The sequence below is a fragment of the Lithobates pipiens genome, unplaced genomic scaffold (assembly GCF_037356315.1).
Source record: "Lithobates pipiens isolate NorthernLeopardFrog02 unplaced genomic scaffold, aLitPip1_a1.2 Scaffold_18, whole genome shotgun sequence".
Taxonomy (NCBI): Eukaryota; Metazoa; Chordata; class Amphibia; order Anura; family Ranidae; genus Lithobates; species Lithobates pipiens.
In genome coordinates this window covers 611769913-611842001 of record NW_027507758.1, presented here as the reverse complement: position 1 = coordinate 611842001, position 72089 = coordinate 611769913, and the positions used below count along the sequence as shown (strand labels likewise).

The 72089-nt window shown below is 44.1% G+C and overlaps 1 protein-coding gene across 1 annotated transcript; it reads right to left on the bottom strand.

Moving 5' to 3' along the window:
* Window positions 1-28179: 28179 nt before the first annotated feature.
* On the bottom strand, window positions 28180-57983 carry LOC143990349 (whey acidic protein-like). The gene is made up of 4 exons (XM_077490384.1): window positions 57845-57983; window positions 43943-44107; window positions 34014-34178; window positions 28180-28350 (listed from the first exon to the last, which is right to left on the bottom strand). Exons 1-4 carry the CDS (start codon window positions 57951-57953, stop codon window positions 28328-28330), a joined length of 462 nt encoding a protein of 153 aa, XP_077346510.1. The 5' UTR covers window positions 57954-57983; the 3' UTR covers window positions 28180-28327.
* Window positions 57984-72089: the final 14106 nt, after the last annotated feature.

The window sequence follows — 72089 nt, the reverse complement described above, 5'->3', positions numbered from 1 at the left end:
GAACCAATATAGGATGTTTCTTTGACCTTCTTGACAAAGAAATCGATTTTTTTTGGTAGCGGTAACTTCCACAAGAAGGACATCAGAGTTGGCAGCTTTTTCCTTTAAAGACCCATACCTTGTTGTCCATAAGAGCAAGGTGGTGCTGCACCTGCATCCCAACCTTTTTGCCTAAGGTAGTGTCAGGTTTTCATCTGAAACAAGATGTGGTCATACCCTCCTTTTTCCCCGCAGCCTTGTTCTGCGGAAGAACAACTTTTTCATTCTCTTGATGTAGTAAGAGCCATTAAAGTCTATCTGAAAGCAACAGCTCAGATAAGGAAAACTGATGTTTTGTTTGTGCTGCCAGATGGCCCTAGGAAGGGGCTAAGCAGCAGCAAAATCGAACATTTAAAAATGGATTTGTCAAATTATTTCTCAGGCCTATGACCTGAAAGGGAAAGTTCCACCTTTTCAAGTAAAGGCTCACTGTACCAGGGCAATCAGTGCTTCTTGGGAAGTACATCATCAGGCTTCTATGACTCAGATTTGCAAAGCCAAAACTTGGTCATCAGTGCATACATTCACAAAACCAGATGGATGTAATATGGCAGGAGGATGCTGCCTTTGTGCGCAGTGCACTGCAGGCTGCAGTTTAGATCCTCATGTCCGATGGTGGCCTGCCTTATTTGTGTCTCCCTCCTGTCAGTTAGCATTGCTTTGGGACATCCCACATAGTAATTACTGTGGTTGCTCTGTGTCCCATGATGTACAATCAAGAAATTAGGATTTTTATAACAGCTTATCTGTAAAATCCTTTTCTTGGAGTACATCACGGGACACAGAGCTCCCACCCCTCTAGTTGGGATATAGGTATATTGCTTGGTTACCAAACTGAGGTGCTTCCGGTATGGGAAGGGTTATATAGAGGGGGGACTTCCTGTCTTTTGAGTGTACCAGTGTCCAGTCACCTATAGGTGGTGTATAACCCACATAGTAATTACTATGGCTGCTATGGTGTCCCGTGATGTACTCCAAGAAAGGGATTTTACAGGTAAGCTGTTATAAAAATCCTAATATTTACAGTACAACAATTTGAGAAAATTCCCTGTGGGGTTCTGTATTGCAGCAACAAAGTCAAAACTGATTATAAAATATGTTTATTACAAAAATAAATGAAATTACAAAAGCATAACTGTCTGTTAAAACATGAGCTCTGTGAAGGGGGCTAGAAAACATACACAATTTGCATAATAACACAGCTGTACAGTGAACATTTAAAACAGCATGATGTCAAAAAATCATACTAGGAAAACCCCATATTTACAGTGTACTACTTTCCACAAACTGTATTTTTTCTATATACAGTGTATATATATATATATATATATATATATATATATATATATATATATATATCGTATCTCACAAAAGTGAGTATACCCCCTCACATTTTTGTAAATATTTTCTTTTACAAAGATTTTTATTGAGAAGTAACAAGGTTATGAGTCAATACAATAGGCTTACAGTTGGATTTCGGTACAGGTAGTTTCAATTAAGTATAATTCAAACAGATTTTCTTATAACCGTGTACACATTCACTGGATCAGGAGAAACCCTAGGTTTCACATAGATGTAGCACAGGCCTGGCCTGGAGTTTGCCTGAAGCCTATAGTAATCATATCTAATAAAGTGGAAAGATGGAAAAAAGAGAAAAGGAAAGGAAAAAGGGGGGAGGGAAGGAAAGATGGGAAAGGTGAATAGACAAGAGCAGGGGGAATAGAGGGGTTTGGAGAGAAGAGAGGGAGGTAAGAAAGGGGAGGGGGGATTGAAGAGGAGGAGGACGGGCTCACGGGATGCGCACCACTGGGCCCCTACAGCGACAGCAAGGTAACATCGAATCTAGGAGAATGGTGGTACTCTATCCAGGGTTGCCAGACTCTAAGAAATTTGGTATGAGTGTCAGAGAGAACAGAGGACAGTTTTTCATTGACCATGACATCATTCAGACGGTTTTTGACTGCCTCAAAGCTAAGGGCCGGGGTTCTCCATGCCCGCACTATTGTCAGCTTAGTTGCAGTAAAGAGATGCTGCGCCAGCTGTCATCCTGGGCATTGTAGGTCTGGTATCACTTTACCGAGAAGAGCCTCGAATGGATCCTTTTTTTAGGTTCACCCGAAGTAGGCTGCGAAGCAACGCGTAAACACTGACCCATAGTCTGCACACCTTCGGGCACGTCCACCAAATATGGGCCATTGTGCCCTCCTGGTCGCACCCCCTGAAACAGAGAGAGGAGCAGGAGGGAACGAAGCAGGCTAAACGTGCCGGGGTGTAATACCACCGGTATAGGACCTTATAGGCGTTCTCTAGGATCGTGATGTTGCATGAGCATTTTGACAGGGTTAGGGTCATTGCCTGCCAATCTTCCGGATCCAACTTCTTCCCCAGATCCTTCTCCCACTGCAGGTGATAGGATCGCACCGTTTCCTCTTGGCGATCAAGGCTGAGTATATTAACGAACAGACCAGGAGAGTGCGGCCTGGATCTGCAGATGCTTTCGAACGGAGACAACCTGTAAGGGGTATCCTGGGATTTGGTAAGGCTTTGGAGGAAGGGATGAATTTAAAGATATCTAAAATACTCCCTTAAGGGTACATCGTGAGACGAGCGCAAGGCTGCAAATGGTAGTATTCTAGAAGGTGCAAGTAGTGAGTGAACGTCTACGAAGCCATTCTGGGTCCACCAATTGAATTGCGCAGGATTATCAAGACCCCGGGGGAAAAGAGGGCAACGAAGGAGTCGCAGCAGCGGGAGATGGGGAGAAGCCAACCCTGCAGAAAACTTCACTGAGTCCAAAACTCTCAAAGTGTGGATCATGCAGGGCCCCGTAATCGTGGGGCAGTGTTTTGGCGGGAGCCAGGATAAGGAGGAAATGGAGATGGGGTCCACTTCGAGTAGGTCGATCGCCGCCCACAATGGGAGCTGATACGTTTCGTGGAGGTGAGAGAGGGGTGCTATGGCGGCTGCTGTATAGTAGTCTCGTAGATTTGGGACCGCAAGGCCTCCATTTGCTCTTTTAGCAAACATGATTTGTCTGTTGATACGAGGGCGAGATGACCCCCAGATGAATTGTAGGACCCTGCGCTGATGAATATTGAGGATATGCGAAGGAACCGGGATCGGGAGGACCCTGAAGTAATATAGTAGCTTCGGGAGATATGCCATTCTGATGGCTGATATCCTCCCGAACCAAGAGAGGGGTAAAGATGACCACGATGTCAGCATATCTGTTAACTGCTTGAACAGGGGTGGGTAGTTGGCCTGATATAGGGCCTGGTATGTGGAGGTGATGCGAATTCCCAAATAAGGTAGCGAGGAGACCCATTGATAGGGAAAGGCCGATTGCAAGTCCCTCAGTAGCTCCTGGGACAGGTTGGTCGACAATGCCTTCGATTTGGACGGGTTGATCTGAAGCCCTGAGAGTGATGCAAACGTCCGTAGCAGGGAGTGTAAATTGGGCAGAGTGGTTCTAGGGGAAGTGACAGAGAGGAGAATGTTGTCGGCAAACAAGGAGATCTTATGGGGAGTACTGGCAATTTCAATGCCCTTTATATCAAGGTGCGTTCTCATCGCTTCCGCCAGGGGTTCCAGCGCCAGTACAAACAGAAGGGGTGATAACGGGCATCCCTGGCGGGTCCCTGTTCGAATGTCAAAAATGGGGGATTCAAATCTGTAATATTTTATTTTTGCTCTGGGGGAGTCGCAAAAGCGCCGACATCCAGGACATAAACGGGGACCCGAAGCCAAAATGCCGCAGAACAGACATAAGATAGGGCCATGACAAGGTATCAAAGGCTTTAGTCATGTCGAGGGAGAGAAGCATAGATTCCAAGGAGCAGGTGTGAGCTAGGTGTTTAAGTTGCACTATACGGCGGATCACGTCGCAAGCTTGTCTCTGTTGCACAAAACCGACCTGATCTTTTTTTACCAAGCGAGGGAGAAACGAGTTTAGGCGTGTCGCCAAGATTTTTGTCAGGAGCTTCATATTGATATTGATAAGTGAGATAGGCCTGAAATTGGCCCAAGATGAGTGATCTCGGTCCGGTTTCGGAATCATAACTACGTTTGCCGTCAGAAGATCCAGGGTAAGAGGACAGCTGCTCTTTACCGAGTTGTACATAGCCACCAGATGGGGCGTCACAACTGGTGCTAGTTTCCTGTAATATAGCGCGGTATAGCTGTCCGGCCCGGGTCGCTTGCCCATCCTAAGTTCTTTTATAGCTTGTAGAACCTTCGAGGGTTGAATGTCCCTATCCATAAGGGCGACATGTGCCCCGGTCAAGGATGGGAGCGAAAGGCCCACGAGAAAGTCTGCCGTTCTTTGAGTGGAAGCCCCCTCTGATGCCGCATACAGCTTCGCTAGACGAAACCCAAACTCTTCTAGAACATGCTTTGGGTTCCCGGAAAGGACATTATTGCGATCTCTCAGGGTGATTGGGGTTATTTTCGGGGGAAATATTCGGAGCCTGTTAGCCATCATGCGAGTCAGTTTATTTGCTTTCTGGTACCATCGCTGACGGGACCAGCGGAGTACCCGCTCAGCCCCCTCGGTTAGGCACAGGTCAAGCTCAGATCTGATTTGTTTCAGTAGTTTGCGGTTGCCCGTGGTAGGAAACTGTTTAAACCTCTCGGATATATCTGCCAGTCGGGACTCCAGCTCCTTTTGTTTACACTCTCTAGTTTTCTTATGGGCCGAGGCTAGGCCAATTATACGTCCACGCAAAACTGCTTTATAGGCCTCCCAGAGGGTCACCGGCGAGGTCACTGAGCCCAGGTTTTCCCAAAAGTACTCCTCAGAGGCCCTAAAAATTTCCTCCGTAGTGTCTACATGAGTAAGGAGCGAGTCGTTCATGACCCAAGGAGAAAGTTGGGGTCTATCTAGGATAGAGTGGCAGACAATCAAGACAGGGTCGTGGTCAGACCACGGTACGGCCAGGACTGAGGCCGCTACCACCAGTGGCAAGTGTCGTCTAAGCATAAACATGTGGTCAATCCATGAATGCACTTGGTGGGGGTGGCAATAATGGGTGTAGTCTCTCCATAAGTCAACTAGGTCATGGGATTGTAGGGCTTGGGTGAATAATTTGGCGCTCGACGTCGGACCATTTTTCTCCGGTGGATGTTTATCTAATTTAGGATTAAGAATTAGGTTGGAGTCTCCAGCCAGAAAAAGGGTGCCCTTGCCATGTGAGGCCAGCAGCACACAGACATGGGTCAGAAAGGGTCCCGGGCTAACATTGGGGGCATAGTACGTCAGTATGGTCACTTCCGTGTCATGGATAGTGCCTTGAAGCAGTAAATATCTCCCGTCAGGATCAGCTATCTGTTTAGCGCATCTAAATGGAGCTGACTTGCGGAACGCCACGAGAACCCCGCGTTGTTTGGTTGGGGCATTAGCCAAAAAAACCTGCGGAAATTGAGCATCAAAGTACTTAGGATGAGAGGTCTCAGAAAAATGTGTCTCCTGTAAGCAAGCAATATCAATATGTTGTCTGCGAAGAAACTTAAAAACTTTAACCCTCTTGTGGGGGGAGTTCATTCCCTGAACATTCAGGGACAGCCACTTAATCGTCATTGATAGAGTAGCAGAAAATCGCTTACCTGGAGCCGAAGTGCACACCCCGCGCGGCCGAAGAAGAGAGGGAAAAAGGAAAGAAGTAAAGAGGGGGGTGGGGAAGGAATAGAGAGCATCATTATAGCATGGAAAGTAGAGACATGCAATGCTAGGTACCAATAATTATTACACAGCAAAATTTCTATCGGTCGTGGGACAAAAAACCCACTAGGCGGTTGGGAGTTGGCTCGAGCAGAAGTCCGAGCCAAGAACCAACACATGGGGGAGCGGTGGTCCGTCGGAAACCACCTGACTTAACATTAACAATTATTGCAAATGTCAAAGAACCTGACAACAGTGGCATAACTGCATAAACAATAAAACGAATCATCAGTAAAAATAAACAGAAAGAAAAGTAATTCTGACATAAGGAACAGAGAACCCGTAAGCTAAGGCCAGAAAAATTGCTGCGGTTAGACGGTAAGTCTCCTATTCCAACGAGGGAGGGAAGAGAAAAAAAAAAAAAAAAAAACCCAAACCCCCAAAGGCAACCTGCAGCTAGTACCGACAGACATGAAAAACATATGAACCTGTGAAACCAAAAAACAAAAGCCTTGGGACGGGCCGAGGGCCGCGCCCGTCTTGAATGAAACAGTCTACGCATAGGCCCCTTGAGTAAGAGCGTAAGAGCAGGATAGTAGTCACGGTAATAGACCTCCTGGACTAATAGTACCTGGGTAGCAATGGGGGCCCTGCTTCATAAGGTCGTGCGTCCTGGGTCACTACCACCCATCTCTTTGAGGGGCAAAAAAAACAAAAATAAATAAAGTTTTGGGTAAGGGCGGTGGACAAAAATCTCAAAAAAAAAAAAAAAAGAGATTGGGCTGTTGCGGCTGGGGGAAGAAGACAGTCCTTCCCTGAGTGAAAACAGTGCTCATAGAAATGATGGGCTATAGTAGACCAAAGTTGTGGGTAGCCCTAGTCCATCCAAGATGTAAAGGGGGGGCTCAGCATGGCTCCCATTTGAGTCACAATAAAGGATATATGGATACCTCCTTCTTTTCGTCTGGGCGCCCAGAGTGTGGCAAACTTTCTCGCTACCGGCCCGCGGGATGCGTGGCAGCAGTGGGCGGAGAAAAAAAAGGGAAAAAAAAAGGTGCAGTCAAACCAGAAATACGGGATTCTTACTGTCTTCTAGCGATGTCTGCCCGACGAAGCCTCTTGGAATTTCTGAGCCTTGAGAGAACGGAGGGCTTGAGATCCATTCTGAGAAGATTGTGAGGATCGCATTAGGGCTCTGGAAGGACCCGGACGGGCCACAGTAGCCTCAGGCTGAGAGGGAGGAAGGTCAAACTGAAGTTCCTGGAATTGCCGTCGCAGGTCTGGCAGGGAGGAAGCGTGAAACTGACAAACCCATGTGGTAGAAAGAAAGTTTAAAGGGGAATCCCCACTGGTAGCGAATGTTCCTGGTTTGCAAGATTTGCAGATAGGGCTTCATATTCCGCCTCTTAGCGATAGTGACTGGGGAAAGATCCGCGAACAATTGAAGGGGGTTGCCTTGAAAAGATATGTCAGGTAATTCCCTGGCGGCTTGAAGGAGTCGCTCTTTGGTTCTGTAGAAATTAAATCTTATTATTACATCTCTGGGCGGACCCTCCGTGGGCTTGGGAGCGAGGGACCTGTGTATGAGATCGAATTCAAGGCGTTCGGTCGGGATATCAGGTGCGAGCTCTTGAAAGAATGCAGTTGCTGTTCCCTGAAGGTCTATTATGGTCTCCGGGAGGCCGTGGATTCGGAGGTTGCCCCTGCGGGCCCTGTTTTCAGAGTCTTCAAGTTTATCCTGTAGAGTAAGGAGTTCCGCGTTCAGCTTTTCTACCTCCTCCTCGTGACCCTCTAGCACCGTGGTCGCCAGGTCCATCCTCTCCTCCAGCTGATTTGTGCAGTGTCCCAATTCCTTGAGGCCCCTCACCAGTTCTGCAGATAGTTTACGGGAAGCTGCATTGATCTCGTCTCTCACAATAGTGCGGAATTTCTGTAGCAGGGCGTCGGAGCCAGTGTCTGCTGGGCTCGTTAAGTTTGAGGGGAATTGGGAGAGGCTATCGTCCAAATGTTGGGTGGTGTCATCAGGTTCTGGGGGTTCGGGCGCCATCTTGCCTTTCCCTTTCACCTTCCCCCGGGCAGGAGATGCTTTCTGTTGTGATCTGTTAGGGGGGTGATTCCGGGGCGTATTATACATACCCGCCGCTTGCTCAGTAGCACACGGCCAGGGCAGTAGTGGCAGTGAAATAGGACTGGGTATGCCTTATATGTCAAGTGGTATTTTCCGACGGCGCGACACTAAGGGACTACACTGTCATCCTCCTAGCGTCCGCGCATACATCCCCACACAATTTTGTCAGTCACTCTCAGGGCCCTCCAGGGCCACTGACATGTATTGGGTGCTGTAAGTTGCAGAAGGTTGCTGGGGGGGGGGCAGGTCTAAGCCCAGGGAGCATAGGGTGCCTTCAGTGTTATGGAGGGTGTACCAAGATGGCCGCCTACCTCTGCCCCCGGGTGTACTTCTTCTGAGCTTGTTTCTCAGCAGGGTTGGGCTGGCACCTCCGCGCTCGGGCCTCAGGCCAAAGGGGTCCACGCTGACCGCGGCGCAACGACCACCGTAGCGTTCGCGCCGTCCAATACTCCAAATTGGGTCCAAAGTGTTAATATTTTGTGTGGCCACCATTATTTTTCAGCACTCCCTGCACCCTCTTGGGAATGGAGTTCACCAGAGCTTCACAGGTTGCCACTGGCTTTCTTCCACTCCTCCATGATGACATCACGGAGCTGGTGGATGTGGGAGATTTTGTGCTCCTCCACCTTATGTTTGACGATGCCCCACAGATGCTCATTATGGATTTAGGTATGGAGACATGCTTGGCCAGTCCATCACCTTCACTCTAGGCTTCCTTAGCAAGGCAGTGGTCATCTTGGAGGTGTGTTTGGGGTCGTTATCATGTTGGAATACTGCCCTGCGGCCCAGTCTCCGAAGGGAGGGGATCATGCTCTGCTTCAGTATGTCACAGTACATGTTGGCATTCATGGTTCCCTCAATGAACTATAGCTCTCCAGTGCCGTCAGCACTCATGCAGCCCCAGACCATGACACTCCCACCACCAAGTTTTACTGTAGGCAAGACACACTTGTCTTTGTACTCCTCACCTGGTTGTCGCCACACATGCTTGACACCATCTGAACCAAATAAGTTTATCTTGGTTTCATCAGACCACAGGACATGGTTCCAGTAATCCATGTCCTCAGTCTGCTTGTCTTCAGCGTACTATTTGTGGGCTTTCTTGTGCATCAACTTTAGAAGGCTTCCTTCTGAGATGACAGCCATGCAGAACAATTTTATGTAGTGTGCAGCAAATGGTCTGAGCACTGACATGATGACCCACCCACCCCTTCAACCTCTCCAGCAATGCTGGCAGCACTCATACGTCTATTTCCCAAAGAAAACCTCTGTATATGAGGCTGAGCATGTGCACTCAACTTCTTTGGTCGACCATGGCGAGGCTTGTTCTGAGTGGAACCTGTCCTGTTAAACTGCTGTATGGTCTTGGACACCGTGCTGCAGCTCAGTTTCAGGGTCTTGGCAATATTCTTATAGCCTAAGCCATCTTTATGTAGAGCAACCATTCTTTTTTTCAGATCCTCAGAGCGTTCTTTGCCATGAGGTGCCATGTTGAATTTCCAGTGACCAGTATGAGAGAGTAAGAGCGATAACACCAAATTTATCACACCTGCTCCCCATTCACACCTGAGACCTTGTAACGCTAACAAGTCACATGACACTAGGGAGGGAAAATGGCTAATAAGGCCCAATTTGGACATTTTCTCTTAGGGATGTACTCACTTTTGTTGCCAGTTTTTTAGACATTAATGGCTGTGTGTTGAGTTATTTTGAAGGGACAGCAAATTTACATTGTTATACAAGCTGTACACTCACTACTTTACATTGTAGCAAAGTGTAATTTCTTCAGTGTTGTCACATAAGAAGATAGAATAAAATATTTACAAAAATGTGAGGTACTGTGTGTATATATATATATATATATATATATATATATATATTAATATATATCGCACTGACCCCCGAAGGAGCTGCTGGTTTTATTGGGCTTACCGTTACCTTCTTGACTGCTTCTCCATCTAGGGTTTCCCGTGGTAGATGGCCCAAAGAAATATGGAAACTGACACTGAATCTTCTTTTGGGTTATTTATTTGAAGTAGAAACAGAGTCTCTAAGGCCGCGTACACACGGGTGGATTGTCTGCCCAACTAAGTTCGGCAGACAATCCGACAGACAGTCCGTTCAAAATTTGCATGAACGGACTTGACCACACACGATGAGCAGACAGTCCGCTGAAAGCGTGCGTGATGACGTGTACAGCACGTATGACGGGACTAGAAAAACGACGTCCTATACACTGCAATGCAACCTTCGGTCGTGTAAACCCTTTCTGAGCATGCGCCATACTTAGTCCGTCCAACTTGCCTACAAACGAGCGGACTGTCCGCTGAAACCAAGTTTGGACGGACAAAACCAAGTTTGAACGGACTGTCTTACGGAAATTCCGTAAGACTTTGTTCGTCAGATTGTACACTGAAAAAGTCAGCTGAAGCCCACACACGAGCGGATTGTCCGCTGAAACACGGTTCAGCGGACTAAGTTGGACAGACAATCCGCCCGTGTGTACGCGGCCTTAGTTTAGGGTAGAGGGTTAGGAGACAGTTCAGGTACCATTGTAGGAAACATGTGGGCTCAATGTAGTCTATCCCAAGAGTTAAGCAGAAGGTGGGGTCATCGTCTAGCACCCCCAGACACCCCAATCGAGGCAGACTGTGTTACGGGGGGAGGATAACTCATCCCACGTTAGATGTCAGAAGTTTTGTGAGGATAACTAAGTGCATAAAAATGTGTGCGGTGAGTGCGCATGCACGAGAGTTCCAAGATGGGTGCGTAAGCTCTGAACCACGCTGACCCCATAGGACCGCCAGAAAGCCGCCCAGCACCACACCAGCTGCTCAGAGCACCGGATTGAGCCCTCCACAACCAGGTGAAGCTGAATCCCACTAAGAAAGATTACACGCATTATTCATTCCCACGCAACACCTATGCTAGAATCGATCACCTGCTAATACGTACACAATTAATCCCACAGGTCATCAAATTCTTCATAACGGACCTCTCTCTGTCGGACCACTCTATGGTTATTATGACCATTAAATCCCATTATGACAGACCAGAGCAGAGACAGTGGAGGCTGAATGAATCTATCCTCTCGGACCCCACCCGCTTTACAATGTTAGATAAGTCCCTTAAAGAATACTTCCTCTTCAATGACCAAGGCAATGTATCAGCAGATTTACTGTGGGCTGCGCATAAGGCCTTCATTAGAGGGGAAATCATTAGAATGGCCTCCTCCATAAAGAGGGAGAGGGAGGCTGACATAAAGAGGCTGGAAGCAGAATATGCTAAACTTTGCGCACTACACAAACGTTCACCTACCCCGTCTTTGGTCCCACAACTGGACAAGGCTAGACTTGAACCTGACCCTAACAGTTAAAGCTGAGAAACAACTCAGATGGTCCCAAAATAGGTTCTACGTACAAGGGGATAGGATGAGCACCATGCTAGCGGCCAAACTTACCCCTCTATTCAAGGCACACTCAATGCCAAAAATCAGAATCCAGGGACAAGGGACTACTGCAAGCCCCACCAAAATCCTAGACGCGTTCTACAAATTCTATGATCAGCTCTACTCGCTGAATCCCCAGCTGATTGACTCGCTTCGAAGTAGCTTCCTAGATCAGGGATCCTCAAACTACGGCCCTCCAGCTGTTGCGGAACTACACATCCCATGAGGCGTTGTAAAATTCTGACATTCACAGACATGACTAGGCATGATGGGAATTGTAGTTCCTGAACAACTGGAGGGCTGTAGTTTGAAGACCCATGTCCTAGATAGTCTCCCCCTCCCGAAACTCTCCACAGAACATAAGGACAGCCTTGAAGCTCCTATTACAGAGAGTGAAATCCTAGATGCCATTAAAGCCTTGAAATCTGGTTCGGTTCCCGGGCCGGATGGATTCTCTAATCCATATTACAAAACGTTTGCATCTACCCTGGTCCCTTATCTAGCTAGGTTTTTCAGCTCTTTGACGGCTGGAAATCCCCTAGACCCTCAGCTACACACAGCAATTATCACAGTCATCCCAAAACCGGACAAGAACCCAGAGGAAGTAGACAACTATTGCCCCATCTCATTGATTAATTGCGATGTGAAAATTTTAACCAAAATTCTTGCAAACCATCTATCAGTCTTCATTAGTTCCTAAATACATAAGGATCAGGTGGGATTTATTCCCAGTAGGCAGGGGCCAGATCAAATTCGGAGGGCAATAGACATCGTATCTATGCTCCAAACTAATTGGGATGGAGGCCCCAAACAATCGGGAATGCTCCTTTCCTTAGACCTCCAAAAGGCTTTTGATTCAGTTTCTTGGCCATATATATTTACAATTCTACAACGTTGGGGTTTCGGCAAGCGTTTCATGGGATTAATATCAGCTCTATATACTACACCCTCAGCATGGATTAGGATCCAGGACTTTTATTCTAAACCTATACAGATTAAACAGGGTACCAGACAGGGTTGTCCTCTATCGCCATTGATTTTCGCAATGGCGATACAGACACTGGCTATCGCGATTCACCAGAAGCAAGACATTAGAGGAGTCGCCTGTGGTCCACACACCCACAAGTGTGGCCTTTTTGAAGATGACGTTATGCTATTCCTCACCTCCCCCATAACCACACTTCCTAATTTATGCTCCACACTAGACACCTTCACGAAGATATCAGGCCTACAAGTTAATTACTTCAAATCTCAAGCTCTCAATATCTCCCTGGATGTCCCAACGGTGAATCTGCTGAAGCAAACCTTTCAATTTAAATGGAGTGAAACCTCCATCAAGTATTTGGGCATAAACCTTACACCCACAGTAGAGAACCTATACAGACATAACTACTCCCCTACGTTTCAAAAACTGGAAGCGGATTTACACAATTGGGCACAGCATAATATCTCATGGGTATGCAGGATAAACGCCATAAAAATTATGCTTCTCCCCAGATTACTGTATCTGTTCAGGTCCCTCCCGATCTGGATACAGAATGTCCCAGGGAATCCTATACGCACACAGGAAGAAAGGGGGATTGGGCCTTCCCTATCTTTTCAAATACTACCTAGCTGACAGACTAGCCCAAATATCTGCGGTTTACTCCAGATTTGAGAAACCTGACTGGGTTTATATTGAAAAACAGGCAGTCCCAAACTTCACTTTAGACTTTTTATTATGGACCCCCCGAAGAATAGGCCTCCGATACTAGCTCCAACCCTTTCCCACTCATTCACGCTCTGGCATTCTCTACGCAACAAAGCCTCTTTGGTTTCTGAATACAAACCCTTATAAATTTTGTGAAAAACAGTGTAGCGCTTATTTGTTTTTACCACATTACAATGTGACCAATGTAGTCAATACATATATTAGACTGTGCAAAGAAATAAAAAACATTTAAACATTCATTGCTGTATATGCAAAGCTGGAATGTCCAGATAAATATATGAAAAGATGTGTCCAAAAAAATGGAAATGGAAAAACAGCATGAAAACCAGTGAAGAGTTCTCAGAATTTTCCAAAATATCTGTATGTGATACGATGAAGTGAAGACAGTCCTACACCTCCTCCAAGGAATAGTCACACAATCACCGCGTGAACCCTCCACCACATAAAATGGGGGCTTACCAGATTTAATAGATCCTGCTCAAAATTATATTTGGAGGATCATATATGCTTGTAGGTATACAAAGGCTGTTTTTGGGGTGTTGTCCTTTTCTGGAAAACTTTCAAGTGTGGCTATTTCCTCTGCGGTATGTCTCCATCCACATAAATCATTATCAAACTCACGTGTACAAAGAACATAAGCGCTTTTTCAATAAAATCTCAGGCTGCAGTGAAGACTTCACTGCAGCCTGAGATTTTATTGAAAAAGCGCTTATGTTCTTTGTACACGTGAGTTTGATAATTTTTTTTTAAATTGCTTGAAACGAAAAACGGAGTTACACTATTGTGGTCCCTGCTTTCTTCCTTTATATCTATCCCATTACCTATGATGATTTATGTGGATGGAGACATACCGCAGAGGAAATAGCCACACTTGAAAGTTTTCCAGAAAAGGACAACACCCCAAAAACAGCCTTTGTATACCTACAAGCATATATGATCCTCCAAATATAATTTTGAGCAGGATCTATTAAATCTGGTAAGCCCCCATTTTATGTGGTGGAGGGTTCACGCGGTGATTGTGTGACTATTCCTTGGAGGAGGTGTAGGACTGTCTTCACTTCATCGTATCACATACAGATATTTTGGAAAATTCGGAGAACTCTTTACTGGTTTTCATGCTGTTTTTCCATTTCCATTTTTTTGGACACATCTTTTCATATATTTATCTGGACATTCCAGCTTTGCATATACAGCAATGAATGTTTAAATGTTTTTTTATTTCTTTGCACAGTCTAATATATGTATTGACTACATTGGTCACATTGTAATGTGGTAAAAACAAATAAGCGCTACACTGTTTTTCACAAAATTTATTACGTCACATTTGTACACCTAGATGTTGTGTTAGCTGCTGTTTGTATATTGGTTACACTTTTGAATAGCGCAGTGTTTTTGGATTGTTTTGAATACAAACCCTTAACCCACATATTCAATAATCCACACTTTCCCCCGGGCAGAAATGTCCTAGCGTTTAAATGTTGGGTCGATAAAGGTCTTTACAGCATAGGACATTTCTTCACAGCGGCAGGACCCCATCCCTTAAACACTGCTCAAACAAACTTGACCTCCCCAGATCCGAAATATTTAGATTTAATCAAATACGCCATTTCCTTAAATCCCTTTGTAAAAACAGCTCTCAACCTCCTAAGTTTACGGACTATGAAATGTGGTGCGGTCAAGCCATGGACCAGAGGGGGGTGATCTCGACGATCTATTCGTACTTGATTACCCCTGAAGCCAAGGCACCCTTCATGGGAGCTTGGAAAAAGGATTTCAATTTTCAATGGTCTAGGGAACAGTGGTACTCGGCGGGCTCTAGATCATTCCGGGGGAATTTTCTTAATACCACGTTAATGGAGGCTAGCTTAAAGGTACTAACTAGATGGTACTACACACCTATCAGGCTAGCCTCGATGTTCCCTACTGTTAGTCCGCTCTGCTTCAGGGGATGCCAACTCCGCGGCACAATGGCTCATATTTGGTGGCAGTGCCCAAGGATAAGGCAGTTCTGGATGAAAATTTTCAAAATCTTGGATAAGTTGGTTGACTCAGTTCTCCCTAGGAACCCTAGAGTTGCGCTCTTAAATGAACCTATCCCGCGTATCTCCAAACCAGCAGGCAGACTGATACACTTTGTGCTATTGGGAGTGAAACTTACTGTGACAGACCTAGCTGGGACTAAGGCTCTTGGACGGGACTGAAGGTCGAGCCTCTTGCCTTGTTATTATGGGCCCTTGCATTTGGGGGAACGGTGCTCTTTGTGAGCTGTATGCCTGGGGACCCCTGAGGTGATGTTACTTTGATTCAGGTCCGTCCCCCCCCCCGCCAAGACACACAGACTCTGGATATGTAAATGCCATGTTAGCAATAGACTGAATCACACTATTGGGACACAAACTCTTAGATGCTAATATCATCACCTCCAGCCACCTGTCTGTGTCTTGTATAATGTAAATGAGTCTAGTCTGGCTTGACACAGATTCTAAAGAGTATTTCACCTATTGTTGTTTTGTTGTTTGTGCTAATTAACCTGCAATTGAATGAAGGAGTCCAGTGTTGATTAGATAATTAGCTCATGCTAATTAGGTTAGGTTTTAGTCACCTCGCTGTATATATTTTGTGTGAGATCTCAAATAAAGGTCATTCCTGATGTCCTCCAAGACTGGTGTTGTTTAGTTCTTGAGGGTTCCTATAGCCAGATCCATTGTACTCGTGTTCCAGGACTTAGGAAGCGGTATATAGACGGAAACACTCAATCGGAGTGTGGGGGACGTTCCGTCAAATTGGTGGCAAGCAGTGGGTTGCTTCCTGCAGTCTGGGACATCTAAACCTCCACTGGGATCCAAGATCAGGATAGCAGAGTTAGGTCACCCCAGTGGAGATATGGACCTGGCATAAGATTTCCCGGGGCTGCTGTGGATCATCCTTTCAGCATACACCAGGACTGTGTCTGAGGATGAATACCTGGAGCTCAGGCAGCGGATTCGGGTGGAGCTCTGGGTTGGAGCCCTCCAGCTCGCTGGTATAAAACAGGGCAAGTGCTTTCCAACCCAAGAGCAGTGGGCCAGTGACCAACGGGCATTGCGGATGGCATTCCTGGGAGAGTGGCCCCAGGAGCAATGGGTGACTGATTTGGACAGGCTGGTCCAGCAGGAGATAGAGCTGGACAATCATTATCGGGCTCTGCAATGGCACACAGAGTAGGGATATTTAGGGGAGACAACAGAATGCTCCCCAGAGGGATATGACTTTGGAGGCCCTGGATTGCTGTGGGAGAGCCTTACAGATCATTTTGTGTTTGGCAATGAAGGGGAACCTACCCTTGAGGACCTGCGAGAATATATAGAGGCTATGCTCGGTCTTGCAGAGGTCTCAGAGCTTAAACCTGATCTGGACCATTTGTTAAGGAAGAAACAGCATCTGGAAAGGTCATACAGGAAACTGCTAGAACACGTTCAGCAGCATGCCAGAGAATCGGCAGTGGAAACTCCGGAGATTGTCGTCCCCAAACCTGAAGTGCTGACAACAGGGCAGAGTTCTGCTAACTTCTGCCCAGAACCAACAGTGGCTTCGGCATTCTTGAGAGAAGAGGTAGTCGGCCTATCTCCTACAACACTGACAGGGACATGTGATTTTCTGCCAGAAGCATCTATGGAGTTACAACAAACTTCTCCAGCTGAGGATCTGGTAACTGAACAGAGGGTCCAAGACCTCTGTCCCACACTTTTAGCAATTATAGAGATTGGGGATTTAATATACATTTCTGTAGAGGAGGAACCACCTAGCAAGCCTCCAGCAGAAGTGCTGGCAACCGGACTGAGGGTCCAAGACCTCTGCCCCACACCTGCCGCAATTCAGAAGGCCCAGGGTGAGGAGGTGGCAGTCTATCACGAGCTGCAGATCAGGATCCAAGGAGAGAATGCAGTCGTCGCCTCACAACTGTAGCTTGATCTGGTGTCGGTGGATGGGCCTGTGGTCTCCACTAACAGAAAACCAGCAGAAGTGCTGGCAACCGGGCAGAGTGCTACCAACCTCTGCCCAGCACCAGCAACAACTGCAGAGTTCCAGGGAGCTGGGGCAGTCAGGTTCTCTCCCCAACAGTTAGCTGGAGCAGATGATGTAGGGAAGCTCCTACGCCTAGCTGAACTGCTGGCAACGGAAGAAAGCGCTGCTGGCCTCTGCCCACAACAGAGGACAGATTTCCTGTAAAGGTGGATGGGACTTCAGTCTCCACCTGTATACCCCAGGGATTCTGGGCAGTAGGCCCAGATGCCCAACAGCATGACGGTCTGAGCCCAACCTCCCTGTCTTCTCTCCTGCGGCTAAAGGGACTCCAGGGGGAAGGAGCGGTCCACACCTCTCAACAGCATCAGGCATGTTCTCTGAGAGAGGCAGAGGTTGGCTGGGGGAGGAATACTCTGTTTGGGACACTTTATTTGGGGTACTGTGTGTATGCCAGCATTAGAGGACTGGAACCCCTGACTAACTTCGGAGTCAACCCGTCTGGGATCTCCTCCTGTGTTAGTCTCCTGCCGAAAGGGGAGAAATGTGACAGACCTAGCTGGGACCGAGGCTCTTGGAGGGGACTGAAGGCGAGCCTCTTGCCTTGTGATTATGGGCCCTCGCATTTGGGGGAATGGTGCTCTTTGTGAGCTGTATGCCTGCGGACCCCTGAGGTGGTGTTACTTGGATTCAGGTCCGTGCCCCCCCCCCAAGACACACAGACTCTGGATATGTAAACGCCATGTTAGCAATAGACTGAATCACACTATTGGGACACAAACTCTTAGATGCTAATATCACCACCTCCAGCCACCTGTCTGTGTCTTTTATTTTTATTTTTTTCCTTTTTTTTTTTTTTTTCTTTTTTTTTTCTTTTTTTTTTCTTTTTTGCCACGTCAGCGAATCCTCATCTGAGACTGTAAATCAACTTGACGTTCATTATTGTCTCTTAAAATTAATCTTCACATCATTGTGGCTGTTTTCTTATTACTTGCTTATGAAGTTAAATATAAATATTTATAAAACTTTTATTTCATATTCTTAAAACTATTCTTACATCTTACTCCCAATTTTTCATTGAGGTTATACTGCCCCCCCCCCCCCCTCCTCCCATTGTCCCCATGTCAGTAGTGTCCCTTCTCCTAATAACCTAATCTTTATGGTCTTAATTGTGCGGAGTAACTCCAGTCTCGCTTAAATTGTTTCCAACCTCTCCATTTTTTTACGAATGTTACCCTTTCCTCTTCTTCTCTCAGACTCAGGCTTTCCATATTATATATTTCCTCAACCGCATCTACCCACTCCCATGTTGTTGGGCACTCTACCTAGGTGCGGGATAATTGTATCCTGATATTGTTTAACCCCGCCCTCCGTGCCATGAAAAAGTACTATCCATGGGTCTGATTTCAATGTTGTTTGAGTTATTTCTTTTATCTTTTGGAGAATCTTTTCCCAATATTCCTTAATTTTGGCACACTCCCACCAAATATGTGTCATGGTACCTGTTTTCCCGCAGCCCCGCCAGCACTCGGCGGTCCCGCCTTGTTGGTATTTAGATAACTTATCCAGAGTATTATACCAACGGGAGATAAGTTTGTAGTTCATCTCAGCTGTTTTATTATCCCTTGCCGAACAGTGTGTCATTTTCAATATTTTATTTATTGTTTCTTTACCCTTTTGTGACCCCAGTTCCCTTTCCCATTTATTTATATATGGCGGCGTTTCTTTCCAGCTAGCCCGTATCAATAGCCCATATAGCTTTGAGATTATTCCCTTTGCTCTGTCGGCCATACATAGTTGTTCCACCCCTGTCAGATCCTCTTCAGATCTAATCGGCTGGGGTAATTTTTCAATGAAACGGGTCAGCTGGAGATATCGCCACCTATCCCTTCTCATAAATCCCATGTGCACATATCTTCATGTGAAAGAAGTTTCCCTTTTTTAATTATATCTTTTATTTGTGACCCCTCAAGTCTTATCCAGTTCCCTCCTATCACCCTTCTACCAGGGGGGAAGTATTCGTTATCTTTTAAAATTATCAGCGGTGAATTATAGTGTCTATTTAATCTTTTATACTCCTTATCCCATATCTTCAATACAATCTGTGTTAACTTATTTGTGTCTATGTCTAGTGCCCTATTTTTTGGGGGGTTCCATATTATCTTATTTAATTGTGCTTTACTGTATATGTATTCTAAATTAACCCATCTTTTTTCCTCTTTTTTTTTTCCTTTCACCCATTCGACAATTCTTGATAGAACTACCGCCTGATAGTAATATTGTAAATCAGGGACCGCTAATCCTCCCCTCCCTTTTTCTTGTTTTAATACCCCGTGGGAGATCCTGGGTTTTTTATTGTTCCATATATATTTACTCATTATGGATTTTAATTTTTTGAAATAGCTAGAAGGAATTTCAATCGGCAACATCTGGAATTTATATGTAATTTTTGGCAGGATAAACATTTTGAACACATTTATTCGACCTATCCACGAGATCGGTCTATTACTTGCTCTTTTGAGTTCAGTTTTTATTTCATTTAATAGAGGGATAAAATTTAAGCGATATATCTTATCCAGGGTATTTGCCAATTTTATTCCAAGATATTTCAAATCTTTAGTTTATTTAAATTTACACTGTTCTTGGATTGATTGTGTTTCCATCGGACCTACATTTATATTAAGGATTTCAGATTTTGTTTGGTTAATTTTGAAATTTGATAGTTTCCCATACTCCTCCAGGGCCTTTGTTATCTTAGGCAGAGAGATTTCAGGGTTACTTATATAAAACAATACGTCATCTGCGTATGCTGCAAGTTTATGTTCCTCCTGCCCTGCCTTAATTCCGATTATTTCCGGGTTGTTTCTGATTGTCACGAGTAGGGGTTCCAACGAGAGCACAAAAAGAAGGGGTGAGAGTGGGCATCCCTGTCTGGTCCCATTTTCCATCTCAAAGGAAGAGGAGGGCAACCCATTAATGTTTACAGTCGCTGTAGGGTGATCATACATCATTTTAATCCATCTGACCATCCTGGGACCAATGCCCATTTTATCCATTGTCTGGAACATGAATTCCCAATCGACTCTATCAAAGGCCTTTTGGGCGTCCGTTGACAATAACAGAGCCGGGGGTTCCGTCTTCTTCCTTTGAGATAAAATCAGTAAGGTTCTCACCCCATTGTCCTTTCCCTCTCTTCCATTAATAAACCCAGTCTGATCCGGGTGTACCAATATATTCATTACTCTATTCATTCTTTTTGCTAACACCTTAGCAAACAGTTTAGTATCCTCATTTAGGAGTGATATTGGTCTATAACTGGCACACTTGGTCTCATCTTTTCCCTCTTTTCGTATGATCGTTATTGAGGCAGATAACGCCTCTTTACTCATAGCGTACTCTGTCCCAATCCCGTTCATATACTTACAGAGTTTCAGTGTCAAAATATTCTTGAACCTTTTGTAATAACTAATTGTCAGACCGTCTGGTCCAGGGCTTTTCCCAGGGGCTGATTCCGCTAATACCTCATTTATTTCTGCTTCCGTTATGGGATTTTCTAGATATTCTTTATCGATTTCACTAATCCTGGGGAGTCTCGCCTTGTTTAGATATTTATCAATTTCTTTTGGTTTATCTTTTTTATTTATTAAATTGTTTTTTACCGCATATAATTTCCCGTAATATGTTTTAAATGATTCGGCTATTTCTTTTGAGGAATATACTATGTCCCCGGTTTCTGTTTGGATTTTCTCTATGTAGTTCATGTCTTTTTTCTTTTGAAGCATCCTAGCTAGATATTTAGTGGGTTTATTTTCATCTTGATATCTTATTTTATTAAGCTGGTTGTAATATTTTTTGGTTTCTTGTTCCATTAGCCCCCGTAGTTCTTCTCTCCTGGACATTAATTTTTGATATAACTTTTTATCTGCAAACCCCTTTTTATGTTGTTCTATTCTGAAGATTTCCTCTCTGAGTTTATTACTCCTTTCTATGCGTTCTTTTTTTTTCTGCGAGCCTCGTGCGATCAAGACCCCTCGAATGTACGCTTTGTGGGCATCCCACAGAGCCCGCCCGGAGATTCCTTCGGTCTCATTAATCAGAAAGTACTTCTCTAATTCCTTACTCACTGCTTCCCCCCCCTCCTTATCAAGAATCAGCGTATCATTTAGTCGCCACCTAGAGGCGCACTTACTTTGTCCGGGAATCTGCATTTTCATTTTTATAGGCGCATGATCTGACTGTGTTGTTATTTCTATGCTTGTTTCCAGTACCATCTCTAGGGCTCTGTGTTCTACTAGGATATAATCAATCCTTGAATACGTCCCGTGTGCTGGGGAGAAGAATGTATAGTCCATTATCTTAGGGTGTTGTGCCCTCCATACATCTACTAACTGGTTTTTATTTAGGTTTTGAATTAACCTTTTTAATTGAGTACTACTCCTTCCCTGCACTCGGGACGAGCTATCAAGTACGGGATCTAGACAAAAATTCAGATCTCCCATTATGATTACATGGCCGCTTTTAAATTCTTGTATTTTGGCCAATATTTCCCTCAAAAAATTTATGGGATTTTTATTTGGGTAATAAATATTAGCCAATGTATATCCAATATTTCCTAGTTTTCCTTTCAAAAATAAATATCTTCCTTCTGGGTCTGCTTCTCTTCCTACTACGGTAAATCGAATATCTTTCCCGAATCCTATCGCTACTCCTCTTGCCCTCTTTGAGATCGTATCCCCATAGTACCATTTCGGATGGTCTTTAGAGTAAAGCCTACTCCTTGACGTATGTGATATATGCGTCTCCTGAAGAAAAATCACCTCTGCCTTTAGCTGTTTTAATTCTACTAGGATTTTATGCCTCTTTTTTGCTGTGTTAAGCCCCCTGACATTATAAGACAGAAAGTTTAATTCCATTTTCTTTTTGTCTATATTCTCTATTCTGACCATATTTTCTTTTTTTTTTTTTTCCTTTTTTCCCCCCGCAGGGTTTCACTACTGACATCTCCCTCCCTTCCCTTCCCTCCCATTACCCACTTTCCCTCCCACTTCCCCGTCCACCCCCCCATAACCCACTTTCCCTCCCACATCCCCATCCTCCCCACCCCCTCCCCCCCCCCCTAATGTGTTGGCCATCCTACGGCCCTCGACTTATCAATTGGCCTCCAATCTCTGGCCATTTCTAAGTCTTAGCGCTCTAAGGTGGGGTTCGCCTAATGCCTCCTTTCCCTCCCTACTTTGGTGTATCTCCTTATAGGGGTGGGAATGGGACTGCCCCCCCCAGCCGGTCAGACCTCACACATCCCCCCACCTCTCTTCCCCTCCCCCCCCGTCACCCCCGAGATCCCCATCTCTTCCTCTTCTGATTTATCATTTAAGATTGGTGACGTTTAAGGTATTTCCTCAAGCTCGTCTGTCCAGCCGGGTAAACTTGGAGTTTGAATCTCCAGTTTTTCACAGAATTCTCTTAATTCTTCAGGGAAGCTTAATTTAGCTGTTATTCCATCTTTAAATGCCAACAGGCAGGCCAGGAAGCCCCATCTGTATCTAATGTTCCGTACTCTCATCTGTTCCAAGAGAGGTTTCAGAAGATGTCTTCTGGAAAGGGTCTCAAATGCTAGGTCCGGGAAGATTTGTATTTCTGTTTCCGCATATTTTAATGGGGGTTTTCCCCTTAATTTCCTCCAGATCTCCGCTTTATCTTCATAATGTTCAAACCTTATGATAATATCGCGGGGTCTTCCCCTTCCTGTTTCTTCAAGCCCTATCCTCCCGACCCGATGTACCCTCTCTAACAAAGGGAGTACCCCCTCTGCATTGTCTAGTATGGGGCGGAATATGTCTTTCAGAACCTCCCTTAAATCTTCTTTCTTGTTCTCTGGGACATTTCTTATTCTCAGATTTAGTCTTCTATTTCTGTTTTCCTGATCTTCGAGTCGATAGAGAATTCTTCTCTGGTTCTGAGAGATTAATTTAACTTGCGTCTGTACTTTGTTTAATTTCTGTTCTTGATTCTCAGTTCTTTCTTCCACGGCTTCAACTCTCGTTAGTAAGTGACCAAGGTCACTTCTTAGCATGCTAATATCTGATCTTATAGAGTTCTCCAATTTTTGGAGCATCTCCCTCATGGCCCCTTTTGTTATTCCCAGATCATCCCTCCTGTGATCTTCATATTTACTTAGTTCCAACTCGCTCTCCGTTTTCATTTCATCTCTAGATTGATCTGGGGTCTCCCCTGCTGTTTTTTCCGCCCCCTATTTTTCCCGTGGTTTGGAGGTACCTTTTCCTTCCCTCCTCCTCTCGGGCTGACTCCTTGAGTCATATATTGTTTTATAGTGCTTTCCATGGCGGCATTTGTTGGTGTCTTAGGGCCCCCCTTAGAGGATTGCTTTGAGGCTCTACTCATTTTACTTTTTTTTGTTTCCCGTGGTCGTCTCCCCAGTTTGCTGATCTCCTCATGTTCTCTTTCCACGGCTAGTGGTTTTACATCAGAGATTTCCCTTCGATCTGCCCCTTAAATTTATTTACCTGGGTAATACCCCTTGGATGTAGTTGAGCGGTTTTCTCCCCTGAGTCTGTCAGCCTAATACTTCTGTCAATGTTTCTCCTCCTAGTTTGTGGTCAGTCAGGGGCAAATAATTTCTGACCCACACCTTTTTTTTTTTTTTTGAGACAAAAGGAGAGAGTCAAAATTATGTGGCACCACAGTCAGATTCTATCGAACCATTCAGAAAACCATTCAAGGGAAAGTAAGCACGGGGAAGTACTGAGCAGCAGCTAAACTTATCCGTCCGGTGCGTTACTCCTCTGCGTTTCCTGACCTTATCCCCCCTGGTGACCTTAATGAACATCCGCCGGTTAAAAGTCTACTTATATTCAACTCATATATTTCCAACACTTATTATCCTTTATGGGATTTCTTGCTTATTTCCGTTCACTTCACAGTTATTTCAATATAGGTCATATACAGAGAGATGAGAAAAATGCCAGGCTACTGCCCAACCTATCTGTTCTAAATGTTGTTCCCCAGTATATCCTGGAGCTGTCCTCCTAAGTAGACGTGTATAGCGCATATGACCATCCACATTGACCTTGACCGACAGCTTTAAAAATAGGGAGTTTTACATACAATTTTATCATACATGCTGTTCCTACTTCTTGCTGCTGAATTGACCATCCCTCAATTTATTGAGCAGATGGAAAAGAAGAAAGGAACATGGAAAAAAAAAAAAAAAATATGCGTCTGGGTTATCTGTTACAACTGCTATTTGCACAGCATATCATATAGTTCCTTATTGTTTGATAGCCGGGAGATTTACCAGACAGTATTGATCTTCACACAGTTCCCCCTCTGTTACCATACTGTTCATCGTCATTCAGTTGTATATATTTATGTACAGACAGACTCCTGAGAGAGAGAAAACCAACCAAGTGTAGGAGGGAAAGGAATATCCACAGCAATATCAATCAGCGTTATAGCCTTATAATCAGCTGAGAGTTTCCAGATGGAATCTAAAATTTCCTGCCATTTGCTGCTTATTTTATCGATTACAATTACATTCAAACATATGTTTCCTGTGCACACAGAATGTATCCCACCGGACTACAGCCATCAAACTTATCTGTTTGTTCAGGAGTTGCACAGCTCGTTTTCCGGTGTTTCTCTCCTTCCTAAGCTCCAAGCTTCTCGGCGTTCCTTCAGGGGGCCCGTGGGGGGGAGCGGGGGGCGGAAGTTTATCGTGACCCGTCCGGCGGGCGGGCAGGTGCCGGAGTAGGCTCGTACATCTGTGGGCTCATACTATGGCGCATCGGAGCTTCCCCGGAGCCTCTCACCCTCTGACCGTCTCCTATCTCTTCCTCCGCACGTCCTCTCCGGCCAGCCTCTTCAAACCCCTCCCTCCGCAGTGAGCGTCGTACGTCATCCCCCCTGTATATTGCTATTGGTGTCTGTGTCTTTTATAATGTAAATTAGTCTAGTCTGGCTTGACACAGATTCTAAAGAGTATTTCACCTATTGTTGTTTTGTTGTTTGCGCTAATTAACCTGCAATTGAATGAAGGAGTCCAGTGTTGATTAGATAATTAGCTCATGCTAATTAGGTTAGGTTTTAGTCACCTCGCTGTATATATTTTGTGTGAGATCTCAAATAAAGGTAATTCCTGATGTCCTCCAAGACTGGTGTTGTCTATTTCTTGGTGGTTCCTATAGCCAGATCCATTGGACTCGTGTTCCAGGACTTAGGAAGTGGTATATAGACGGAAACACTCAATCGGAGTGTGGGGGACGTTCCGTCACACTTACAATTGCAAAGGCCTGGAAAAAGCTAAAGGTCTCTCTCTCAATGGCAAAAAGGAAAATATCATGGATAATGTCTCAGGAAAAGCTCTCCAGCATACTATTAGACTCCTCCAACAAGTTCTAAGCCACCTGGGAACCATGGGCCCGCCTAATAGGCATTTCTACTTTCCCAATAATTCCACATACCTGAATCCAAGTTTGACTGGAAAGTGGCGCTCCATCCCCTCCCTTTATTCTTCTTTTTTCCAGTTCCTCCCTTTCTTTCTTTTTTTAAGATTTCTCTTTCCTTCCTCCTTACCTATATGGGTCCTATGAGGACCTAGTTAGGATGATTATATCTCACAACCCATATAGAAGGGAAAGGTGCACCTGTCGGATAGAGTGGGTGAAGGCCATAACTAGAACTAGTGATTTGCTCAAAGTATGCAGATGTGGAAGATCACTGGACAGGGTATGGGGCAGGCGGACTGGTCGAGGGTGAGAGGGGAGTTAGGGAGGGCGCGGGCACCCTCTGACACAGCTAGATCACCTTGGGGTTGTCGGGGTAGAGTGTTGTGTTTTCCAGGCAGGGACCGTCCTCGCCTGAGGACCGCTCGCGGCCACCCATTGGGCGGATCCTGTACAGTGTGGGTTGCAGGGCATGGAGATTATCTATTCCCATCTTGACCTACCCATTATTTTACACGTACCTTATCCCTATGCTGGATTTCTGTTTGAGATATTATCTTTTCAGTTATGTTCATACTGATGTTTTTTCAAAAATGACAATAACAATTTCTTGAAAGTAAAATGTGTGCGGTGGAGTGAAGACAAACCAATGTCCAAGTATGGGCTAGACCTGCGGTAGGAAAATTAGAAAAGCCAGTGTCAGCGAACAAGGAGAAGGTTCTTCAGTCCAGGGATGAAATCCCAGAGAACCAATAAGCCAATGTGTATAGAATACTGTTGTTAACTAAAAAGCAACTGCATAATAAGAGAAACATACTCTGGAGGTTTAACAATGCAGAAAGCTTGACATGGCGATAGGTGGCTTCCAGTACCGTTTATATGCTAATGACCTGGCGATAGGTGGCTTCCAGTATCGATTCTATGCTGATGGCACCCAAATATACTCTTCAACTCACCCCTCCAGTCTCTGAGTGCTTTATTGAGCTACTAACTGATATGGATTTCCACCACTTCTAAAGCTAAATTTTTCAAAAACTGAGCTCATGCCTCCTTCCCTTTGAGTCCCTACACTTAACATCTATAGCAGCTGTACTTAATATTACAAGATGATATCAACAAATAAATTCCTAAACTTAGTGCCCAGAGCATTTATAAAACTAATAATTCTACCTTTTACCTAATAAACATAAATACAATCTAGTTCATCATAATAATAATCCAAACATAAAAATAAAATAAAATGAAACAGTCAAATATTGTATTCTTCTGTGCTGTGATGTAATCCCTGAAAACCACAGTTCTGCCCTTGAACAATTTTCAAATAAATGCACCACCGTTTGTAGACTCTATAACTTTCCCACTGACTAAATAATAGTTGGGATATTTTTACCAAAGAAGTGTAGCAGAATACATTTCGTCCTAAATGCATGATGATTCATTTGCTAAATTTTAGAGCAAAAACTAAGAATGTTTTTTTTTTCACAATTTTCTGTATTTTTTATTTATATAGCAAAAAAAAAACAAAAAAAAAACTGTGGTAATTAAATACCACCTAAAGAAAGCTCTAGCTGCCTCAAGAATATGATAAAAAGTTATTTGGTACAGTGTTGCAATTGCTTTTAAAGGATAAGTTTTCCTTTACAAAAAAATAATAATAATTGCACATTTTTTTGCAGGTAAAAAAATCTGCATTCGTTATTTTTTGTTAGGAGCCTGTAAAGTATTGCACCACAATCAGCAGATTTTGGGTGTGATGCCACAGTCCTGCAGACTGTCTGTGTAGCTGTCTGTCCACACCTCCAATACGGACAGGCAGTTACTGAATGACAGGAAGCTCAACGAACTACCTAGAATACTCAACAGCGCCCTGGTAGTTCCTTGGGAACTATATACAAGCCAACAGCCACAAAGGCTGTTGGAACTTGCAGTTTTCACATTCACAGAACACTATGAATAAATGATGTGGCCCAGTGGGCAGAGGCCCTACTTCCTGGAGGTACTGGGCAGGATATTGGTTCTTCAGGATGTATATGTGTGCTAAGGAATGCCTTGCATGAAAAGTCCTGCACATGAAAGTTTCTGTCCCAGACTGCTAATAATTGGTAAAAGGTGTGCAGCCAACATGCTTCGGGAGATTATGACCCCCCTCCTTTTTCAAGGTTCTTAGTGGTAAAATGGGTGTTTGCCCTGGACCTACTTGGGGTAACCTTATAGGGGGTCTTCATATATTCTCTACATCAGTGCTATAAATAAATGGTATAAAAACAAAATCAGAGAACTTGGAAGGAATGGCATGGGGCTTTGTTTGCCCTTCTTTGTCTGCAATGCAAAGGAATCTCAGTAGGTTGTACTACATCCAGAGAAACACAAAGCAGGTCAGACAGGTGGTGCCAACCACATCGCACATACTGTAGAAATATACTATTAACAAAACAAAAAACAAAAAAAAACTTGTTGGAATACTTGGTCTTTTTTCTGCCATCACTTTTCTATGTTTCTACGATTCTAAGTAAATGGGGTATCTGCTGATTTGAGTTTGATGTGCACCCGAAACACAAGGCCCATCAACGTAACCCCTATAAGGGGTTCAGAAGAACTGAAGATGGCCAGTGACCATGCTAAAGGCCTAATTTGCATATTAACCGAAAAAGAAGAAAACAACCTCCCAAACTGTTCACAATTTGAGAGGTTGCTTTCTGCACCTAGAACAATTAATGACACTATATAAACATGTGACACTTCTAATTATCTTTATTAATTAGCAGAAGGTGTATTGCTGACATGAAGGAAACTTCAGACATTTGCAGGGAATTCATTATGGGCATAGAGGAAGTGTCTCTGATGAGAAGCATGATAGGATCCACCTGGATCTCTCCAATCTTCAGACTTCTAGGGATCCATCATCTTTAAAAACATGTAAAAGTTATTGCAATGTGGTTAGTCAGTGTGTAGAAAGAAGGAAAAGAAAACAGAAAAATAAAAGGAAAAAACTTTCAATTGGCGGGGCTGGATGTTTCTGGCTGGAATTACTTGTTGTAGATGGACCTGTCCTTCTTAGATACTCCATGTATTGTATACAGTGTACTAGAGGTTACTTGTAGCTCTCTGTGTTCTAATTCTGTGTATTATGTGTATTGGATGTTTAATGCACCTTTATTGAACAACTTTTTACTTTTATGATATTTTTGTTTTTCGCCCCCGGTACAATAATTCTTACCAACAACTATCTTGCTGTATTATGAACCAGTGAGCAGATCAAGTGGAAGGTAGATGGACTTACGTGAGCAGGGATTTGCTATTGTAGTAATTTATGGGCCTAACAGCAATAGCAAGATATTTTTTCAACAACTGTTTCAATTCACCATAACTCACCAATACCAGGATGGAATTATCATCAGTGGAGAATTCAGTGACATGCTCTCTTCTAAGGAAGATAGATTTACGGTTTCCAAAGCCTCATCAGGTCCAACATGTTTTCAGTCTGCCCATCTCTACATGTATATGTTGTCCAAGACTGTTGACCTTAATGATGTCTGGAGACATCTTCAATCTTTAGAATGGCATTTCACCCATTTCCCCACCCTCACCAGTCTAGGCTGCACACCTTTCTAGTGTTAGCGAATCTAATACCTCAGGAGGCTTCCACTGAAACGATGGCGGTCTCAGACCACTCACCTATGGTGATAACTGTTGAGCACATGAAACTCCTGACTACATGGTCATTACCATCATGCCAGGCTTCAGATTATTATGCAGATTGGAATGCCATACACATGTAGGAAATGATTGGCTTATGTCTTATGTACATCCAAAAAGAAACCAAAAAGAAAAGTTCATTCCTTGATATTTGGAATATTGTTCTGTGATGTGACAGCAAACTGAATTCAAACAATCAATTCAAACAGAACTAGCTTCAGAAGTGACAGGTCTGTGATCACTGGTTAACCCAATATGATACCAAGGTACTGTAAGATCTTGGAAAGTTTGACAAGAAGCCTGCCCCCCCCCCCCCATTAGTGAAGGCCAGATACAAAATGTGTATACATAAATAAAGTAACAATGAATTATGGGCTGTTCCCAGCCTCTAAACATAAACGACTTAATCGCACACAGCAGTGGATCGCTTATGGTTCATTTGTGGAGGACTTTATTCACATTCTTGAAAGAACTCTCTTTTGATTTACACATACAGACTTGTAATCCATACACTGGGTGTATTTAGAGTTTTGTATTGCTATACATAGGGACATGCGACTTGGTCCTATACTGCAAGGAATAGGCGGTTCGCATGGTCTGAGTTTGTAATATTTATATGCATTTATTATTTACGGTTTGATTTCATATTAATTTATGTTTAGAGGCTGGGAACAGCCCATAATTCATTGCTACTTTATTTATGTATACACAATTTGATGTTTGTGGGATTTAGCGCAGCTTATATTTTTATCTTTAGTTTTTTTCTGTAGTTATGTGACACAGTTAAGCCGCAGCCAAATCTGATATGTCTAGGATCAATCTATATAATTGTTTCTTGTGTCTCACCTTTTTTCCCCTTTTTTCAGATACAAAATGACCAGAGAAAATTAATGAGATCTTTAGACATTTTTACAGGTACATTTGTGGATCCGAGACACATTCGTAGGCTATAGCAGCCTGGGGATAATCTATGTACCATGGCATTATATTAACACCATCATTTGGAATTGTTCTTGACATTACTTGGAAGTCAACTAAAGATATTGCCTGCACTTTTTTGCCTCATTCAAAATTTGGCGTGGAATTCCCCTTAAAATCCATACCAGACTTGAAGGGTCTGGTATAGATATTTGGGGGGAACCCCACGTCATTTTTTCTTTTTAATTTGACACAGGGTTCCCCTTAATATCCATACCAGATCTGAAGGGCCTGGTAATTGTATTTGGGGGAACCCCACGCTTAAAAAAAAAAAAAAATTATCAATGATTGTTTTCTGTATTACGGGGGGCCGACAATTCATTATAGCCACAAGTGCTTTTAAATTACTTTTTTTTCCTGCAGAAATGTGCAGGGACAGTTCTAAGCACGGGAAACATGTGCCTCTTTACAGGCATACTATACACACCCCCAGGTATGAAATTTAAAGGAATATTACACTTTTATTGTTTCACTTTAATCATTATTAAAATCACTGCTCCCGAAAAAACGGACGTTTTTAAAACTTTTTTTTTGCATTGATACACGTCCCCTGGGGCAGGACCCAGGTCCCCAAACACTTTTTAGGACAATAACTTGCATATAAGCCTTTAAAAATAGCACTTTAGATTTTGAATGTTCGAGTTCCATAGACTTTAATAGAGTTTCTAAAGTTCACACGAAGTTTAGGTCCGGTCGCAGGTTCTGGTACGAACCGAACCGGGGGTGTTCGCCTCATCCTTAGCCAAGAGGCTTAAAGGATCTTTCATATTTTGAAATGATGGTGGAAACCCCTGGAGGGCATTCAATTGTTTTTTAACCTTTTATTACTTTTCAATAAAAGTTGACCAACAAGTCCTAAATAGTATTTTTTGGCATGGATTAACCTCACTGGGAAGCACTACACTTGAGTTAACAACCCCCTGTTTGGTGATTTACACATCTCCCAGACTTATTTCATATATCTTTCAGGACCTCTGATCTGCTGATCCACTCCGGGTGGTACGCCTCTCCTTTGCAGGCCCTTCAGGCTCACCTGGACACATAGTCATCACTCCGCAGGAGCAGACAGGTTATGAATGTGCCCAAAAAGGTTGCTCACCCCAGAACACAGTATACTGCATATGCTACTTATCTCAGCTCACATAATAAATTATGTACTTTACAGTATAAAGTCCAACGGTGGGCACAAAAGACTCATTGGCCCTGTACTGTAGCGGGGTTAGACAATATTTATAAAGATACTGTCAGGCATTGCCAATTGGTACTCTTTAAACTTTAAAAGTTCTGTTGTAAAATCAGTCCAATGGCAACTTCTGATATGATTATTGTATATAACAAATTTGTGTTAGATTTTAATTCCTATACAGTCTTGTAGGGTCCTCCAAAGTGGGCATCTTAGTACCAGACAGTGCACTAAGCATCCTTGCTGAACAACAACTGCAAGAAATCTATTTACAGGCTACATCGCCTTGGGGGGCGCCTTGTTTCTGGGAGAACATTGTAGACTTGCATTAAGCAGTAAATCACCTTCTCTGTCCATGTACATATACAGAATAATTACAAGCTAAAACATTAAAAAGGTTTATATGTCGGAACACTATAAAAAACTCAATTATACTGAAATACAGGGGCTGTAGGGGTCTCAATTACAACCCTGCCCCATGCTCCAGAGAGCCTGTGCAGCCCCCTGAACTCCTGGATAGGAGGGGTGGCATATAGATCGACCAATCCCATCCATTTTCTTCCTGCAGCCATGGATAGGCTGCTGGAGGAAAACGGAAGGGATTGGTTCCTCTACATGCAGCCCTGCTTCCCCTCATATATACTTCTTGCTGTGATCGGGCTCCTGAGTACCCCCCAACACCCTCCCCGTCAACCCTCGCAGTGCTGCCAGTTTCCCCCTCCCCTGTCCTGCTGGCTGCTGTGGGGGATCTGTCAGGATGGAGAGCAGGGTAGAGGCCGGTAAATGTGTCATTTGCTGCCCCCTTCATTGTCTTAATGAATAGAGTCAATGATCCATACCGATCATTCATAGCTGAGGCATAGTATGCTGTGTTTACTATGCTTCAGTTTGTGGATGAACAGGGTGCTCTGTACAGAGCTATTCCTATGTATGCATTCTGTGCAGCTGAGGCTGCAGAGATGGAGATTGAGAGCAGTGTCCGTTCTCTGTCTGCCTAGACCCCTGATATCTCACCTAATCCTCCAAATGGGGCTTCTAAAAAAATTATAAAAAATGATACAAAAATAAAATTGTAAATAAATACAGGCATACCCCACTTTTAAGTATGTAATGGGGTTTATTTACTAAAGCTGGAAAGTGCAAAATCAGGCTCACTTCTGCATAGAAACCAATGAGCTTCCAGGTTTTATTACCAAAGCTTAATTGAACAAGCTGGGGTTAGAAGCTCATTGGTTTCTATGCAGAATTGAGCCTGATTTTGCACTTTACAGCTTTAGTAAATAAACCCCATTGCGTACTTAAAAGTGGGGTGTGCCTTTAAAAGGAAATGGTAAAATAAATAAATACAATAACAAAAACAAAAACTATTGACACTGGTGGTGGAACTACCAGGGTTGCAAAGGTCGTATTTGGGACCGTGCCCTGGCGTTCCACCACTGTGGGGGGCCCAGATGGGGGTCAGGGCGGCCCTTTATGGTTTCTTGCACCAGGGCTCTGAAGATTCTAGTTATGTTTCTGCTGCAATACCTTTACTGTATAAAATGCAGTAATAATAGTTTTGGTTATGGAGCCTGCATTCGTGATAACAGCATTACTGGGTGCCTTGGCACTGGTCATCTCTCTGGCACATGGGTGCAAATTTTGTAGTTATACACGCAAAGTCATCTAAGTATGGGCAGGCATTTTCCTTGACTGCAGAGAGAGAAACTAGCTGTGATGAGGATGGAAGGAAGAAGAGACTGAGAAACTGAGACTGAACTAGAGAATGAGAGCATAGACTGATGAGTGCAAGCTGTGACTATGAAAGGTGATGAGTGCAAGCTGGGACTATGAAGAGTGATGAGTGCAGATCGGAACTATGAAGGATGATGAGTGCAGGCCAGGACTATGAAGGGTAATTAGCGCAAGCTGGGACTATGGAGAGTGATGAGTACAGGCCGGGACTATGAAGGGTGATGACTGCAGGCAGGGAATATTAAGCGTGATGAGTGCGGGTCGGGGCTATGAAAGGTGATGAGTGTGAGCTGCTGCTATAAAATGGTTATGAATGCAGGCCTGAGCAATCCAGGGTAATGAGTGCAGGATGGGACGAAGAAAGGTGACAAGTGCAGGTTGGGACTATGAGGATTGATGAGTGCGGCCAGGACTATGAAGGGTAATGAGTGCAAGCCGGGACTATAAAGGGTGATGAGTGCAGGCCTGGACTATGAAAGGTGATGAGTGCAGGCCTGGACTATGAAGGGTAATGAATGTAAGCCAGGACTATAAAAGGTGATGAGTTCAGTTTAGGACTATGAGGGGTGATGAGCGCTGGCCGGGACCATAAGAGGTCGATGAGCGAAGGCGAGGCACTATATTAATGTTTATCTAAAGTTTATATATTTAAACTGATGTGTACCACATTTAATTTAATACATTACAAAAGATTCCCAGAAAGAGACAACAGAGTATTAGTTGCCTCCTTTCTCACTACCATGGAGGAGGAGGAGCCTCTGCTCTGACTCTCTTATATGTGGACATTTCAGCTTCAGCTACCTATCTCTGTAAACAGCATTTTAACAACAGGAAGCATTGAGAAAAGTTGAAATACATCTGAAGATGTAGATTTAGATGAAGATGTCTCTCTTTCTGTTTATGTCTTGGACACAAAGCAGAACAGGTCATGTTTTTATGATCTCATCGTATTCTCAGACAGATTGTAAAAATTTACCGTACAATGGCGGCATACACCATCTTCTATGCTTCATGAAGCAGCACTTATCCTTCCCTTTGCAGTCTCCATCTCTCTTACATTTCTTCTCCAACGTGGAGCCATCAACTAGGAGATTCACATCTGCAGGACATGTACCAGGTTTCTCCCGAGGGAAGAGTACACCTGTGGGGGTTATGAGGTGAACCGCAAATGAACCACAGATATTTGCTTAGATATACACATACATACTCTACATACACTATATTGTCCAAAGTATTGGGACACCTGCCTTTACACTCACATGAACTTTAATGACATCCCAGTTTTAGTCCGTAGGGTTCAATATTGAGTTGGGCCACCCTTTGCAGCTATAACAGCTTCAGCTCTTCTGAGAAGGCTGTCCACAAGGTTTAGGAGTGTGTCTATGGGAATGTGTCAGGAACCATGAAACAGACAGAGACAGAAGTACAATCTAATCACACTTGTTTATTAATAAAAATAAAATAGGAAAAAGCGTAGTCAAGCAAGCCAGTGTCCAGTAACCAGAACGGGTAGTCAGCCAGTCCAAAGTTCATAAGCCAGATCGGGTAATCAGCCAGTCCAGACGTCAGGGATCCACGGAGAGCAACTGCCAGCAGGATGGAAGCCAGGAGGGATGTTAGCAAGCCAATCTTGAAACAACAGCAGGAGATGATTCCTAGTGATGTGACCAAACGTAAAGGCAAAGGAGAATGAGCTGGAAGACTTATATATATATATAGGCAGGCCAGACGAGCATCATCGGGAACAGCTGGTAACTGTGGAGAGAGAAGAGAGCTTGCAATTAGCCGACAGCTGAGTGGCCAGCCCAGAGGAGGAAGGGCTAAGCCAGCCCTGACAGTACCCCCCCCCCCAATGACCCCTCTCCCTCGGGGGGCCACCGGGCTTGAGGGGAAACCGTCTATGGAACTCGTGGAGGAGGACAGGGGCATGTACGGTCGAGGATGAAACCTAGGAGCGTTCCTCCGGACCGTACCCCTTCCAATGTACCAGGTACTGTATGTGCCCACGGAAACCTATGGGAGTCAACAATGAATTGTACCTCATACTCCTCATGGTTCTCAAACCGAATAGGGTGAGGACGTGGCACCGAGGTGGTAAATCGGTTACAGACCAACGGTTTCAATAAGGAGACATGAAACACATTTGAGATGCGCATACTAGGAGGAAGTTCCAACGCGTAAGCTACTGGGTTAATCCTGCGAAGGTTACGGGAAGGCCCAATAAACCGAGGTGCAAACTTCAGTGAGGGAACACAAAGCCGGAGGTTGCGAGATGACAGCCAGACCCTATCCCCAACCTCATAGGAAGGCGCTGGCAGGCGTCTGCGGTCAGCATGGAGTCTGTACCTATCATTAGCATGACGCAAAGCCTCCTGGACTTGTACCCAAGTGGAACGAAGACCACGGAGATGCTCCTCTAATGCAGGAATACTCTGCGGAACAAACGAGTCAGGCAACATGGAAGGTTGGAAACCATAATTCACCATAAATGGAGACAATCGGGAGGCAGAATTCAAGGCACTGTTGTGAGCAAACTCTGCCCAAGGTAATAGGTCAGAGCAGTTGTTATGATGGTCAGAAATATAGCAACGTAGGAATTGCTGCAAGGACTGATTAGCTCGTTCTGCGGCCCCATTAGACTGCGGGTGATACGCAGAAGAGAACGCAAGCTGGATTCCCAACTGTGCACAAAAGGCTCGCCAGAACCGGGAGACAAACTGACTGCCCCTATCCGAGACAATCACCTTGGGTAGCCCATGTAAGTGAAAGATCTCCCGAGCAAAAATGGAAGCCAGTTCCTTAGAGGTGGGCAACTTCTTAAGTGGAATACAATGACACATCTTTGAGAACCGGTCAACCACCTTAAGGATAACAGTGTTGCCTTGGGAGTTGGGCAACTCCACAATGAAATCCATTGACAGGTGAGTCCAAGGCCTCTCTCCATTGGGTATGGGTTGTAGGAGGCCCCCTGGAAGGTGTCGTGGAGTCTTACTCTGAGCACACACGGGACAGGCAGCCACGAAAGCAGCAACATCAGCCCGTAGACTAGACCACCAGAATTGTTGGGAGATGGCCCAAATGAGTTGATTCTTCCCAGGATGGCCAGCTGCCTTGGGAGAAGGATAAGTCTGGAGCACTGCAGTACGGAGACTCTCTGGGACAAAGCAGCGGTCACAAGGTTGATCAAGAGGAGCATGGACCTGAGCAGCAAGAATTTTATCACCCAAAGGAGAAGTAAGACTGGTGCGAACCGTAGCTAAGATACAATCAGGAGGAATCATAGGAACCGGAACCGACTCCGACTTGGAAGTAGAGGAAAATTGTTGTGACAAGGCATCACCCCTTACATTCTTAGTACCGGGTAATTGGGACTCTGCTGCAATTGTGTTTTATCTTGTTAAGCGCACAAACCACTTTTTACATGTGAGTTTTGTACTTTTATCTTTTATCTATTTCTATAAAAACGGAATTACGCTATGTTTGGTCCCTGCTTCTTTTCCTTATGTTCTTAAACTGCCTATGGGTATATCTGATCGTAGTTAAAATACCTTGCAACCTATGAAGAGATCACCTACATTTGAAGTCCCCCTGGTTAACTGCTGCTGTGAGGATCTGCATATATTTGCAAAAGCTTGTATGATCCCCCAAATGTAAATTTGTGAGGATCCAACATCTCCGGTAAGCCTCCAATTCGCCTGGTGATGGGAACTTCACACGATTAATGTATGAATTTTTGAAAGGAGGTGTAATCTATTTCCTACACGCTTGTGGTTTATACAAAGACATCACACACAAAAGACTCTGTTTTTTTGGGACTTTGTTGTTTCTTTGTTTTTTTCTTTCACTTTATTACTTGGACATTTTTAGAAAACTAAATGCGGCAAGTCCAAGAATGGATTTGCCTAATTTGTCGACTCCCGTGCGCATGCGCGGGAGTGACGTCATCGCGGCTTCGCCGAATGGCAGTGGCGGAGCTGCGAGACGCGACTCCCGTGCGCATGCACGGGAGTGACGTCATCGTGGCTTCGCCGCTGTGATTCGTCGGAGCTGCGAGACGCCACCAGCAAGATGGATGCGGCGGACTACAGGGGACAGCGGCGACTTCGCTGGCTCCTGTGTCAGGTAAGTGACACATAATGAGCTACTATGCGATGCATAGTAGTCCATTATGCTTTACCTTTGCAGGGAAAAAAAGAGGAAGTAAACCCATCAGGGTTTACTTCCTCTTTAATGGACTCCGGAGACCAACTCTGTGGGTTACCGTCCTTTCTGGTCATATCAGTCAGAGGCTTGACCAGAGACGAGAAGTTACGAATAAACTTCCGATAGTAATTGGCAAAGCCCAGGAAACGCTGCAGAGGACGTAAACCTACGGGTCGAGGCCACTGTAGGACTGCCGAAAGTTTCTCTGGGTCCATTGAAAAACCAGCAGTGGAAATGACATAGCCCAGGAATGTAACCTGTTCACAATGGAACTCGCACTTCTCCAGTTTACAATAGAGATTGTTCTCTCTTAGTTTCTGAAGTACCCGACAGACATCTGTGTGGTGGCTCTCCAGGGACTTGGAAAATATGAGGGTATCATTGAGATACACCACCACACACAACTGCAACAAATCTCGGAGGAAATCGTTAATAAATTCCTGGAAAACTGCCAGGGCGTTACAAAGGCCAAAAGGCATTACCAGGTATTCATAATGACCCGTTCTGGTATTAAACGCAGTCTTCCACTCGTCGCCCTCCTTAATGCACACGAGATTATATGCCCCTCTCAGGTCAAGCTTTGTGAAAACCGTTGCTCCCTTGAGATGGTCAAATAACTCAGTAATCAATGGAATCGGGTAGGCATTCTTAATCGTGACACGATTGAGACCCCTATACAAGGTCTCAGTTCACCGCTCTTCTTTTTCACAAAGAAGAAACCAGCACCTGCAGGAGACGAGGATTTGCGGATGAAACCTCGAGAAAGTGCGTCAGCAACATACTCCTCCATGGCCTTATCCTCCAAGACCGACAAAGGGTAATCCCGGCCACGAGGAGGTATGGCACCAGGTTGAAGGTCAATTGCACAATCATAAGGGCGGTGTGGAGGCAAACTACCAGCTTGACCTTTATCAAAGACATCGCCAAAATCACGGTACTCCTCCGGTAGGGAGGGGAGTGAAGCAGTGCACAGGACCTTGGATACCTTCAGGAAGCATGTCTCACTGCATTGTGGTGACCAGGAGAGAACCTCAGCACGGAGCCAATCAAAGGAGGGGTTGAGCCTCTGTAACCAAGGATAACCAATAACCAGCGGAAATCTGGGTGAGGAAATAACTTGGAATAGGATTATCTCATGGTGAAGAGCCCCTACGGCCATGGACAACGGAACCGTCTCATGAGTCACATGGGCAGGCTGTAAAGGTCTCCCGTCAAGAGCCTCAATGGCAAGTGGAGTGTCACGCAGCTGCAGCAGAATCGAGTGCTGCGAAAACAAATGCAGCATCAATGAACAGGCCTGCAGCCCCAGAGTCGATCAGAGCCTGTATCTCGATGGACGACTCAGCCCAAGAAAGGGTGACCAAAACCAGGGGCTTATCCTTCTGGATAACTGGGGACGAAACAACGCCACCTAAGGTCTGTCCATGACAGGACCTCAAGGTTTGGTCGTTCCCTGGATGGGTAGGACAAGACTTCAAAAAGTGAACTGCCTGGCCACAATAAAGGCAATCTCTCCATCCTCCTAAAGGCTCTCTCATCCGCAGAGAGACGCGTGAAGCCCAGGTGCATGGGTTCATCTTCACTGACCAACTTGGTACCAGGAGGCATGGGAGGTGAGGGAGGCATGGGTGGGACTACAAAGCTCGGAGGCAAACGTACAGGAGGCTTCCGCAAGCGCTCCCTAAGAGAAAGTCTTTCTCTGAGTCTGAAGTCAATGAGGATGGCAAACGAGATCAAGCTCTCCAGCTCAGTGGGTATATCTCGGGCTGCTATCTCATCCTTGATGGAATCCTAGAGACCATGAGAAAAAGCAGCCACGAGGGCCTCATTGTTTCAAGCAACTTCTGCTGCCGGAGTATGGAATTCAATGGCGTAGTCGGCAACAGTTCTCGTACTTGGTTTGATGGACATGAGGCACTTGGCAGCAGAAGCGGAGCGTGCGGGAACGTCAAAAACCCTTTTAAAGGAGGCCACAAACTGAAGGTAACTCAAGACAACAGGTTTTTGCATCTCCCATAGAGGGTTAGCCCAGGCCAAGGCTCTCTCAGAAAGCAAAGGTATCACGAAACCTACTTTGCGTCTGTCCGTAGGAAACGCCTGGGGCAGCATTTCGAAGTATATCTCAACCTGATTGAGAAACCCTCTGCATTGAACTGGATCACCCCCAAATCGCTGGGGAAGTGGAGCAGAACCAGACATACCTCTTATAGAGGTAATACTCAAGGCGGGTGCCTGCACAGAGACTGGCGCAGCAGCAGGGACGGCCTGCGACTCAGGTTGTACCGGAGCAGCCACCGTGGGGGATTCCAGGTGAGCCGTGCGATTCAGGAGCGTTTGTAACGCCATCGCAAACTGATCCATGCGGTGATCTTGCTCATCCAATCTAGAAAAAATATTACCAACAAGTGGATTGACTGTATCTTCTGAATTAATGGCCTTCACCTACTGTCAGGAAACATGAAACAGACAGAGATAGAAGTACAATCTAATCACACTTGTTTATTAATAAAAATAAAATAGGAAAAAGCGTAGTCAAGCAAGCCAGTGACCAGTAACCAGATCGGGTAGTCAGCCAGTCCAAAGTTCATAAACCAGATCGGGTAATCAGCCAGTCCAGACGTCAGGGATCCACGGAGAGCAACTGCCAGCACGATGGAAGCCAGGAGGGATGTTAGCAAGCCAGTCTTGAAACAACAGCAGGAGATGGTTCCTAGTGATGTGCCCAAACGTGAAGGCAAAGGAGAATGCGCTGGAAGACTTATATATAGGGAGGCCAGACGAGCATCATCGGGAACAGCTGGTAACTGTGGAGAGAGGAGAGAGCTGGCAATTAGCCGACAGCTGAGTGGCCAGCCCAGAGGAGGAAGAGCTAAGCCAGCCCTGACAGAATGTTTGGCAATTCTTCCAGAAGCGCATTTGTGAGGTCAGGCACTGATGTTGGATGAGCAGGCCTGGCTCGCAGTATCCACTCGAATTCATCCCATTTATTTAGGGGGAACCCAACGTCATTTGTTTTTTAATTTGACGCGGAGTTCCCCTTAATATCCATACCAGACCTGAAGGGCCTGGTAATTGAATTTGGGGGAACCCCCCACTTTTTTTTTATCAATGACTTTCAATGACTGTTCTCTGTATTACGGGGAGCCGACAATTCATTATAGCCCTGAGTGATTTTAAATGACTTTTTTTCCTGCAGAATTGACACTTTGTGCAGGGACAGTTCTAAGCACGGGAAACATGCGCCCCTTTAAAGGCATACTATACACACCCCTCAGGTACGAAATTTAAAGGAATATTACACTTTTATTGTTTCACTTTAAGCATTATTAAAATACTGCTCCCGAAAAAACAGCAGTTTTTAAAACTTTTTTTTTGCATTGATACATGTCCCCTGGGGCAGGACCCGGGTCCCCAAACACTTTTTAGGACAATAACTTGCATATTAGCCTTTAAAAATAGCACTTTAGATTGTGAACGTTTGAGTCCCATAGACTTTAATAGAGTTTCTAAAGTTCACACGAAGTTTAGGTCTGTTCGCAGGTTCTGGTACGAACCGAACCGGGGGTGTTCGGCTCATCCTTAGCCAAGAGGCTTAAAGGATATTTCATATTTTGAAATGATGATGGAAACCCCTGGAGGGCATTCAATTGTTTTTTAACCTTTTATTACTTTTCAATAAAAGTTGACCAACAAGCCCTAAATAGTATTTTTTGGCATGGATTAACCTCACTGGGAAGCACTACACTTGAGTTAACATCCCCCTGTTTGGTGATTTACACATCTCCCAGACTTATTTCATATATCTTTCAGGACCTCTGATCTGCTGATCCACTCCGGGTGGTGCACCTCTCCCTTGCAGGCCCTTCAGGCTCACCTGGACACACAGTCATCATTCTGCAGGAGCAGACAGGTTACGTCTGTGCCCAAAAAGGTTGCTCACCCCAGGACACAGTATACTGCATATGCTAGTTATCTCAGCTCACATAATAAATGATGTACTTTACAGTATAAAGTCCAACGGTGGGCACAAAAGACTCATTGGCCCTGTACTGTAGCAGGGCCAGACAATATTTATAAAGATACTGTCATACATTGCCAATTGGTACTCTTTAAACTTTAAAGTTCTGTTGTAAAATCAGTCCCAAGGCTACTTCTGATATGATTATTGTATATAATAAATGTGTGTTAGATTTTAATTCCTATACAGTCTTGTAGGGTCCTCCAAAGTGGGCATCTTAGTACCAGACAGCGCACTAAACATCCTTGCTGAACAACAACTGCAAGAAATCTATTTACATGCAACATCGCCTTGGGGGGCACCTTGTTTCTGGAAGAACAATGTAGACTTGTATTAAGCAGTAAAGCGACTTCTCTGAACATTAGAGCTGGGAGCTCGTCATGTATGTGTATGAGGAACTACAGCTGTCCATGTACATGTACTGAATAATTACAAGCTAAAACATTAATAAGGTTTATATGTCAGAACACTATAGAAAACTCAATTATACTGAAATACAGGGGCTGTAGGGGTCTCAATTACAACCCTGCCCCATGCTCCAGGGAGCCTGTGCAGCCCCCTGAACTCCTGAATAGGAGGGGTGGCATATAGATCGACCAATCCCATCCATTTTCTTCCTGCAACCACGGAAAGGCTGCTGGAGGAAAGTGGAAGGGATTGGTTCCTCTACATGCAGCCCCTGCTTCCCCTCCTATCCACTTCTTGCTGTGATCGGGCTCCTGAGTACCCCCCCCCCACACCCTCCCCGTCAACCCTCGCAGTGCTGCCAGTTTCCCCCTCCCCTGTCCTGCTGGCTGCTGTGGGGATCTGTCAGGATGGAGAGCAGGGTAGAGGCTGGTAAATGTGTCATTTACTGCCCCCTTCATTGTCTTAATGAATAGAGTCAGTGATCCGTACCGATCATTCATAGCTGAGGCATAGTATGCTGTGTTTACTATGCTTCAGTTTGTGGATGAACAGGGAGCTCTGTACAGAGCTATTCCTATGTATGCATTCTGTGAATCCGAGGCTGCAGAGATGGAGATTGAGAGCAGTGTCCGTTCTCTGTCTGTCTAGACCCCTGATATCTCACCTAATCCTCCAAATGGGGCTCCTAAAAAAATTATAAAAAATGGTACAAAAATAAAATTGTAAATAAATACAGGCATACCCCACTTTTACGTACGCAATGGGGTTTATTTACTAAAGCTGGAAAGTGCAAAACCAGGCTCACTTCTGCATAGAAACCAATGAGCTTCCAGGTTTTATTACCAAAGCTTAATTGAACAAGCTGGGGATAGAAGCTCATTGGTTTCTATGCAGAAGTGAGCCTGATTTTGCACTTTCCAGCTTTAGTAAATAAAAAAAGTGGGATGTGCCTTTAAAAGGAAATGGTAACATAAATAAATACAATAACAAAAACAAAAACTATTGACTCTAGTGGTGGGACTACCAGGGTTGCAAAGGTCGCATGTGGGACCATGCCTGGCATTCCACCACTGTGGGGGGCCCCAGATGGGGGTTAGGGCAGCACTTTATTATTTCTTGCACCAGGACTCTGAAGATTCTAGTTATGTTTCTGCTGCAATACCTTTATAAAATGCAGTAATAATAGTTTTGGTTATGGTGCCTGCATTCGTAATAACAGCATCGCTCGGTGCCTTGCCCCTGGCCATCTCTCTGGCACATGGGTGCAAATTCCGTAGTTATACACGCAAAGTCATCTAAGTATGGGCAGGCATTTTCCTTGACTGCAGAGAGAGAAAAAAGCTGTGATGAGGATGGAAGGAAGAAGAGACTGAGAAACTGAGACTGAACTGGAAACTGAGAGAAGAGACTGATGAGTGCAAGCTGTGACTATGAAAGGTGATGAGTGCAAGCTGTGACTATGAAAGGTGATCAGTGCAAGATGGGACTATGAAGGATGATGAGTGCAGGCCGGGACTATGAAGGGTGATAACTGCAGGCAGGGACTATTAAAGGTGATGAGTGCGGGCCGGGGCTATGAAAGGTGATGAGTGTGAGCTGCTACTATAAAATGGTTATGAGTGCAGGCCTGAGCAATCCAGGGTAATGAGTGCAGGCTGGGATGAAGAAAGGTGACAAGTGTAGGTTGGGGCTATGAGGAGTGATGAGTGCAGCCAGGACTATGATGGGTGATGAGTGCAAGCCGGGACTATGAAGGGTGATGAGTGCAGGCCTGGACTATGAAAGGTGATGAGTGCAGGCCTGGACTATGAAGAGTGCTGAGTGCAGGCTGGGACTATGAAGGGTAATGAATGTAAGCCAGGACTATAAAGGGTGATGAGTTCAGGTTAGGACTATGAGGGGTGATGAGCGCTGGCCGGGCACTATATTAATGTTTATCTAAAGTTTATATATTTAAACTGATGTGTACTACATTTAATTTTTTACGATACAATAGATTCCCAGAAAGAGACAACAGAGTATTATTTGCCTCCTTTATCACTACCTTGGAGGAGGAGGAGTCTCTTCTCTGACTCTCTTATATGTGGACATTTCAGCTTCAGCTACCTATCTCTGTAAACACCATTTTTACAACAGGAAGCATTGAGAAAAGTTGAAATACATCTGAAGATGTAGATTTAGATGAAGATGTCTCTCTTTCTGTTTATGTCTCGGACACAAAGCAGGTCATGTTTTTATGATCTCATCGTATTCTCAGACAGATTGTAAAAATTTACCGTCCAATGGCAGCATACATCGTCTTCTACCCCCCCAGAAGCAGCACTTTTTCTTCCATTTGCAGTCTCCATCTCTCTTACATTTCTTCTCCAACGTGGAGCCCTCATCTGGGAGAATCACATCTACAGGACATTTACCAGGTTTCTCCCGAGGGAAGAGTACACCTGAGGGGGTTATGAGGTGAACCACAAATGAACCACAGATATTTTCTTAGATATACACACACTTACTGTAAATACACTATATTGTCCAAAGTATTGGGACACCCGCCCAATATTGAGTTGGCCCACCCTTTGCAGCTATAACAGCTTCAACTCTTCTGGGAAGGCTCTCCACAAGGTTTAGGAGTGTGTCTATGGGAATGTTTGGCCATTCCTCCAGAAATGCATTTGTTAGGTCAGGCCCTGATGTTGGATGAGCAGGCCTAGCTTGTAGTCTCCTCTCTAATTCATCTCAAAGGTGTTCTATCGGGTTGAGGTCAGGACTCTGTGCAGGCCAGTCAGTTTCCTCCACCCCAAACTTGCTCATCCATGTCTTTATGGACCTTACTTTGTGCACTGGTGCTCAGACCTGTTGGAGCAGGGAGGGGCCATCCCCAAACTGTTCCCACAACGTTGGGAGCATGAAATTGCCCAAAATGTCTTGGTACAGTATGCTGACACCTTAAGAGTTCCCTTCACTGGAACTAAGGGGCCAAGCCCAACCCCTGAAGGACAACCCCACACCATAATCCCCCCTCCACCAAATGATTTGGACCAGTCTAAGGTATTTAGTAAGAGGCATGACGGGTTTTTTGAAGTTGTCATTTTTATGTCATAATTTTTAGAAAATTAGAAGAAATAAAAAAAAATGTTCACAATTTTTATTTATTTTTTTGCATACTGTCACTGGTGCAGTACAGTGTTGTCATATAACAGGTGTGTCGGTGATCAGGGACACTGAATATTGACAGTACGGAAAAAAAATTATATTTTCTCTCTTTTTATTTACAATTTTTTTTTTTTAACACAAAGCAATATAATGTTACCATAGTAACATTGAACTACTCTGGGGAAGTGATAATTTTTTTATTTTATTTTTTTTAAACCACTTACGGACCACCCACCTTTATTATACGGCGGCTGTTTGAAGAGGAATACCATTGTTATGTCAGCAGATAGCTGCAATAACCCCTTTTCATTTTCTTCAGCGGGCGGTCCACTTTCAGATAAAAGTGGTCTCTGCAGCGGATTTGCTGCAAGATCACTTTTATTGGGGGTGGGAGAGGCCGTACTCCAGTGGTCTTTGCCACTTAGCAGATCGCATCCTCTCCCCTGGATGCCTGGCTGCTGAATGCCCCACTGGGCTCCATAGCATTGACTGGCAGAAGCAACGTCAAACTTTACTTCTGCCCAATGCTCTTAAATGAGCATTTTTTTTTTTTCAAATTACATTTTAGTGTAAATACGAGATCTGAGGTCTTTTTGACCCCAGACCCTCATATTTAATTACATTTTTTATGTTACAAGGACAGTGTCAAAACAAAATAAAAAGTAAATTAAATAACAAAAAAAATTTTAATTTTAAAGCGCTCTATCCCGAGGAGCTTGCGTGCAGAAGCGAACGCATACATGAGTAGCGCCCGCATATGAAAACGGTGTTCAAACCACACATGTGCAATATCACCACGATCGTTAGAGCGAGAGCAATAATTCTAGCCCGAGAACTTCTCTGTAACTCAAAACTGGTAACCTTTAGAAATTTTTAAACGTTGCCTATGGAGATTTTTTAAGGGTAAAAGTTTGTCGCCGTTCCACGAGAGGGCGCAATTTTGAAACGTGACATGTCGGGTATCAATTCACTCGGGGTAACATTATCTTTCAAAATATAAGAAACAATTGGGCTAACTTTATTGTTGTCTTATTTGCTAATTCAAAAAAGTGAACTTGTACGACTGCTGCGCAAATACGGTGTGACAGAAAATATTGCAACGACCGCCATTTTATTCTGTAGGGTGTTAGAAAAAAAAAAATATATACATATATCTATATATATATCTATATATATATCTATATATATATATATATATATATATATATATACCGTGTTTCCCCGAAAGTAAGACAGTGTCTTACTTTCTTTTTATCCCCAAAAGCCCCACTATGTCTTACTTTCGGGGTATGTCTTATATTGGAAAAAAATTGTCAAATTTTTTGTTTTAACCATAAAATTAACATTTATTAACAACCTGAACAGTATTGTATTCACCACAAAACAGTTTTATAAAAGGAAGTGCCAAGAATGTCTTGTTACAACATTGCATAACATGTAAAACAATGAAAAATGGTAAGAACGAACAGTGGAATACTGGAAGATAAAACAGATTTATGTGTGATACATTACCACCTGCTGTATTTAATCCAGTGTGACACCTGCTGATACCCACTGGGTTACATACAGCAGATGATACCCCAGTATGCCAGTGTGTATGTTTTACTGATGTATGATTAATACTGTGTGCATTACCGTATTTTAAGCAGGAGGCGGCAGTGACAAGTGCAGGGGACGGCGCAGTGACGTATGGAGAGGGGGACGGCTCAGGCGTGGGCAGGAGGCGGCGCTCATTAAGATCAGAGGGAAATGGCAGATGCGGCGACGTATGGAGAGGGGGACGGTGCAGACGTGGGCAGGAGGCGGCGTGCAGCTAGATGAGAGGGAGGCGGCAATACCCCCGTGTTTCCCCCGAAAGTAAGACATATGTCTTACTTTCGGGGTACGGCTTATATTAGCCGACCCCTCTGAAACTCCCGATACGTCTTACAATCGGGGGTGTCTTACTATTGGGGAAACACGATATATATATATATATATATATATATATATATATATATATATATATATATATATATATATATATATATATATATATATATATATATATATATATGTAGCACTGACCCCCGAAGCTGGTTTTTAAAGAACTGTCACACAGCACCAGTTTCCTTCAGCCAACCCGGCGATACTGTGTGGTTGGTGACCCGGGTTACCTCCTCCAACTGAGTTTCCAGGCTCTTCCAGAGATACCAGCCTTGATGCTCAGTCTTCTCCTGGAAAAGTCCTCCCCTGGATCCTCCAGTCGCTTGGCTTCTCCCCGCAGGCAAGACAGCACAGGACCACCTTTAGGTCAGTAGGCCCCAAGATTTCTGGGCCTATAATTTCAGTCGCAAAGTCTCAGGCCAGCCGGCCCGAGGCGCAGGAACACACACCAGGCCAGGAGGGCCACGAGGTCAGGACAGTGAACCCCGGAAAACGAACCCACCAAAATTGCGTCAGTACCATAAATACCCCTACCCAGAATGCACAGCGGGGTATCCAATGCATCCAACCTTGTTGCATTTCTACACTTACCGGTGGTGACGGCGGCACCTACGGTCAAGTGGAAACCAGTGCAACCCAGCTGAACTGGTGCAGAAACCAGAACTTTGGAATCATTTTCCTGAGCCAAACTGCAGCTTCAGGCAACTTAAATTTGAAAAAACAATAGCATCTGCTCATCAGGAGCAGGGTGCTATATATATATATATATATATATATATATATATATAATGTTTGGGGGTTCTAAGTAAATTTGTAGCGAAAAAAATTATTTTAACTTGATTTTAACTTGTAAACACCTAGTCTAAAAAATAGGCCCGGTCCTTAAGTGGTTAAACATTATGTTTGCTTATAGCAGTGAATTGCATTGCTATAAGCAAGCACTTTACTGAATGAAACTGAATCATTCAGTTTGTTTTGTTGTGATTACCTGTACTTGGTCAAAGCCATAGCTCCCATCTGTCCCTGATTTGGAGGGACTGTCCCGGATTTGAAGCAATGTCCCTCGATCCTCATTCCTGCTCATGTGTCCCTCATTTGGGTCTGATCTATATATTTGTATATAAAATGCACTTTTTATCTTTCAAACAGTGTTTTCCGGGGCTAAATCTTTCATCCAAATTCTAAATTTCTGCATTTGTAAATTTTAAAAGCCAATATAAAGGAATATTAGTGGTAAAAAAAGTCCCTTCAATTCCTTAGGTGCACATGCTCAAGAGCCCCAAGATGGGTGGACCGTCCCCACCGCGAGTCCAACTTGCCGCCCAGCCCTGCTCCGGCGCCGCTGGACTTACGAACGAGCCCTCCACCACCCGGTGAAATGTTTTCACCACTCCGTTCGCCTCGCTCGCCAGCCGCTGTCTCCCACACAGACTTCCGCCTGCACAGGATGTACCAAGATGGGCGCCGGACATTTATAAGACACAGCACCGCCTGTCTCTTCCTCAGCCTGCAACCAGAGGACACATATTAAGGTACCCAGGTCCCCCCCTTCTAACAGAGACCCCCTGCATGTCTAAGCTCTGCGCTAGAAGGAGCCTACAGTGGGAATTATTAGCCACCTCACAAACAGGAGGCACCAATATGGCCGCCATGGCTGCTGCAGGCCCTCAGCTCTCCCATCCTCACCCGATACCAGAACACAGGACTGTTCTAGCCCCTGCTCTCCTCCATTTTACCCCTGTGTCCCAGAGCCCCGGAGCTCAAGCTCAGACACCCACTCCTGCAGCCACGGAGTCCCTGATTAGCCACTCTTTTGGGGGTCAGGCATTATCCCCAGGCAGTCCTACCTAACATGGTCACCCCTGGCTCTTATGGTCCCTCCACTCCGACCCCTCAGTTTTCAGTGGAAGACTTGTATCTTAAATTCTCAACACTCCTAGAAAGGGGTCTGGTTGCCACTGCCGCCACCATCATGGGAGAAATAAAAGCTGACCTACAGAACATCAGATGGATGGATGTTATAGAAGACAAATTGGATGAGACAACAGCAGTCGCCCATCAGAATTCTGACCTAATCCAAACATTGCAGGACCCGCTGGACACTGCGTTCTCACGCATAGATGATTTGGAAAATAGGTACAGGAGACTGTACTTCAGGATCAGAGGCCTGCCTGGATCGATTACTGATGTTGCAGCTGCCACTCAAGACCTGATTAAGTCGCTCATTCCAAACATCTCACCGGCTCGCCTCGAGTTGGATAGAGTTCACAGAGCCTTGGGTCCCCCCAGGAAAGACGGCTCTCCCAGGGACATCATTGCAAAGGAATCCACAATGAAACAAGACCAGGCTCTCCCCCAGGTTACCTGCCAGGGTCATCCCATTCAACTATTTGCTGAACTCTCCCCCTCCACCATCCAACGGAGAAGGGCCCTAAAACCGCTTTTGACAGCCATGGCCCAGAGGGACATTAAGTACAAGTGGGCCTTCCCATTTTGCGGTAAAATTCACCCACAATGGCCAACAACATTCCTTTTCCACCTTTGTTTCGGGCAAAAAGCTCCTCCTTAATCTGAAAATAATTTCCCAAGAAATGGAAATGGAGGCCCCTTCCCTCTTCCCTCCCCCCTTTTTTTGGGGTGGGGTTTTTGGGTGCTCCCTGAGCCCTTTGGGCGGTACCTACAGTTGTTAGCTATCAGACCCTGCTCTTTTACTATTGTTCGTTAGAAGCTCTGTTAGTGGTATAGCAAAGCAGGTCTCAAGGAGCTTGGGAGCAGTGTGGTTCACATGCGCCTCCTCCTACTCCTTTGACTTCTTCGGTAGTCGGGGGAGTGGGACATCCAACCTTGCGGGTGGTAATTGATTCATTCTCTCACATCTCACGGTTCATAGTGGGATGTCTACCGAGGATTTTGCTCTCCCCAGGGTCTCTGTCCCCCTGGGAGGGAGTAAACTTCTCTTTCTCTGGCTTTTCATTCTCTCTCTTTCTATTCCCTTCCCCTTTATGGAGTATCGCTCACTAGCTATTTCTCTTTCAGACCATCCACAAAGTAGACTGGGGCAAAGGGGCGCTGCCAGCAGGAGCGGCTTCTCGCCCTTCCATTTGACATCTCTATACAAGTCCGAAAAGAGGGTAAGTGATGTTGGATTTAGCAGCTCGCTCTCCTCCCGGGTCCATGGCTGATCGCACACGCAGTGTTTGGAGGGTAGCCACACATAATGTTCAAGGCATAAACTCTCCCCTTAAGTGCAATAAGGTTTTCAATGCATATAAATCATCCAAAATTGACATTGTCCTCCTGCAGGAAATCCATTTTCCCATTGGATACAACCCCAAAACCCCAAATTTCTTCTCCCACTATCCCAAGTTTTAAATGGCAAATGCAGAAAATAAAACCAAGGGAGTAGCAGTGGCAATAGCCAAGACGTGCAACTTTAACTGGATCTCTGATACTAAGGATCCTGGGGGTAGATACATCTTTGTCAAGGGCACAATAGATATCCAGCTACACACTCTGATTTCCTACTATACCCCTAACAAGGGACAAGCAGCTTTCTTCAGATGCCTCCTACATACCCTGTCCCCGCTACTTGAGGGTACAGTCATTTTTGGGGGCAACTCCAATGTGACCTTTGAATAAGGGCTTGACAAATCTAAGCACAACTTACCCGCCCTACCAATGAAAGCCTCAAAATAGCTAAACTGATACATGCGCAGGGGTTGGCGGATCTCTGGAGGGAGCGGAATCCCAATAAGAGGGACTACACCCACTTTTCTCACCCACACAACGCATACCCTAGGATTGATCATCTCCTCGTACGTCTCCATTCAATCCCACCCATACTGAAGTCTTACATCACTGACTCCACCTTGTCCGATCACTTCATGGTAGTTATGACACTCCACTCCCATTACAACAGGCTGGACCAGAGACAGTGGAGACTCAATGAGTCCATTCTCTCTGACCCTGTTCGCATAACAATGCTGGATAAGTCCCTCAAAGAATATTTCCGATTCAATGACCAAGAAGATGTTTCAGCTGAAATGCTGTGGGCAGCTCATAAGGCCTTCATTAGAGGGGAGATCATCAGAATGGCTTTCACCATCAAGAGGGAAAGGGAGGCTGACATAAAGAGGTTGGAAACTGATTACCTTAAACTTAGAGCACTCCACAAACTAAAACCCTCTCCCTCCAGGATCCCTCAACTTGATATGGCTAAGCTAGAACACAACCTGTCCCTAGCAGCTAAGGAGAAACAAATCTGCTGGTCTCAAAACTGGTTCTACATGCAAGGAGACAAGATGGGCTCCATGCTGGCTGCCAAATTGACACCCCGAATCATGGCGCACACAATGCCGAAAATCAGAATCCCAGGCCAAGGCACCACGGTTAATCCCTCCAAGATCTTAGACTCCTTCTACGAGTTTCATAACAAACTTTAGTCGTCGAGCCCCCCACTGACTGAATCCATCTTAAGCGATTTCCTGGATAATCTCCCTATCCCAAAACAGCCTCACAGCTAAAGTTGAAAATCTGTACTGTCACAACTATCCCCCATGTATCATAAACTAGAAACAGACTTACACAACTGGGCACAACATAATATTTCCTGGTTAGGTAGGATAAACGTCATTAACGCCATACTTCCCAGACTACTGTATCTTTTCCGCTCCCTTCCCATTCGAAAAGACCATATCCAAATCTTCCAAAGCAAGATCCTGAAGTTCGTATGGGGTAAGACAGGGTACAGATTATCTCAAGGAATCCTATATGCGCACAGGAAAAAAGGGGGCTTGGGACTTCCCCAACTTATAAATATTACCAAGCAGCCAGGCTGGCCCAATTGTCAATAGTCTATTCCAGATTTGAGAAGCCTGATTGGGTACACATAGAAAAACATTCTTGCCCCAACCTTATCTCACTCTTTCGCTCTTTGGGACTCTTTATGCTCCTCTGCCTCACTAGTCTCGGAATACAAACCTTTGACCCACATTAAGGATGAGCCGAACACCCCCCGGGTTCGGTTTGCACCAGAACTTTCGAACGGACCCCAAATTCGTACGAACGTTAGAACCCCATTGAAGTCTATGGGACTCAAACGTTCGAAATGAAAAGTGTTAATTTTAACGGCTAATATGCAAGATACTGTCCTAAAAAGGGTTTGGGGCCCTTGTTTTCTGCCCCAGGGGACATGGGTCAATGCAAAAAAAACTTTTAAAAACGGCCGTTTTGGCGGGAGCACTGATTTTAATGACGATTAAAGTGAAAAAAAAAGTGAAATATTCCTTTAAATATCGTACCTGGGGGGTGTCTGTAGTATGCCTGTGAAGTGCCACGTGTTTTCCATGTTTAGAACAGTCCCTGCACAAAATGACATTTAACGGAAATAACGTCATTTAAAGCTGCTTGCGGTTTTAATGTTATATCTGGTTCCTGCAATATGGTTGAAAATAATTGAGAAAAATGGCATGGGTAGCCCTCCCTGCCCATTACCAGCCCCTTTGGGTCTTGTACGCATATTAAGGGGAACCCCGTACCCATATTAAAAAAAGGAAATACGTGTGGCCCCCAGGCCCTATATACTCAGAACAGCAGTATACAGGCGGTGCAAACAAGACAGGGACTGTGTAGGTTTGTTGTGTTAAGTTGAATCTGTTTGTAATTTTCAACCGGTACATTTTTAATGTGTAGCTCCAGTCAAAAAAACTATTTTTAAGCTTTTTGGAAAACATAGGGAAGGGTTATCACCCCTGTATAATTTGTTTTGCCGTCCGTCTTTTTCAGAGCATGCAGACAGCACGCACAATCTCCTACCGCTGACTGCAAGCTCTATTTAAAACGAGCAAGATAGTTAGCTATATAGGTGGATATAGCGGTGTATACTGCGTTCAGAGCACGCAGACAGCACGCACAATCTCCTAACACTGACTGAAAGCTCTATTTAAAACGAGCAAGATATTTAGCTATATAGGTGGATATAGCGGTGTATACTGCGTTCAGAGCACGCAGACAGCATGCACAATCTCCTAACACTGACTGAAAGCTCTATTTAAAACGAGCAAGATATTTAGCTATATAGGTGGATATAGCGGTGTATACTGCGTTCAGAGCACGCAGACAGCACGCACAATCTCCTAACACCGACTGAAAGCTCTATTTAAAACGAGCAAGATATTTAGCTATATAGGTGGATATAGCGGTGTATACTGCGTTCAGAGCCCGCAGACAGCACGCACAATCTCCTAACACCGACTGAAAGCTCTATTTAAAACGAGCAAGATATTTAGCTATATAGGTGGATATAGCGGTGTATATTGCCTTCAGAGCACGCAGACAGCACGCACAATCTCCTAACACTGACTGAAAGCTCTATTTAAAACGAGCAAGATATTTAGCTATATAGGTGGATATAGCGGTGTATACTGCCTTCAGAGCACGCAGACAGCATGCACAATCTCCTAACACTGACTGAAAGCTCTATTTAAAACGAGCAAGATATTTAGCTATATAGGTGGATATAGCGGTGTATACTGCGTTCAGAGCACGCAGACAGCACGCACAATCTCCTAACATTGACTGAAAGCTCTATTTAAAACGAGCAAGATATTTAGCTATATAGGTGGATATAGTGGTGTATACTGCGTTCAGAGAACGCAGACAGCACGCACAATCTCCTAACACTGAATGAAAGCTCTATTTAAAACGAGAAAGATATTTAGCTATATATGTGGATATAGCGGTGTATACTGCGTTCAGAGCACGCAGACAGCACGCACAATCTCCTAACACTGACTGACAGCTCTATTATAAAAGATAGATATATCGCTAGATATATAGCAGTGTATACTGCGGTCAGGGCATGCAGACAACAACCACTACAGAAGAGCAAGAACGAAAAATCGCCCGATAACGATTGGTGTATACTGTGTTGAAGGTACACAGAACACCCACTAACTGCTACAGACGCCAACACACTACACAAGGCCGCCGCGCTGGCGGCCTTATATAGTGTGGGGCATGTACTACACAGCCTGAGCTATGATTGGCCACAGGCATCCTGCCTGTGGCCAATCATGGCTCTCCTCGCTGCCGGCGCTGTGATTGGCCAAGCATGTGGGGGTCACAGTGCATGCTTGGCCAATCATGAGACAGCAATGCACTGCGCCATCGCAGTGCATTGTGGAATTGGTGCGAACGGCCCATAACGTTCGAAATTCGCCGAACGGGCGAACAGCCGATGTTCGAGTCGAACGTATGTTCGTCACGAACACGAAGCTCATCCCTAACCCACATATTCAATAATCCAAACTTCCCCCCAGGCAGAAACGTCCTAGCCTTTAAATGGCGGGTTGATAAAGGACTTTACAGGATAGGACATTTCTGCACAGTGGCAGGTCCGTTCACCCTTAAACATTGCACAAAAAATCTAGACCTTCCCAGCTCTGAACTTTTCAGGTTTCATCAGATTCACAATTTTTTGCATTCCCCGTGCAAAGACAATCCTCAACCCTCAACAATCACTGATTACGAAATGTGGTGCAGCCAAGCCATGGACCAGAGGGTGAGGAGGGGGGATCTCGACTATACTCGTCACTGATTGCTCCTGTTTCTAAAACTTCCTTCATGGTAGCTTGGGAAACGAACTTCAATTTTATCTGGTCCAAGGAGAAATGGTATTCGTTGTGCTCTAAGTCTTTCAGGGGCATTCTTAATACCACGTTGATGGAGACTAGTCTAAAAGTACTAACCAGATGGTACTACACGCCTTCCAGAGTAGCCTCAATGTTTCCTGCTGCCAGCCCTCTCTGCTTCAGAGGCTGTCAACTCCTGGGTACAATGTCACACATATGGTGGGAATGCCCGAGGATTCACTCTGGAAGAGAATTTTTTAACATACTGGATAAGTTGGTAGGCTCTTGCATTCCCAGGACCCCCAAGGTGGTTCTCCTAAATTAACCAATCCCACACATATCTAAGCAATCTGGTAGATTGGTACACTTTGTGCCCTTGGGAGCTAGACTCACGATTGCTAGGGCCTGGAAGAGGCCTGGTGTCTCTCTCCCAATGGCAAAACGTAAATATTGTGGGTAATGTCTCAGGAAAAACTCACCAGTTTATTATTGGACTCATCTAAAAAGTTTGAAGCCACCAGGGAACTGCAGGCTCGTCTAATGGGTATATCTACTTTCCCCCTCATACCACATACCTGAAATCTAACTTCACTAGGTAGTGGCACTCTTACCCCTTTCCTTCTCCGACCCTCCTTTCTTTCCCTATCTATTTCTCTAACTGCTTTACTTTTATCTTTCCTTACCTAGGTTAGTCCTAGTTCATATTGAGGTGAAAGGTGTTATTGATTTACTCCGTACACTTTACCCCGTGTCAAATTAAAAAAAAAATTGGCGTGGGGGTCCCCCTAAAAATCCATACCAGACCCTTTATCCGAGCAGGCAACCTGGCAGGCCGCAGGAAAAGAGGGGGGGACGAGAGAGCGGCCCCCCTCCCTCCTGAACCGTACCAGGCCACATGCCCTCAACATTGGGAGGATGCTTTGGGGGTCTGTGACCCCTCAATTTTTTTTTTTTTTTTTGACACGGGGTTCCCCTTAATATCCATACCAGACCTGAAGGGTCTGGTTATGGATATTTAGGGGGAACCCCACGTCAAATTTTTTCTTAAATTTGAGGCAGGGTTCCCCTTATTATCCATACCAGACCTAAAGGGCCTGGTAATTGAATTTGGGGGACCCCACGCTTTTTTATTTATTTATTTTTTTATTTTTTTATCAATGACTTTCAATGAGTGTTCTCTGTATTACGGAGCCGACAATTCATAATAGCTGCGAGTGATTTTAACCACTTGCTTACTGGGCACTTAAACCCCCCTCAGTCCCAGACCAATTTTCAGCTTTCAGCGCTGATGCACTTTGAGTGACAATTGCGCGGGCATACAACACTGTACCCAAATGAAATTTTTATCATTTTTTTCCCACAAATAGAGCTTTCTTTTGGTGGTATTTAGTTACAGCTCGGAGTTTTATTTTTTGCTAAACAAACAAAAAAAGATGCAAAAAAAATAAAAATCATGTTTTAATAGTTTGTTATAAAATTTTGCAAACGGGTCATTTTTCTCCTTCATTGAAGTGCGCTGATTAGGCGGCACTGATAGGCTGCATTGGTGGGCACTGATGGGCTGCATTGGTGGGCACTGATGGGCTGCATTGGTGGGCACTGATGGGCTGTACTGGTGGGCACTGATAGGCATAGTTAAGGCGGCACTAATAGGCACAGATAAGGCGGCACCGATGGGCACAGATAAGGCGGCACTGATGGGCAAAGATGGGCACAGATAAGATGGCACGGATGGGTGGCACGGATAAGTGGCACGGATGGGTGGCACGGATGGGCACTGATAGGTACCACAGATAGATGGGACTGATGGGCACTGATAGGTGGCACTGATAGGTGGCTCTGATAGGTGGCACTGCTGGGCACTGATGGGCGGCACTGCTGGGCACTGATGGGCGGCACTGCTGGGCACTGATGGGCGGCACTGGGGTGCAGCACCTTTGAGGCAGATTGGGTGGCACTGTGGGTGGCACTGTGGGGTGGCACTGTGGGTGGCACTGTGGGTGGCACTGTGGGTGGCACTGTGGGCACTATGGGCACTAAAAGGGGCACTGACGGGGGGCACTTACTTTTTCTTTTATTTTACTTCAGGATGGCACTGCGGGAGGCAGGTGGGCACAGGCAGGTGGCAGGTGGTCCCTTGTATTGATGGCCGTGATCGGGACTGATGTCCCGATCACGGCCGCCGGTGATCGGCTTTTTTTTTCTCTCCTCGCGCTGTCAGCGCGAGGAGGAATAATAGCCGATTACCGGCTCCGTTCTATCACATGATCAGCTGTCATTGGCTGACAGCTGATCACGTGATAAGGGGTCGGGATCGACCCCTTACACGGATCGGTGATCAGGCGAGTCTCACGGACTCGCCGATCACAGAGCGCGCCGCGCGCGCCCCTCAGGGGGCGCGCAGGCCGCTCGTAACCAGGACGACGTCAATAGACGTAGTCCTGGAAATGTAGGTCCGCGCTAATGCCGTCATTTGGCAATAGCGCGGATCTGAAGTGGTTAAAGGACTTTTTTTTCTGCATAAATGACACTTTGTGCAGGGTCAGTTCTAAGCACCAGACACATGCGCCCCTTCACAGGCATACTATAGACACCCCCCCCCCCCCCTACGAAATTTAAAGGAATATTACACTTTTATTGTTTCACTTTAATCATTATTAAAATCACTGCTCCCGAAAAAACTGCTGTTTTTTAAACCTTTTTTTTGCATTGATCCATGTCCCCTGGGGCAGGACCCAGGTCCCCAAACACTTTTTAGGACAGTAACTTGCAAATTAGCACTTTAGATTTTGAACGTTGGAGTCCCATAGACTTTAATAGGGTTCTAAAGTTCACACGAAGTATGCTATATACTAGCTCCGTCGAATCTTCTTTATACATTCGACAGACACCATAAGCCTTCAAAGACAGATTCGACCGTAATTCATGTGGATTTTTGGACTAATGCAATTTTTGAACGAAATTCCGAAATAAATAAAAAAACGAATTTCGGGAGTAACTAAATAAATTAATTTTTCGTACGAAAACGAAATTCCGAAACAAAATATTTTACTCTGCACATGTCTACCTTATATTATGTCCACTCAGGATAAGAAAGCCAATTACTGGCGGTAAAAAAGGTATTTCATTTTTTTATGGCTACAAAAAATGTTTTGCATTTTATTTTTATTTTAAACTAAATAGGTTGTTTTACAAGGTGAGGGTTTTTCACAATCACTTTAAAGTCCCTTATATCAAGTAATTTGACCATCACTACTCTAAACCTTCTCCATCCTAGAACAAAATAACAAAGCATTGGAAGAGGTTTTGCACCCATCCTCATCCATGAATGATGAATATACACATTGCACAACACTCTAAAAATATAACAGACTTGCCTGCATTTTATTTGCTATATTAATATATCCGAGAGACGTAGACATTTATAAGTTGGTTGAGTTATTACCTGTATTTTACATCATTTTGAATTCTTACCTAAATCTTCTTTGTCCTCGGTGGGGTCTGCAGTGGTTAGATGATTGACAGCAGCTGCTCCGGCACAGAACAGGAGGAGTAGCAGGAGGGATCCGGTCTCTGGAGACATGTTCAGTTCCTATAAAGTCAGAGAGATGATGAGGCTTTTATATAGACCATATGAGCAAAAAGGAAGGGAGGCATCAGGAACAGGGTTGAGCCAGACACCACATGATTGGATGATTGCAAAAGAAAGAGCTTCTTATGTACTTAGCCACTTACACAAATTCCTATTGCATAACTGGGTCCCTATAATGACACGGTGAATTTAATTGGTCTTGGGCTTTGATATGGAAGAAGGAAAGGAGGCACTGAGAAGAACAGGCTGAACCTGCTCTCATACAATACAATATACAATTGTAAAAGAAGGTTCTTCTCATGTACGTTACTATGGTAGAATATACCTGACCTTTGGGGTTTTATGACTTGTATGGGAAAGATGGACCCTTGCCCACCCTTGCTCATCACTAGACAAAAATGCTAAATGTAAAACTGCGCCCCTATAATGACATTGCTGAACGTTCTTTCATTCGCTGCTGGATCTTCTGTGTGAAAGCCTATAAAGACCCATGTAAAGGGTGACAATGTGCGGTAATGGTTTGGGGTCCATTTTATTTTTCAAATTAAACTCTGAGACACTTAATAATCCAAAGGTTTCCATTTCTGTCCAGCCAGTTGTTGGGTTTTCACAGCTCTTGATAGACTGCACAGGCAAATAGATGACCTACATTTCTTCAACTGCAGTTAAGCAATATAGCCTGGTCCACTACCCATCCCCAGTCTGGGGCTGGACTGTGATGATGCAGCAGCAGACTAAAAAGGTCATCACCCAACTTATTCTGTTTTCTCCTTTTGTCTGTTTTTGGCCAGTAAATGCGCATTCAGCTTAACCTGATTGGCTCCTTATGATTTGTTGCACAGGAGATTACACCAAGTCTTATTCAGCTGCTTATAATATTCACATGTAATGACATTTTAATGGGCTCAAATGTTTTTTTTTTTCATTTTTATTTTATGGTTATTTTTATTCATATTCATTCATTTTATTATTATTATCTTGTTAACTAATTTTAATGGATTGCAATGCAATTCATACTCCCTCTCTTTAATTTCTGTTTCCACCACCTTATATCCCCAGCTCCATCACCTCTCATTCCCAGCTCCACCACATCCAATCCCTGGTTCCACAACCTCCCATTCCCCACTCCTCCACCTTCCATCCCTGGTTCGACTACCTCCTGTTCCCAGCTCCACCACCCCCCATTCCCAACTCCACCACCTCCCATTCCTGGTTCCACCAACTCCTGCTCCAAACCTCACCACCTTACATCCTAGGTTCCATCACCTCCCATTTCCAGCTTCATTACCTCTCATTCCCAGCTCCACCACCTTCAATCCCTGGTTCCACTACCTCTCATTCTCAACTCTACAAGCTCCCATTCATGGTTAAACCACCTCTGATTTCCAACTTCAGCTCCTCCCATCCCTGCTTCCACCACCTTCTATTCTAAGCTCCAGAACTTCCCAATCTCAGCTCCACCACCTCCCATTCCCAGCTCTACCATCTCCCATCCCTGGTTCTACCACTTCCTTTTCCAAACCCCATCGCTTCCCATCCCTGGTTCTACCAATTCCCATTTCCAACTTCACCACCTCCCATTTCTGGTTCCACCGCCTCTCATTCAGCTTCAGCTCCTCCCATCCCTGGTCCCACCACCTTCCATTCCTAGCTCTACCCATCCCTGGTTCCACCACGTCCCATTTCCAACTTCATCTCCTCCTATCCCAAGCTCCAACACTCCCCATTCTCAGCTCCACCACGTTCCATTTCCAGCTCCACCACCTCCAAGCCTTGGTTCCACCACTTCTCATTTTCAGCTTCACCACCTCCCATTCCTGATTCCACCACCTTCTATTCCAAATCCCACCACTTTCCACTCCTGAATCAACCATTTCCAGCTTTAAATCCTCCCATTTGTGGTTCCACCACCTCTCATTCCCAGCTCCACCACCTTCCATGCCTGATTCTACCACTTCCTATTCTCAACACTACCACCTCCCATCCCTGGTTTCACTACCTCCCATGTGCAACTTCACTACCTCCCCTCTCTGGTTCCACTGCCACCTATTCAAAACCCTACCACCTCTTATTTTCGGTTCCACCACCTCTCATTCCCAGCTCCAGCACATTCCATCCTTGTTTCCACCACCTCTCATTCCCAGGTCCACTACCTTCCATGCCTGGTTCCACCACCTCCCATTCCCAACCCTACCACCTCCCATCCCTGGTTTCACCACCTCCCATTTTCAACTTCTCCACCTCCTACCCCTGATTCCACCACCTCCTATTTCAAAGTCCAACAACTCCCATTCTCAGCTGAACCACATTTTTTTAAAGAAGTTTTTATTAACATTTTGCATGTTTACAGAGGTTATAAATAGGCTTTTGCAAATTTACAAATGTTATAAACAGAATTACATTTGCATTAACAGAAACACTTGGGTGGAAGATGCCATATTGCATATACCAAGTGAACTGTAAGCGTGTTGTGAAGGGGTACATTTCCAGTATCACTAAGCAGCTCATAATATGATGTGTACATACTCTTGCTTCCCTTTCCAGGGCATCTACCCTTCCTTCGTTCCTATCTGGGACGTATGACAGATGTTTTGAAGGGAGAGTAATATTTTAAAATGTTTGCCTCTGGTAATTTGCATGCTGTGTTACACTATATGTCAGGTACCACATCTTCCACTCCCAGTCACCCCTAAAGGGATCTCGCTGTGACCGGGCGCAGGATAATGTGGTGTCCATCCTAGTACGGAGTATTAAGTGCCTGTTTTGGTATGAGTGAGCCATAGTGAGACTAGGAAATGCCCAGGTAAATTCTTATATAGAAGTTAGAAAGTGTGAAGAAAAACAGTGAGGTCGCAACCGCTCTATAACTTTACATCAAATGAAACAACCTTGAGGAAAACTATCATTATTTTCATTTGAAATACATAAGTCATCTACATTCACTAGAGAGTGTCAAGTAGGTTGCAGTCTGGATGGTGGGGTGTAAGGATTTGCGGTAGGAAGTTCGTAGGCTCGGTCCTGTTTTCAGGTCGGGGGTTAAAGAAAATAAATTTTTTTTTGCAAGTGCATCCTGTTTATTGCTGTAACAGATAGAGTCCAATATTATATCTGATGTATATATGTGTCTATATCTGGAGTAGTTCTTAGTTCTACATGTGTGTAATTGAAAGTAAAGTAGTTGTCTAAGTTCTGGGTATAGTGAAAGAGATGCTATTAGTGATGTTATACAGGAGAAGACTGACCCGAAAGCTCAGCAGATACGATGACATGCTAGAAAGGGCTTTCATTACCTGAGTAATTTGTGGTAGAGATCCGTCGTAGTGAAGTGTAGCCAACAGGACCATGTCTGAGCAAATTTGGAGGGTGTATCTCTGGCCTGTTGTATTAGGTCTTCCATTTCTGCATTTTTTTGGATGCGGAGGAGCCAATCCTTAATGCTTGGTGGATCAGTGGAACGCCATTTGCAGGGGATACACATATTTGTTGCGGATATCATGTGCATAGGTAAGGATCTTAAGTAAGCGCGTGTGTTCAATATCGGGTGGTGAAGTAAAAATTGTGCTGGCATGTAATCAAGTTTGGATGTGGTAATATGAAGTATGAGTTTGTTAACTTCTTCCCAAAAAGGTTGAATTTTAGAACAGGACCACCATATGTGGCGCAAGGAACCGGGTTATTTTCCGCATCTCCAGCAAAGCGGGGAAACTGAGGGGAAGATGCGATTTAGTTAGTGGGATGTTTTGTACCATCTTGATATTATTTTGAAAGCATTCTCTTGTGCATGAATGTTTAAGGAGCCCTTGTGTGCAATCGTATATATGGTCTTCCATTCTTTATCCGAGATGTTTACAGATAGATCTTTGCCCCATTGACTAGTATACCACTCTTTAGAAGGGTTTTGTTCTGAGGAGTGTATAGATAAACGATATAAGATGCCTTTGTGGGTCTTTTTTGGTGCAAATTTCTTCGAACGCCGTGAGGGGTCGGGACCAGTCGGAGGTGTGTGCTGTTGTGGTTAGGAAGTGTCTAATTTGTAGGTATGTCCAATAGGGAAGACTCTTTGGCTGTGTAGTGTCCTGTAATTCCACGTAAGGGGAGAGTTTATTGTCAATAAAGAAATGAGAGGCCCATACATTTGTATGTGGCCATATATCCTGCTAAAAGAAGGGGTGCATTCCCGGTTCAAATGCCGGATTCAACTTCAACGGGGTCATTGGGCCCACCATCGACGAGATTCTATGTTTGGAGTTGGCATGTTGGTATGTTGAAAGCGTTGGGCCTATCAGTGGGTGTGCAGTATAAGAAGGTGGGATATGTGCATCGAGTAACCATGGAGTTTGGGCAATGGATATGGAAGATGGGGAGTTTTCCAGGTGGCCCAACCTTTGGAATTTGAGTGTATGTTCCAGTCTATAATTCTGGTCAAATGGCATGCTTGCTGGTATTTTTTGATGTCTGAGAGGCCTAATCCCCATTGCAGTTTCAGGGAAGTGAGTTTTGTATAATTTAGTCTTTGGCATAAAGTGCCCCAGATGAATTTTGTACAAATGGTACGATAGGTTGTAAAGAAGGCTGCGGGGAGCTTTATCTGGATAGTTTGGAAGAGGTATAATAATCTTGGTAAGATGTTAATTTGGAGTATGGCCACTCTACCAAACCATAAAAAGAGTCCAGGCAACAATTTTTGTAGGTCACTCGTTATAGATTGCACTAGGGGTTGGTAGTTGGCTGAGTACAATTCGAGATAGAGGCAGTTAATTGAATACCTAGGTATGTTAGGGAATGTTTGTTCCATTTGAATGGAAAATTCATTAGACATTGTGCGTATTGTTCAGAGGGTAACGAAATATTCAGGGCGATGGACTTGGTAAAGTTTATGTGGTGATTGGATAAGAGTTTAAAATATTCCAGTGTATTGAGAAGGTTTGGTAGCGTTGTCAAGGGTTCAGAAAGGAACAAGAGCACGTCATCGGCAAACGCTGCTATTTTATAGGTATCATTCTGCACATTGATCCCCCTAATATCTGGATTTGCTCTGATACATCTCAGTAATGGTTCTAGTGTGAGGACATAAATGAGAGGGGAAAAGGAGCATCCCTTTCGAGTACCATTAGAGATGGAGAAGGCGTCCAACAGGTGACTGTTCACTCATACTTTAGCAGTGGGATTGGAGTATAGTGTGAGGATGTAATTAAGCATACGTTCTGGAAGACCAATGGTTAGTAGGGATTTTGACATATAATCCCAGGCCACTCTATCGAACGCCTTCTCTGCGTCCAATGACAGGAAGAATCCCCGTTGGTTAGTGTTTGTGAGCCAATGTTGAATATTAAGGGCCTTGAGGGTATTATCCCTCGCTTCTCTACTGGGGATAAACCCCACCTGGTCTAAGTGAATTAGTTGCAGGAGTAACTTGGAGAAGTCTGTTAGCCAAGATTTTTGCATACCATTTGAGGTCCACATTCAGTAATGAGATGGGTCTGTAATTGGTAGTCAGTTGTGGATCCTTTCTAGGTTTGGGGATAACCGTTATGTGGGCGGATAATAAGTCTCGAGGGGGTGTTGCAGGTGTTGCATATTTATCATAGGTAGATAAAAATATGGGTGTTAATGTATCCCTAAAGGATTTATAATAGCCTACCGCTAGGCCATTGGGACCAGGACTTTTGCATGTTTAAGGCTAGTTTCGCTTCCTCCTGATTTAGAGGTTTGTCAAGAACCTGATACTGGGCCACCAAAATGGGGGTAGGGCTATATTGTTTAAGGAAGGCAGAGATCATATGTAATCTCTCCGTCTCTTGTTGAGGTGGATGGGGTGTGGGCAAATTGTAAAGCTTAGAGTAATATGTCATAAATTGTTTGGCTATATCTGGAGCAGAATGTAGTTTATGTCTTTGAGCGTCAGTGACCGTCGTGTTAGCTTTTTTGGATTGAAGTGCTCTTGCTAGCAATTTGCCTGCCTTGTTTCCAAATTCATAATACTGTACATCTTTTGGGTTAAGATAAATTTACGCTTGGTTTGTTTGTCTAATAGGTCTAGGAGATCTTTTCTGGCGAAAATAAGGGAATTTAAAGTATCCAGTGCTTGGGAGCGTTTGTGAGCTTTTTCTAATTGGCTAATCCGTTTGGTCAGATCATTAAAATGTTTTGATTTTAATTTCTGTCTTTTAGCTGCAGCAGCAATTAGAATTCCCCGTATTACGCATTTGTGCGCTTCCCATATTATGGACGGTGAGGTGTCCATTGTTTTCCAGAAATAATTGTTTTAAACCTTTATCCACTTCCTGAACTATTTCGGGATCAGTGAGCAAGGAGTTGTCAAGCTTCCATGTATTTGGGCGAGGGTGGCATTCAGGAAACATCAAAGAGATGGATATCGTGGTCTGAGAGGTACATTGGGTCAATGGATGCTTTTTGGAGGTAAGGGAGGTCCGTTTGGGTTAGAAGAAAAATAGTCTATTCTTGAACATTTGTCATGTGGCTTTGAGAAGAAAGTATATTCTTTACAATTGGGGTATAGAGTACGCCATGTGTCATGTAATGTTAGAGATTGGAATTCTGTTCTAAGGGCTTTTAGGGCTCAATATGGAAGAGAAGTCCCGTTAGATTTATCCAAGAGAGGGTTGAGCGAGATATTAAAATTGCCTCCAAGTTTCAGGGTGCCTTCCAGGAAGCCTGTTAATTGGAGTATCATCTTGCAAAAGAAGGAAATCTGTCCATTATTTGGTGCATACACGTTAGCTAGTGTGATTTTCCTGCCTTTGCAATCGCCCTTCAGGAAGAGGAATCTACCTAGATCATCAGCCAAAGAGTCAGTGATTTGTAGGAGGCATTTTTTTGCTAATAGGATGGAAACTCCTTTTGTTTTGGATTCTGTGGTTGTGGAGTGATAAGCTTCAGGGTAATTCAAGTTAGTGATGGACGAACTTCCGACGGGACGTTTCGTGAACGCGAAACGCGAACGCGGCCGATAGTTTGCGAACCGGAATGTTCGCGGCGGGCCCCATTGACTTCAATGGGAGGCGAACTTCGCAATCCTACAGGTCAAATTTGCAGCCACAAAATAATTAATAGCTGTGCAAACATAGTCCCACCACATGGCCAATGACATAACACATGTATGAGGTGAATCTGGGATCGACAACTACAAGCATTCTTTTTTTATATGGGAAATTGTTGTGACAATTCAGGACTGTGGAGCGCATGAACGCAATGGAGGAGAGGGAAGGTCAGGGTAGGCAAAGAGGGTGCAGGAGATGATCACCAGCAGCGTGACATACAGCAATGATACCTGCACCGTGATAGAGAGCACTGACATCAGCAGCGTGACATAAAGCACTAACACCAGCAGCGTGACATAAAGCACTAACACCAGCACCGTGAAATACAGCACTGACAGCAGCACCGTGATAGAGAGCACTGACATCAGCAGCGTGACATAAAGCACTAACACCAGCACCGTGATATACAGCACTGACAGCAGCACCGTGATAGAGAGCACTGACATCAGCAGCGTGACATAAAGCACTAACACCAGCACCGTGAAATACAGCACTATCAGCAGCACCGTGATAGAGAGCACTGACATCAGCAGCGTGACATAAAGCACTAACACCAGCACCGTGATATACAGCACTGACAGCAGCACCGTGATAGAGAGCACTGACATCAGCAGCGTGACATAAAGCACTAACACCAGCACCGTGAAATACAGCACTGACAGCAGCACCGTGATAGAGAGCACTGACATCAGCAGCGTGACATACAGCAATGACACCTGCACCGTGATAGAGTCATCTGACAACAGCACCATGATAAAGAGCACTGACATCAGCAGCGTGACATAAAGCACTAACACCAGCACAGTGAAATGCAGCACTAACAGCAGCACCGTGATAGAGAGCACTGACATCAGCAGCGTGACATACAGCAATGACACCTTGTTAGAATATTATTCCAAATTCATAATTCGGCATTTATAGGTGTTATAATATATTTATGGCAAGCTTGCAAAACATATTTGGTTTTATGATTAATCATAATAAATAGTATGTGTGAATGACCTTGATCAAGTGTTCAGTGATCCTCATCGAAAGCTGAGTTAGTAATAAGTTTCTGATGTAACCAATCTGAGCATGACATATATGGTATCTTGGTACAGAATGTCATGAGAAGACAAAAATAGACATGTGTCTACATAGCTAAAGCAATGAAACATTGTGGATTATATCTTGTTAAAATAAGTTTAGAGTAGTCTCAGTCATGTTAATACATATTAGTATATAGTTATTTAATGTAAAGTTGCTAATATGTGTTCATATTATGTAAATGTATGGTTATATCACATTACATGAACAGCACATGATGTCAAGTATGGAGTGTTACATGTGAGCTTGTCAATCAAGCTCCATATGACTCTCTGAGTTAGTTTTGGATCGCACATTGCGGAAGTTAGCAGACATGAATGTGTGCCATACAAGGTACTAAGTTTGTGAGGTTATGACGTTCGCATGTAATATTTAAGCCTATGTTTTCAGAGCTCTCGGAGACACTCAGGGGGCACTCATTGACTGACACACACACGTACCCTCATACTCTCACAGACACGCACACATCCTGACATATTCATACAGAGACTAATGACTTGGGACAGCTGAATTCTGCCAGAAGTCTAAGAACGTCATTTCCTGTTGCTTCTTGAAGGACACACAAGACAGCAAGACAGCAGCCATTGAAGCACACATGTTTTCATAAGCTTATTACAGCTTTATAACTATTCAATTTTATATATTTTTACCTACACTTAACTGAACTATTATACTTTTTACATTGTATTTATGATGCCAACTGTGTGACAAATAAACTCACACTTTCTTTTAAGTCAGTTTGACTATCAATGCTATTGATTCGGAAACGCCTCTGAGATACGAGAATATTAGACATAAATAATATTCTTCAGTGGCGAGCCAGCCAGGAGACAATTGAATCAAAGCAATCTAACACACGAGGTAGCTATAATTCAATGTGACAAAAATAATCAGGCTGCAGACATGTCAGAAAAGACAGGTCATAGCAGGAATGACAAGGACAGGTGCAGACAAATGAGGCAAGGAGAGCCTATCACGTGTCTTTACTGTCATAGATCTGACCATATGAGAAAACATTTCTGTAAATTTAAGAGTGATTCACAAATAAAAACTAAAGATATGGAGAATGAAAAATCAGCTTTTGTACAACCTGTTTTTTCATGTCAAAATAAAATTTTGACTGAATTGCCTTATGACACAGAAGTCAAACAGATCAGTAATTTGACTGTTAACAGCAGTTCAGACAACACTGTCACTGAAAGAGAAGGTTTATTGCCATTGCCAAAATTAGAATTACATCGGGATTCAATTTCTCTGCCATTACAATATGTAGCACCAATTATATTGGATGAGAATGGTAGACCATATATACAATGTTTGCTGAATGGTAAAAGTATTAATTGTCTCATTGATAGTGGATCTGAGATTAGCCTTACCAGAGAAAACATACCTATGAAACCTAATTCTCCTATGTGCAATATAGTGGGTTTTAATAATACAGGTAATTCCACTGCTAGACAGGTATCTAATGTAACATTTGAGGTACCTGGATTAGTGAAAACTAAAATTAACATTTGGGTTTGTCACAAAGCAGAAAATATACTCGGCATTGATGTAATCAATGAACAAAAGTGGGTGATTGGTTTGACAAATAAAAGTATTTGGAAAGATCCATCTAGGCCCAAATCAGTGCTTATTGATCCCTCTGTATACAGTAATGTTGGTTCCCTTACCAATATGTCTACAGAACAAAAGTGGCCTGATGTTGATGGTAATTGTGCTTTGAAGGAAGTGGTACAAAGTTTTCCAAGTTTGTGGTCAAAGTTTAAAAATGATATTGGAACTTTGAAAAATACAGAATTGAATATTGAGGGAAAAGATCCAGAACCTCTTAGTCAGTATGAGTTACCACTAGAATCAATTGGTCCACTTTCTGCCATTATTCAAGAGTTTGTACAACTTGGAATTGTAAAGAAAGCTAAATCAGTGGTAAATAACTGTATTTGGCCTATCAAAAATACTGATAATTCATATTCTTTATCAGTTGACTTGCGGACATTGAATAAACACATCACAAATAACCCAGTTCTTCCTGATAAATCTAACATAAAGTTAAATTTGAATGCTGAGGACAAAGTGTTCTCTGTACTAGAAATCGCTAATAGCCATTTTTCAATTCCTTTAACGAATAGTTGTCAGTACAAACTTGCATTCACATTCAGAAAAGAGACTTATACATTCACTCGATTAATACCTGGTCTAGGTATTGGTGATGGTATAGTTCATGAAACTATAGCAAAAATACTTTCAAAATTTTCTAGGCCAGACTGCATTTGTCAGCATGTGGATACGATTTTGCTGAGTACTCGGAATAACGATGAACATATTGCTCTTTTGTCTGAGTTGTTTATGATGTTACAAGCTGAAGGTTTAAAATTAAACACAACGAAAGTTCAGTTGATGAAAAGTCAAGTGAAATTCCTTCACATGCAATTAGTCAAGGAAAGAGACAATTGTTGCAAGAAACAGTTAGAGACATCACTGCAATTCCAACTCCAACAACTCATAAGGCATTGCATCAATTTTTGCATAAAATAAATCTTTGCAAAGAGTTTGTACACTGTTTCGCAGAAAAAGTTAATCCACTCTATATTCTTTTGAGAAATAAAGGTAATATAGTTGACCAATGTTGTCCAAATGAGAAAAATGCCTTTGAAATGTTGAAAAAAGATTTGCAGAATGCTCCTGCATTAAATACAGTAGAGGTTTGTTCTGAAATATCTTTTGTTTTTAAAACTCATGTATCTGGGAATGCCATCTAAGTAACATTGTCTCGATTGCTAAAAGGTAAGGAGAAAATAATTGCCTATTTCTCCAGGGTTTTATCAGTTTTGGAAAAGACTTATGAGTCAGGTGTAAAGCAACTGCTAAGTGTTTACTATGCAATTAAAGCTACAGAGAGCATAGTAAAATCAAACAAAATCATTGTACAGACACCTGACTGCTCACTAAAAGATATTTTTGAGGAAGATAGTTTTAAAGAATGTCGTAAAAGATATCCTCTATGGTTCAGAGCTTTATCAGACAAACACATTCAAATAGATGTAAAAGGAAGACATCTTCAGAAATGTACACCAGCACATGTTTATACAGCTGTATCGGAGAAGTCTTCATCTCAGGTTTCCAGCATAAGAACAGAGAAGGACATAGAATCAGTACTTGTTACTGCAGAACATTCTAACACTAGAATAAAAGCTTCAACACAGAATACACTTACGCATATTTTTAATCTTTTAGAAATGAGAACAGGGGGGGCGTGGTGACCGAGCGCTAAGATGGACGCTTGAGCTGAGAGCTCTGTTCGACCACTGGAGAGAACAACCCTATAACAACTCCATTGGTGACATATTTCCACATAAACCTATCTATAACGCAGTGTAGACACCTTCGCTTCTACCGAAGATGCCAAAAAATAGAAAGAATCAACAACCGCCGCGGAAACTTCCAAACCTTTTCAAAGCGCGCGGAATCACACAAAATGGATTGTGCGTGACTGAAACTCAGGAACAGGCCTCGCAACAACCTCACCTCCGAACGACTTCCCTCAGCGATTCCTCCTCGGGGACGAATAGCCCAACGACTAGAAGCCCAGCCAAACAAAGGCAACGGATATCTTCTCCAGACGTAAACCGAGCGGACCGTGACATGGAGGTAAGCGGATCTGCTCCTGTAGGCCATGCTATACATCCACCGGCATCCGACCTGATTGCGGCCTACCCCACATCCGATCGATCGGTCTCAGCTACAGTCCTTAAGGAGATGCTGATGTCACTCAAAGCCTCCATACAAGCTGACCTCTCTGTAGAAGTCACTAACTGCCATAGGGAAGTATTGGCCCTAGGTAATAGAGTGGATCAAGTGGAGCGCAACATGGGGGAATGCACAACTTCCTTCAATACTTTAGTAGAGGCCCACAAGTCCCATGATGAAGAGATAGCATGGCTAAAGAGTAAAGTTGCAGACCTCGAAGACCGCTCTAGGAGGTGCAATATTAAAATCAGAGGTGTTCCTGAAGCCATACCTCCAAACCAATTACTGCAGTATGTACACACGCTATTCTCCACCATTATCCCTACATTATCTCCCCAAGAACTGACCATTGACAGGATTCACAGAATCCCCAAGCCAGCATTTCTCCCTGAAGGTACCCCTCAGGATGTTTTGCTCAAGATGCATTACTATCATATCAAGGAACAAATTATGACTGCGTTTCGTACTCAGGGCAACAACCTATCTCAATATGCTGAATTGATCCTCCTCCCTGACCTATCAAGGCATACTCTGCAATTGCGCCGAAACTTAGCGACCATCACTAAGGCCCTGCGCAACCACAATATACCACACAAATGGCGTTACCCAGCAAAATTATCCATCTCATATGATGGTACCATGCACACAGTTACCACTTTAGCTGAAGGTATCGCACTCTTGCGTCAATGGGGCATACTTCCACAACAAAGCCCTCTGGAACCACCTGCAACACAACTACGCCCTATTCCGGATGAGTGGCATGTAGTTTCGCGCAGACGAGCCCCCAAAAATGTCACTGATGGCAGTAAATAATCACACACCGTTGACAAATATGTTCTCTCCCTGGGCACAAGGATTTCTTCATCTCTCCTTGTTCTTACCCCTGACATTTGTCATTTTTGCAACTTTGTTTGCATATGGATCACTTATATGATTCTATTTTTATTATTCTATACATTATTGTTTATTTTTGTGGTTACACCCTTTGTTCAATTAGCACTGGACCTACACATGATGGACCCTTCATCTCCTGTCCTACTACATTTCTAAATACCATGGCAGCATCTCTTCTGTCAATCTCATGGAGATCAGATGACTCTAATAATTCTCGAAGGACACTGTGAGTACACCTGCACATTTTTTCCCACCTGAAATATGACCATTACTTTTGTTTCCATTAATGCCAGAGGCCTCAACCACCCCGTGAAACGCTACTCGCTGTGGACTGAAGCTCAGAAACTAAAGGCGGATATTTTATCTGTACAGGAAACTCATTTTTAACAGGACAACCATCCCAAATGTACACACAAAAACTACCCACATATATTCCTGGCAAATAACCCGAATAAAAAAAGCGGAGGTGTCCTTCTTGCCATCCATGACACGGTCTCCTTCCATCTCAAGAAATCCATCACAGCCGACAATGGTCGCTATATTATTCTCCAGGGTGATATTAACTCTAAACCGTACACCATTGTATCCTTATACGCCCCAAACACCCGACAGATTAGGTTTTTGAATAGACTAATCCGCAAAATACAACCTATCCAATAAGGTAGTCTCATTATTGGTGGCGATTTTAACCTCATTGTCGACCCACAACTTGACACTTCTAATGTCAAACGTAACAACAACACCTGCCTAAATAAGGTCCTACATTCTGAAAAACTGTACGACGTATGGAGATGCACACATGGCAACGAGAAAGACTTTACCTTCTTCTCCCATGTACATGGGTCTTATTCCAGAATAGACTTCTTTTTATCAGATCAATGGACCTTACAAAATGTTTCATCCTCTGAGATATATGATATTACGTGGTCTGACCATTCTGCCATATCGCTTTCTATTCATGAGAAGGGTGTCTCCCCCTCGTCACCCATCTGGCGCTGCAGTGTTAGATTACTACAGGACCCTGGTACCAGGGAACTGATTTCTCAAAACCTTAAAACATATTTCCAACAAAATGAACATTCAGTAGAGAGTCCCTTCACACTCTGGAACGCCCACAAAGTGTTTATTAGAGGCATCCTTATCCAGCTAGGAGCTAGAGCTAAAAAGAAGTATACTGCAACCATAGACTCCATTACTTCCGATATCCACAATTTAGAAACCCTCAATAAAGCATCTCCCTCTCACCAGCAGACTACTCAAATAACCTCACTTAGAGAAAAATTGAGAGATCGCTTGGCCCAAAACTATGATTTCTACCTTAGACGCTTGAAGTTAC

Excerpts from the sequence above, each read along its gene's own strand:
- LOC143990349 (XM_077490384.1), bottom strand. The coding sequence starts at position 57,953 with ATGTCTCCAGAGACCGGATCCCTCCTGCTACTCCTCCTGTTCTGTGCC. Across the intron at positions 34,179-43,942 it reads ATGTATGCTGCCATTGGACG|GTGTACTCTTCCCTCGGGAG; the intron begins GTAAATTTTTAC and ends TAACCCCCACAG. Across the intron at positions 28,351-34,013 it reads GTGTATGCCGCCATTGTACG|ATGATGGATCCCTAGAAGTC; the intron begins GTAAATTTTTAC and ends ATGTTTTTAAAG.